Here is a 72089-nt window from a genome sequence, read left to right as displayed (position 1 = left end):
GGGGGGCTTTTCTTTTTTAATAATATATATATATATATTTTTTAATTTAATTTAAATAAATATTGATGTCCCCCCTCCCTTCTTACCTTTACCGGGAGGAGGGGGGACATTTCTTGATCCCTGGTGGTCAGAGGGTGATTCCCTGGTGGCCCAGTGGGGAGAGTGAACTCTAGCCCATAGCTCCCGGGCTAGAGTTCACTCTCGCGAGATTTGGAGCGTTGCCGTGGTTACCGCGGCAACGCTCCAAGCTCGCGAGATGAGGACCCGGAGGAGCTGCAGGCAGAGCTCCCGGGTCCTCTCTCCTCCCTCTCCCTCTCCCCTGCCGGCTGTCAGCATAGTGCCTGCGGACCGGGGAGGGAGATCTCTGATCTCCCTCCCCGGTCCGCAGGCACCTGCATGTGCTGGCAGGGGTGAGGGAGACCGTCAATTTTCTCGGGGGGGGCAATTGCCCCGTTGCCCCCCCCCTGGATCCGCCACTGTAACAGGGATTAAACTGATGAGAATAGTACTAATTAACACACCACTCCTATCTGGTGGCACATTAGATTGCACGCGCAGTGCCCCAAATTTGAAGTAGGAGGACCAACCAAGCATCTTTTTCCATCTCCCGGTTCCTAAAATCGATGCCATATACACGTCCCCTGATAGGGGACGTAACAGGTATTAAACTGATAGGAATAGTACTACTTAACACACCTTATAATAACGCAGAGAGAGGCAACGCAGAGAGAGGAGTCTGAAGAAGAGGAGTCAGAGGAGGAAGGTGGCTTTGAGGAGGTGGAAGACCAAACACAGCAGGCGTCCCAGGGGGCTTGTTGTCACCTTTCGGGGACCCTTGGTCTTGTACGTGGCTGGGTGGAGGAAGAGACCTTCAATGACATCAGTGAGGACAAGGAACGGGACATGGCTAGCTTGGTATCCAACCTTGTGCAAATGGGGAGTTTGCGGTTGTGCAAATGGACTGTTTGCGGTTCTTTGCGGTGCGTTAAACGGGGAGTTTGGTCTGTCACTGTGAAGCGGGCGTAACCCTTACACTACCTGATCGATACAACATCATACCTGATGTTTTAAAGCACGTTATTCCAAACAATTTAGGAATGTTAGGTGATTTCTGCCCTTTATGGATTAAAACCAGACTCTGCATCAACTATGTAATTTTCCATGGGAGTTTTGCCATGGATCCCCCTCCGGCATGCCACAGTCCAGGTGTTAGTCCCCTTGAAACAACTTTTCCATCACTATTGTGGCCAGAAAGAGTCCCTGTGGGTTTTAAAATTCGCCTGCCTATTGAAGTCTATGGCGGTTCGCCCGGTTCGCCCGTTCGCGAACATTTGCGGAAATTCGCGTTCGCGGACCGAAAATTTTATGTTCGCGACATCTCTATGAGGGGGTTTACAGTTTAAAAATACTTAATTAAACAGACAAGTACCCCTACCACAGATATCAGATTACACCAAGAAGAAGAAACCCAAATAATCAATACGAGAATCAATATTTTATAGCTACGCTCCACGTATCCATTGCCTAATAGTTGACCTAATTGCTTAGCTTGTTTGTTCGTGGTTATTTAAAAAAAAAAAAATTGCAACTCCTCTTTCTGCCATGCCAATGTAACACTGTGTATGCTATCAAAACGCTTGTCCATGCTGCAATGGCCTCACAAGCATGCCTGTAATTAATTGCACTGCTAAAATAAAGAATGTAAAAAAAAAAAAGAATCAATATTCTACAAATAAAAAAACATTTATCGAATTCAGTTTATAGCTCTTTTGACCAAACCAGTAGATTACCTAGCAAATAAGCTCCCTAAATAGTGTGTACTGCACCTGTGGCTAGTTTATCCCTTCTTTTCCACAACCCAATAATCTCATGATGCCCTGGGCTACGTCTTAATGATTAAGGCTGTGTACACCAAAAAAAAAAGTATGGGAAGAAATACAAGTTCCCAAACCATAATACAGTTCATCATCTACATAACGAGACATTAAACCATCCATTGTAATTTAAAGTGAGGATAGAAAATTGCATTGTGCAATGATACCAGATGCTGGTGATTAGTGTCCATGACCAGGAACTGGGATTTATCTCATCTACCATGAAATTTGAGAGAAATATTTTATTTAGCACGTTTGCTGCACCCTCAACTGAAATGTTGGCATTACCTATAACATATACCAGTCACCTCTATTCAGTACTGTTCAGCAAGATGGTGGGGAATATCACCTACCAACAGTAGACTCACTATGTGATTCAGAATGGGCAAGCTAGAACTGACATTTAATAGACATGTGCAATTAGTTTTGTTCCGAATATAAATTCAGACGAATTTCGTAAATTTGGACATTTGGATGCTTCCGAAGTGCCGAACTGAACCGAAGTGCAGAATTGCCGACGTCCCGAGTTGATAAATTTTTAAAGTGCCAAACCGAACTGAAATGCTGAATTGCCGAAAATGCAGAATTGCTGAATCCTGAATTTCAGAAGTGCCAAACCGATTTTTTTTGCCCATGCACAATCCCAACCAATTAAAATATCATATTAAAAATCAATATGTGTGTTGACATGCACATAAATGACATAAAAACATCACAATTTCGCAGCAAATCAGATATTGGTCAGGTGCATAATAGGAAATAGCCCTAAGTGGTTCCTACTGAGCACTTACTGCGACACTGGGAGAAGGAATAGGTCAGTATTACTTGCTGAAGTAAGGTAGTAAGGTAGATCCCCAGATGTTGTAGAACTGCAACTCCCATGATGCTTTGCATGCCTTTAGAATGACAAAGCATCATGGAAGCTGTAGTTTTAAAACATCCGGGCAGGGCATCTACATTTTGGGCATCCCTGCTAATGATGGGGTTGAGCACAGAGTCTCAGGAGTAACCAGAGACCATACATGTTCCATAAGGCTGATTATGGATCTATATGAAGAGCCATAAAACATATGACATATTTTTTTAGGAAAATATATGAACACCCTTGAAATAATGGAAACAAATTAAAATTAAATGTATTCATGTTTTTGCTTTAATTTAAATTATTTTTTTTTTTACTATTTTATAAATAGATGTTTTCTTTTTTCTCTCTTCTCCAAGTTATTGGTATATGTGAATGACAGATCATAAACAGTATGTTAACTATGTAATTAGCTATTTAAACTTTGTTTCTTGTTGGTGTGATTTTTTTTTTGGGGGGCTTCCCCCGTGGAGAACAGGAAATTAGATATTGTCCTTTGTGATCACAGGGTGGCCCTGTCAGAATGGAGGTGTGAGGAACACATTACCTATGTGGACAATGTATAATGGGAGCCCCCTGGGGTGTGTGAGTGATCTGAGTACTGGGAAAGGAGAACTTACAGGCTCATTTGGATTTTAGCATCAGCATGAGAGTGCACAATAAGATTACTCCTGTAGTGCAGTAGAAGTAAGCAACACTGAACAAAAATGTCTTTCAATTGGAGATTGAGCTAAGGGTATTGATGGGATCTAACACAGTGGTTCAGGATACCCCCTTAAACTTCAAAATTACAAGTGACAGAATAGTAGCACTTTGTCTTGTAATGTTCACATCCTCAAAGGTAATGAGGAAAAAAAAGCTTATGATTAAAGGGACTCTATAGTCACCCAGACCAATTCAGCTCAATGAAGTGGTCTGGGTGCCAGGTCCCTCAGGTTTTAACCCTTCACATGTAAACATAGCAGTTTCAGAGAAACTGCTATGTTTACATAGCAGGGTTAATCCAACCTCCAGTGGCTGTCTTCCTGACAGCCGCTAGAGGCGCTTCTGCGGCGCTGGATGCGAAATTCGCATCCAGCGTGCAGAACATCTATAGGAAAGCATTGAGAAATGCTTTCCTATGGACTGTTAGAATACGCGTGCGGCTCTTGCCGTGCATGCGCATTCCATTCCACTCGGGAGCTGATTTCGGCGGGGGAGGAGAGGTCACCAGAGCCGAGAGAGCCCGGTGCTGGATTAAGGTAAGCTGATGAAGGGGTTTTAGCCCCTTCAGCGCCATGGGAGGGGGACCCTGAGGGTGAGGGTCCCGCAAGGATGACATAGTGTCAGGAAAACAGGTTTGTTTTCCTGACACTATAGTGATTCTTTTAGGGCTTTCCAACCTAAAACATGCTTGTTCTTCCCTCCATTGTACCATCTCTTTACCAACAGTCATGGGACAGCTGGCAAGGGGTATACTAACCCCTAGGCTATTTTCATTCAGGAGTTGTGGGCTGCAGCTGTGTTAATTTAAATAGGAGGAGAAACATTGGTATACTGTTAATCCTGCACTATTACATAGTTACAGAGCTGAAAAGAGACTTGTGTCCAACAAGTTCAGCTTTGCTCACATTTTAAATGTTCTCCAGGTTTGGATGGACCCTACGATATTTCCTAGTTAGCCACAGTATTTGGGAAAGGCCACATGGCCATACGGTTAAAAATGTATGACGTCCCTGGAAGCAAGTGACCAGTGGGTGAGATTAGATCGTGCTCATTACACCGACATAGTTACAGAAGCAGGGAAGATCATAGAGATTAAATGTCTGTTTTGAAACACAGTCCAACCCAAGCTGCATGTACAGTTGCAAGAAAAAGTATGTGAACCCTTTGGAATGATATGGATTTCTGCACAAATTGGTCATAAAATGTGATCTGATCATCATCTAGGTCACAACAATAGACACTCACAGTCTGCTTAAACTAATAACACACAAAGAATGAAATGTTGCCATGTTTTTATTGAACACACCATGTAAACATTCAAAGTGCAGGTGGAAAAATTATGTGAACCCTTGAATTTAATAACTGGTTGAACCTCTTTTGGCAGCAATAACTTCAAGCAAACGTTTCCTGTAGTTGCAGATCAGATGTGCACAACGTTCAGGAGTAATTCTTGACCATTCCTCTTTACAAAACTGTTTCAATTCAGCAATTTTCTTGGGATGTCTGGTGTGAATTGCTTTCTTGAGGTCATGCCACAGAATCTCAATCGGGTTGAGGTCAGGACTCTGACTGGGCCACTTCAGAAGGCGTATTTTCTTCAGTTTAAGCCATTCTGTTGTATATTTACTTCTATGCTTTGGGTCATTGTCCTGTTGCAACACCTATCTTCTGTTGAGCTTCAGCTGGTAGACAGATCTTCTGCAAAATGTCTTGATAAACTTGGGAATTAATTTTTCCTTCGATGCAGGGCCGGACTGGCCCACCGGGATACCGGGAAATTTCCCGGTGGGCTGCGGCACCTGGGGCTGGGCCGACAGCCCTCTTCATCACTGGCCAGGCTCCTGTAATCCCGGCCGGCCAGAGAAGTGCGGCCGAACAGAGCCCCATGGGAGCAGCTCGCACATGGCCAGCCGGGATTGGGAAAAAAAAAAGAGAAAAAAATAGATATATTGCAGCGGGGGCAGAGCTTACCGGCAGGCGGGGGCGGAGCTGAACGGCAGGCGGGGGCCCTGGTAATTGCAGTATGGGAAGCAGGAAGGAGTCCCTGCTTCCCCAACAACCAGCCTCCAGGAGCTCCAAGCAGGAGGTAAGAATCAGGTCAGTGTGTATGTGACTGTCTGTGTATGTGTGACTGCCTGTGAGTGTGTGACTGTCTGTGTATGTGTGACTGTGTGTGTTTGACTTCCTGTGAGTGTGTGACTGTCTGTGTATGTGTGACTGTCTGTGTATGTGTGACTGCCTGTGAGTGTGTGACTGTCTGTGTATGTGTGACTGTGTGTGTTTGACTGCCTGTGAGTGTATGACTGTCTGTGTATGTGTGACTGCCTGTGAGTGTGTGACTGTCTGAGTATGTGTGACTGTCTGTGTATGTGTGACTGTGTATGTGTGACTGTCTGTGTGTGTGACTGCCTGTGAGTGTGTGACTGTCTGTGTATGTGTAACTGTCTGTGTATGTGTGACTGTCTGTGTATGTGTGACTGTCTGTGTGTGTTTGACTGCCTGTTAGTGTGTGACTGTCTGTGTGTGCTTGACTGCCTGTGACTGTCTGTGTATGTGTGACTGTCTGTGTATGTGTGACTGCCTGTGTGTGCTTGACTGCTTGTGACTGTCTGTGTATGTGTGACTGTGTGTGTTTGACTGCCTGTGAGTGTATGACTGTCTGTATATGTGGGACTGTCTGTGTATGTGTGACTGTGTGTGTTTGACTGCCTGTGAGTGTGTGACTATCTGTGTATGTGTGACTGTCTGTGTGTGCTTGACTGCCTGTGACTGTCTGTGTATGTGTGACTGTGTGTGTTTGACTGCCTGTGAGTGTGTGACTGTATATGTGTGACTGTCTGTGTATGTGTGACTGTCTGTGTGTGTTTGACTGCCTCTGAGTGTGTGACTGTCTGTGTATGTGACTGTCTGTGTGTGTGACTGTCTGCCTGTGTGTGTGACTGTCTGTCTGTGAGTGTATGACTGTCTGCCTATGTGTGTGTGTGGGGGGGGGAGGGGATTGGTGAAGGGGGGAAGGGGACTGGTAAAGGGGGGCAGGGGACTGGTAAAGGGGGGGCAGGGGATTGGCGAAGGGGGCAGATGATTGGTGAATGGGGCAGGGGACTGGTAAGGGGGGGAAGGGGATTGGTGAAGGAGGGCAGGGTCTGATGAAGGGGGGGCAGGGGACTGGTGAAGGGGGGCAGGGGACTGGTGAAGGAGGGCAGAGCATTGATGAGGGGTGCAGAGGGTTGGTGAATGGGGGCAGGGGACTGGTAAGGGGGTCCAGGGGATTGATGAAGGGTGTCAAGGTCTGACGAAGGGGTGCAGAGGATTGATGAAGGTGGTCAGGGAATTGATGAAGGGATAGCCAGGTGTTTTGGTGAAGAGGGCAGGGGTTAAGTGAATAGGGGCAGGGGTTTTCGTGAAGGGGGGGGCAGGGTTTGTAGAAGGGGGTGGAGGCGGCAGATTGTTTGCCTGAAATTGTCCAGAGGGGGCCAGAGATGTGGGGTGAAGTAATGAGGGAGAGGGTATACATGATTTAACACTTAAATAGTAGAGAATTGAGCAGTGACATAGCAGGGACATGCTCTATACACCTAAACTGCTTCATTAAGATAACGTTGTTTTGATGACTATAGTGTCCCCTTAATGTGCATTATTGTTAACAGCCTATCCAGTTATTTATTATTGTAATTGTTTGCACTTGCACTTAAACTATCTATAATTAAAACAAATTATTTCTTACAAAGGTTTTTTTCCTCCTTGTGTATGTCTAGGTGGCCGGGGGGGGGGGGGGGGGGGGGGGAACGCCACAAGATTGGCTCGCACAGGGTGCCTAAACACCTAAGGTCGGCCCTATGTGTGTGCAGTGAGCTTGTCTGTGGTAAGCATGTGTGTGATCGTGAGCTTGTCTGTAGTGACCATATGTGTGTCAGTGAGTTTGTTTGTAGTGAGCATGTGTGTGTCAGTGAGCTTGTCTGTAGTGAATCTGTGTGTTAGTGAGCTCTTTTGTGGGGAGCATGTGTGTGTCAATGAACTTGTCTGTAGAGAGAGTGTGTGTGCATCAGTGAGCTTGTCTGTAGTAAGCTTGTGTGTATATCAGAGTTTGTCTGTACTAAATTTGTGTGTGTACCAGTAACTTATCTGTGTGTCATTGAAATTGTCTGTCAGTGAGCCTATTTGTGTGCATCAGTAAGATTGTCTGCATGCGAGTATGCTTTACTGTATGATTTAATTACCCTGAAGGGACTAATATTTTGAATTAGAAAAAGAAATATACCAATAATATATATATATATATATTTTTTATGTTTATAAATATATATATATATATATATAGACAGAGAGAGAGAGAGAGAGAGAGATGTGTGTGTGTGTGTGTGTATATATATATATATATATATATATATATATATAACACACACTACATTACATAGCACAATGACTTATGGGGCTGGCATAGATTTTTTTCCAGGGCTGCTTCGTATCCCCAGTCCGGCCCTGCTTCGATGATAGCAATCTGTCCAGGCCCTGACGCAGCAAAGCAGCCCCAAACCATGATGCCCCCACCACCATACTTCACATTTGGGATGAGGTTTTGATGTTGGTGTGCTGTGCCTCTTTTTCGCCACACATAGTGTTGTGTGTTTCTTCCAAACAACTCAACTTTGGTTTCATCTGTCCACAGAATATTTTGCCAGTACTGCTGTGGAACATCCAGGTGCTCTTGTGCAAACTGCAAACGTGCAGCAATGTTTTGTTTGGACAGCAGTGGCTTCCTCTGTGGTATCCTCCCATGAAATCCATTCTTGTTTAGTGTTTTACGTATTGTAGATTCGCTAACAGGGATGTTAGCATTTGCCAGTGACTTTTGTAAGTCTTTAGCTCAGTGGCGTACACACACTCCATGGGGCCCTGGTGCGAAACTGATCTGTGGGCCCCCCCCGACACATACATGCAGACACAAACACATACACACACCCCCGACAGACACATACATACATACACACATGCAGACACATACATACAGAGACACATACGCAGACACAGACACACACAGACACATACAGAGACACACACAGACATATACAGAGACACAGACACACACACATACAGAGACACAAACACACACATACATGCACAGACATACATACAGATACACACATGCAGAGACAGACACACACATACACACATACAGAGACACAGACACACAATCATACAGAGACACAGATACAAACATACATACACAGACATACATAGAGATACACACACACACACATATAGAGACAAAGACACAGACATGCATACACACAGAGACACAGACAAACAGACATACATACGGATACACACAAACAGAGACACAGACATACATACGGATACACACACACACACACAGAGACAGACACACATACATACACACATACAGAGACATAGACACAAACATACATACACAGACATACATACAGATACACACACAGAGACACAGACACAAACATACATACACAGACATACATACAGATACACACACAGAGACACAGACACAAACATACATACACAGACATACATACAGATACACACACAGAGCCACAGACACACACATACATACACACATACAGAGACACAGACATACACACATACAGAGACACAGACACACATACATACACACATACAGAGACACAGACATACACACATACAGAAACACAGACACAGACATACATACACACAGACACAAAGACATACAGAGACACAAATACACAAAATGTTTCCTACCCTGTGTGACTTTCCCTGGGGTCCAGTGGTGGCTCAGTCTGATGGGAGTCAGAGTTCCCACTCTGACTCCCTCCTCCTTTCTGTTTCCTCCTGCGCGGGCTCTCAGTATGCTGGGAGGAGTGACATGCGGTCACTTCCTCCCAGCAGTGATGATTTCATCACAGGGGGCCCGGTCGCGCTCTTAAAGCGCCCAGCGCAGACCGGGCCCCCTTACAATCCATGTCCATCGGGTGGCCCTGACAGCATGGGCCACCCGATGGACCCCTTAGCATGCGGCCCCGGAGGTTTGCCGCACGGGCCGGGGCCGCAAAGCATGGCAGCTGCTACCCGGTCGCGGGGGGCCGCAGGGCGGCCGGGCCCCCTGGAGTGCCGGGCCCGGTCGCAGCTGCGACCCCTGCGACCGCGGTACGTACGCCACTGCTTTAGCTGACACTCTAGGATTCTTCTTCACCTCATTGAGCAGTCTGCGCTGTGCTCTTGCAGTCATCTTTACAGGACGGCCACTCCTAGGGGAGAGTAGCAACAGTGCTGAACTTTCTCCATTTATAGACAATTTGTCTTACCGTGGACTGATGAACAGCAAGGCTTTTGGAGATACTTTTATAACCCTTTCAAGCTTTATGCAAGTCAACAATTCTTAATCGTAGGTTTTCTGAGAGCTCTTTTGTGCGAGGCATCATTCACATCAGGCAATGCTTCTTGTGAAAAGCAAACCCAGAACTGGTGCGTGTTTTTTATAGGGCAGGGCAGCTGTAACCAACACCTCCAATCTCATCTCATTGATTGGGCTCCAGTTGGCTGACATCTCACTCCAATTAGCTCCTGGAGATGTCATCAGTCTAGGGGTTCACATACTTTTTCCACCTGCACCGTGAATGTTTACATGGTGTGTTCAATAAAAACATGGCAACATTTCATTCTTTGTGTGTTATTAGTTTAAGCAGACTGTGATTGTCTATTGTTGTGACTTAGATGATGATCAGATCACATTTTATGATCATTCCAAAGGGTTCACATACTTTTTCTTGCTACTTTATATGGCTGACGGGGCTTGCCGTATACTAAAGCAAGCATGTCAAACATGCGGCCCACAATGAATATTTTTGCGGCCCGCCTGCCCTGGGGCCGCTTTTAGCTGTGGCTGCAACCAGCAAGACAGGAAAAATATTTCCTTATTCTTGCTCTCCCGGCCACAAGAGGGCAGAGTGGCTGTGTGTCTGCTGAGCAGACCAGAGCAGCCACTCCCCCTTCCCTCCTGCTCGCAGTGCCAGAAGAGCGTCTGGTCTGCTTGAGCAGGGCTGGAGCTGGAGGACAGACAGCTAATCATAAAAGGTAGGAGAAGAGGGGCTTGGGGGAGGAGGGCAGTGTATTAATTTGAGGGAGGGGGCACTCTATTTATAGGAGGGAGGGGGCACTCTATTCATTTGAGGATGGAGGGGGCAGTATATTAATTTGGGGAGGTAGGGGGCCAGTGTAATTAATATGAGGGAAGGGACAGTGTATTAACTTGGTGGGGGGGGGGGGGGGGGGCAGTGTATTAAATTGGGGAGGGGTGGCAGTGTATTATTGGGAGGGAGGGGGCAGTATATTAATGGGAGGGAAGGGACAGTATATTAATGGGAGGGAAGGGGCAGTGTATTAATTTAAGAAAGAAAAGGGACAGCGTATTAACATGGGGGTGGGGGGGGGGCAGTGTATTAAATTGGGGAGGGGTGGCAGTGTTTTAATGGGAGGAAGGGGGGCAGTATATTAATGGGAGGGAAGGGGCAGTGTATTAATTTGGGGAAGTCAGGGGGCCAGTGTATTAAATTGGGAAGGGGGGGGGGGGGGGCAGTGTAATTGAAGGAAGGAGGGAGCAGAGTATTTATGTAAGGAAGTCAGGGGGCCAGTGTATTTATTTATTGGAGGGAGGGGGCCAGTGTATTAGAGTGGTGGGGGGCAGTGTGTTAAATGAGGGATAGGGAGGGAAGTGTATTAAAGTGGAGTGGGGGCAGTCTATTCAATTAGAGTGGAAGGAGGATGGGCAATGTATTAGATTGGGTGAAGGGGCAGTGTATAAGAGTGGAGGGAGGGGGGCAGTGTATTAGAATGGGGGGAGGTGGCAGTGTATTAGATTTGGTCTGCATGGATGAGCTGTACGCTTCCCATGGAGATGCTGATTGGCCGTACAACGTTTTGCCACACATGCACAATAGCCTCCCAATGCTTTTCTATTGTAAAGCATTGGATTGGCTGAAATCATCCAGTGAAGAACACACTCATAGACGTTAAAAATAAACAAGATAACATAATTTGTTTTTTACAGCTGTGCAACAGCATACATTCACCATTTCAGTCCCATTACCAAACATTTCTTAATATGTCAAGGTAGTTGGACTGAAAAATTGGTTATATGCAAATGCACGTCTCAAAATAAATTCGCTCTTTTGTTTACTTTGAAGCACTACAAGCGAGGATGTCCAGTGTCAGTAAGACTTTTTGAAATAAAGCTACGTTTTTATGAAAAATTAAGTTGTTTTTTTTTGCGGCCCACATAAACGTAAACCTTGTTTATTTGGCCCATTTTAGCCTTTGAGTTTGACATGCTTGTACTTAAAGGGAAACTCCAGTGCCAGGAAAACGATCCGCTTTCCTGGAACTGGAGGGTCCCTCTCCCACCCACCAATCCCCAGTTACTGAAGGGGTGAAAACCCCTTCAGTCACTTACCTGTGGCAGCGGCGATGTCCCTCGCCGCTGTCTCCTCCTCCGCGCCGCTCCTCCTTCTGGTTCCGTGGGCCGGCAGGCGAGACTGATCCTGCCCACCGGCCGAGGAGACCTAATGCGCATGCGCGGCAATTCCGCGCATGCGCATTAGGTCTCCCCATAGGAAAGCATTGAAAACTATTTTCAATGCTTTCCTATAGGGATTTGAGCGACGCTGGAGGTCCTTACACAGCGTGCTATGGACCAGGAAGAAACCTCTAGTGGCTGTCTAGTAGACAGCCACTAGAGGTGGAGTTAACCCTGCAAGGTAATTATTGCAGTTTTTAAAAAACTGCAATAATTACACTTACAGGGTTAGGAGTAGTGGGAGTTGGCACCCAGACCACTTCAATGAGCAGAAGTGGTCTGGGTGCCTGGAGTGTCCCTTTAAAGGACCACTATGGGCACCCAGACCATTTCAGCTCAATTAAGTGATCTGGGTGCCAGGTCCAGCTAGGATTAACCATTTTTTCTGTAAACATAGCAGTTTCAGAGAAACTGCTATGTTTATAAATGGGTTAATCCAGCCTCTAGTGGCTGTATCATTGACAGTCGCTAGAGGCGCTTCCGCGCTGCCAGCGTCCACAGGAAAGCATTGAGAATGCTTTCCTATGGACTGGCTGAATGCGCGAGCGGCTCTTGCCGCGCATGCGCATCCAGCCCATGACGGAAGAAGAGGGAGGAGAGGAGGAGGAGAGTTCCCCGCCCGGCGCTGGAGAAAGAGGTAAGTTTAACCCCTTCCACCTCTTAGAGTCCGGCGGGAGGGGGACCCTGAGTGTGCGAGTATGTTTTCCTGGCACTATAGTGGTCCTTTAAGGAAGGAATGTGTTTTATTTCTCATCTGTTTCACATTTACTTCTTTTAAAAAAAATCTTTTCAATACTTATAGAAAGTATCATTACATTGAGAAATAGTTTTGAATTGAAAGTTGTGGTCAATATGCTATTCATGTGGAACACACTCACTGCATTATTTGTTGACTAGTGCAAGGTTGATCTACGGCTAAAAGCAACAACAAAAAAGCACACTAGTGACATCTTGTGGCATGGGGGATCATTACTAGAGAAAATAAAAAAAATAAAATGAACAATCTATTAAATCAAAAATTATAGTGACAAGTAGAATGAAAGGGGTATATTTTTGATGTTGGGTATATATTTTTTCTTTGAATAGTCAATTTTATCATAAAATATTTTTAAAGCCACATTCAAGCACTAGGTATGTTATAGAGTAATTTGGTGTCAAGAGTAATTTGATCATCTTACAAAACATTAAATAAATAAAATATATATTATACACATATATATAAATATATACTCATACATATACCTACAGGGTGGCCTAAACTGATGAATTTGTGAAATTCATCACAACAGATTATATGGGCACAAGGCCCGGACTGGCCATCAGGCGAACCGTGCAAATGAGCAGCCCCAACCCCCAAGAGTCCCTTCACATGCACAGGAAGAGAATTGGGTTACAGGGGCAAAGTGCCTCCAGGCTGCACGCAGGGCAGCGATGTCGCAAGCTCCGATATGAAACCACGGCAACGCTCTGAAACTCCAGCTCTCGTGAGAGACATGGTCTGTACCCTGCAGATGGATAATCATCAGTGTGCTCCCTCTGCCTTCTGCAAGTTAATAAAGGAAAAGGTTAAATGTGTAGTTTAAAAAAAAACTAAAAAAAACATTATAATGAAATTAGTAAATTAATTATTTAGCCCTAGCCTCCCCTTATATTTATAAACTACTGATTTGCTTGCATTTACACACTACACCCCTTAAATACACACTATATACAAAGTACACCTACACACACTACACCCCCTGCATTTACACAAAAACACACTATACTCCGTATATAGACACTACAATCCTTGCACTTACACAAAAAACACACTGCACACACTCTATGCCTTCTTACATATTCACTACACTCCCTGCACATACTTATACACACTATATACCCCTATATACACATGACACCCCTTGCACACACACAAACACACTTTATATCATCTATAAAACACACACTATACCGTATATAAACACACACTACACCTCTTGCACTCACACACACTCTATACCCCCCCTATACATTGCACTCACACTCTAAACCCCTATAAACACCCCCCATTGCACTCATACTATACTCATATACACTATGCCCCTATACACCTCCTGTGCATCCCCTAAGCACACACTACTCGCCTATATACACACATTACCAGAGCAATACACACGTGCACTACAACACCTACACACATACATACACACACACACACAATGCAACCCCCTGCAGCCCTAGATACACAGAGTACAGTTCTTACATGCAAACGCAACACACCACCAGGCACACACACACTCTAAAGGCCCTATAAACACACACACACACACACACACACAATTTACAGCCCAGACTACAGCCCCTAGAAACACATAGTTCACCACAAACAGATCGCTTTACACACTACAGCACAAATGGTCTTGTCTACACACATGCAAAAACATCCAAACACATACAACACCACAGGGTGCAACCCCACACTTACAACACACACTTTAACAGCCCTGTTCCACTTTTGTTTCCTGGTATCCCACTATGAGGACACCAGAGACAAGTCACTAGTAAACGCGCATGCTTGCATTGTGCAGAAAAAAAAACAGGACATTTTCACCATCTGAGAGCACTGAATGCTCTGGAGGGGCATCAAAATAAATGGGGAGGGGGGGTCCTTTTCATTGGTGGTGACATAACACGCCCCCTTTCTAGCCCACCACTCCTAGTAGTCCGTCCCTGATCCTCTCTCACACACACACACACACACACACACACTGACACACAACAAAGTGCCAGTTCAATTTCAGTCATTTAAATATTAGTATGACAGTTAGAAAGAATAGTGGAGAACAGATAAAATTATTATTTTTCTTTACAGTTATTGTGAATGATGACAGCAGTGGTTAATGCACAGATATTTGGATGTCTATGATAGAGGAAAATTAGAGTCGCTTTGACATTTGTGAACAGCCTGAAAAAGTCCACACGACTTGTGTCTGAGCAGCTATCATACAGAGAACGTCCTTGCAACGCTAAATGCATGAATTGAAATTGAAGCTGTGCCATTCAACACTTACGTGGTCTTCTGGAGGACGACCCAGACCATCGGTTGCAATTGTGTGTGATGATGCGTAACCAAACCTCTAATGAACCAGACCTTCTTGATAAGATCATTCTTTCAAATTGTCAGTCCATGTGAACAGGCATAACAGTGTGTATTGGCAAGATGGAAATCCTCATTTGACTATCACATCTCAACTGAACCAGCCAGGGGTCACAGTGTGGGGTGCACTGTCCAGCGAAGGTGTTGTAGGACCAGATTTTCTTCGATAGAACTGTGGATAGTAACAAATACTTAAACTTGTTGCATGGTCAGGGCCGGCGCCACCGTTAAGCGAACTAGGCATCCGCCTAGGGCGCCGGCCTGCTGGGGACGCCCACTGGGATGTTTCCCAGTGGGTTCCCCTTGTCTGGGGCCGCAACGCTGGGAGAGCGGTTCTTGAGCCACCCCCAGTGCTGGGCCGATCCTCAAGGCGCCCAAAGGTGGGGGAAAGGTATGTCTGTCAGTGAGTGAGTGTATGTCTATCAGTAAGTGTGTGTGTCTGTCAGTGAGTGAGTGTGTCTGTGTGTCTGTCAGTGAGTGTTTGTGTCTGCCAGTGTGTGTCTGTCAGTGAGTGAGTGACATGAGCGGGTGGCAAAATGGATCTTTGCCTAGGGCGTCAGAAATCCTTGCACCGGCCCTGGATGTGGTAGTAGCACAACCATGGCTAACTTTGCCAAACTGATCTTCCTACAAGATGGGGCCTCTCCTCTTCATGCTCTTGCAGTAAGGGACTACCTTGACAACAATTTCCCACAACATTGGATCGAGCGACATGGCAGCCTTGCATGGCTGCCACGTTCACCCGACTTTTTGGAGGGATGAAGTAAAGAATAAGGTTTTTGAGAGAAAGCCTCAGACAATGGATGAATCAAAAGAGTTTCTCTCTGAAGCATTTATGGACATTGATGCCAGCCAGAATTTGTGTCATACTGTGTGTCACAATGTACTGGACAGGTTCAAGGAATGTTGCAATGTTGATGGAAGACATTCCGAGCACTTACGGCATTAACTGCATAAAATACACACACAGATACTAGTGTTCAAAAGTTTGGGGTCACTTTCCTTGTTTTTGAAATAAAAGTAGATTATTTTTCTTCATTAAACTAACATCAAATCGATTAGAAATACAGTGTAGACATTACGAATGTTGTCAATGACTATTGCAGCTGGAAAAGTCTAATTTTAATGGAATATCTACATAGGCATACCGAAGCCCATAATCAGCAACCATCTGTCATTTAACCTTTTAATTTTATTTTATATACAGAATAGATACTGTTATAGATATAAATCAATTCTTAATGGTGTATTCCCATATTGTGGGAGGGTAAAAGCCAAATAGGCAGGGTCAGTCATCAGCTCACTGAAAAGAAAGGGGGGGAAACCCCCCAGGGAAATGTGTACATAGAATAAAATGTGTGTCGATGTAGACTAATTTGACGGATTTTCTATGTCCAGTAGAATGCAGGAAAAGAGGGGAGGAGAGAGAATATAAGTAAATAGTTAAATGTCTATGTCAAATGGAATGAATATAGACATAGACTCGTCACTCAATATAATTAGATATCACTTAATCAATATATAAATTTGACCAGAGGTTGAGTGACAGATCAGATGAACTGTAGAGTGGGAAGGGAAATACTGATTAGAAAGTGGTAAAGTAATATTATATTATGTATGCAGAATACTGGTTGAGTTATCGGGGGACATATGATCGATAAGTGAAAGGAGGGCTGTCTCATTCAGATGAAATGAGAAAATGAGAAGCCCTCATTAAGGCCCTTAGGGTTGAGGGTCTTCAATTTATAAATCCACCTACATTCCTTTTGACGCAGGATTTTATCAAAGTCCCCCCGTCTCTGTTCTCGCTTGACTAGTTCTAACCCGCAGAACCGTATGTCTTTGGATAGGCCCCCATGCTTTTCTTTGAGATGTCTGGAGATGGGTGTCTCCATGCGTTTTTTTGTGCATCTCACATGTTCTTTTATGCGTTCCTTAAAGGGCCGGAAAGTCTTCCCAACATACATTAGTTTGCAACTACAGGTGAGAAGGTAGATCACACCCGTAGAGTTGCAATTAAAAAAATGCTTTATTTGGAAGGACTGTTTTCCCTCACTATCATGGACTCTCTTAGAGTCTCTCAAAATAAACTTACAAGCTACACACCTGCCACATTTGTAAGTGCCAACTGGGATCGTACCACTCAGCCATGTGGTCTGAGGATTTTGTTTGGCCACAAAGTGGCTGGGGACCAGAATGTCACGTAGGTTTTTTCCTCTCCGGGCTGTGATTGTAACCTGTGGCGTTAATACTGTTTTGAGGTGGGTATCTTTGAGTAAAATGGGCCAGAATCTTTTGAAAGACCCTTTTACTTCATTCCAACCGGTATCGAATGTTCCAATCATTCTGATAGTTTTATTCGAGGTGGTTTTAGAGTTAGACGATTCTGATAGATTCCTTTTATAGGCCCTTTTCAGGCATTTATTCGGATATCCCTTCTCTTTAAATTGTAATCTCAGGGATTTAGCTTTTATTTGAAAATCCTCTAAATCAGAACAATTCCGTCGCAGTCTAAGGTATTGTCCGGTCGGGATCCCTTGCTTGAGAGCTCTAGGATGGTGGCTCTACCATTTGAGGAGGGAGTTAGATGCTGATGGTTTCCTAAACAGAGTTGTTTTGAGGGAGCCATCCTTGCATATTGAAATTGTTAGGTCCAGGAAATTCAGAGAGCTGCCACCGAATTCGGCGGTAAATCTGAGATTATCCTCGTTGTTGTTGAGGAGAGAGACAAAATGGTCAAACTCATTACTATCCCCTTGCCAAACCAGTAGGACATCATCAATATACCTATACAGGGGAGGGCTGGCAGCCTTAGGCCTGGGGGGAAAACCAGTCAAGTGGCCCATTGCGCCACCAAATCAGTTCACCATCCATGCCCACCTTTTCCTGGTTTTATAACGGATATTGATGTTATGCTAATCCGTAGCTCTTTGCCATACCCGCTCCTTCACGGCTCTGACTTTCAATGTTGTCAGAGCGCAGGCTGAGAATCTCTGAGCCTGTGCTCCGACTCACTAACTGAGCACCGGAACCACGAGGGAGAGGATATGATCTGACTGCACCTACTGCTGGTGCGCACCAGTGGACCACCAGCGAATTGTTTAAATTAAATATGCTGGTGTACCCAACTTGTGAGCTGTGTTGGCCGCCGGGTGCCTCTGTTGTCATGGCACCCTGCATGACCGCACAGATTGCCTACCCCAACGGCTGGCCCTGCTGACACACACTGACGTTACTACTTAGACATCCCTCAATATTAATACAGACATCAGAGTAAACACCAATAAACTGTGGAAACAGAGCTGATCCCCCCAAATTTATAAAGGTTTGCTTAGAGGATTTATTGTAAGATTAAATCATGCCTCCTCCTCCTCTCTCCCCCATGCGCTGCTCTGTAGGCTGGGAGGAAGTGAAGAGTAATCACAGTCTCCCAGCACAACGCCACCTGTGGCTGCATGGGGAACAGCTGTTTAATGTAATGCTTGCAGGACGGCCAGCTGCCGCAGAACCTCTTTGTTTCCGTCTCTGCAAAGGGCTCCAGGCACTGCTTGTTGTGAGTGTGAGCCACTGTAAATTAGGGGCAGAGGGCAGAGGGCACTTGCACTGCGGTCAAGACGGGTCTGGGCAGGAGGATAGTTCAGTGCAATCAGTGAACTCCCCTCCTGTGGGTCACCAGTAGACTGGTGCACCTGCCCAGGATCAGAGCCGGTGCAAGGATTTTTGCCGCCCTAGAAAAAATATAAATTTGCCGCCCCCCCATGTGACATCACAATGCCCCACCCATATGATCTGCCATATGAACTAACGCCAGTGCTGCACACAGTGTGTGTTTACATTAAAAAGCCTGCAGGGACCAGCTATAGACACCACAACCACTTCATTAAGCTATAGTGTCCCTTTAATGTGAGGTAAATTATAGATTAGTGTCACTAATAATATACTAGATTGCCTACTTACAATTAGATGAGGATGATGATGAGCTGCAGTTTGGCTCCACTGGTCTGGTGTAGAACAGGATCTCTGGAGGCTGTTTGCAACTGTGGTCACAAAATTCAATGTTCTGGGAGAATTAGAAGCAGCTCCATTTTTTGGGGGCCTCTTACACAGCTCAAGGTCTGGGCCCCAGGGCCTGACGGTGGGTATGCCCATAAGGCCCACTCATAAGTCCACTTATATGTTCCTCCCACCCATGAGTTCGCTCACAGGGAGTGGAGTGTGTAGGGGATGTGTTATGAGTTATTGTAGAGGATCTAATATGTGTGCTTATGGTATGTAGTTTATAGGGATACCAGTTTGTGCAGGTGATGCAGTGTGTTTGTGTGTAGTGGAAGCAGTGTGTATTTGTGTATAAGGGATGTATTATGTGTTTCTGGTTGTGTGTAAGGGATGCATTGTGTTAATCTGTGTTTGTATGCATAAGGGATGCAAGGTGTGTGTCTGTATGTGTGTGCATTGAGTGTAAGAGATGCATTGTGTTTCTGTGTGTATGTAAGAAAAGCAGTGTGTGTGTGTTTGCATTGTCTGTTTCTGTGTATGTGTGCAAAGGATGCATTGTCTTTGTGTGGGGGTTGCATTGTGTGTGTGTCTGTGTGTAAGGGAAGCATGTTGTGTTTCTGTGTATGTATAGGGATGCATTGTGTGTTTCTGTGTATGTATAAGGATGCATTGTGTGTGTGTGTGTGTGCGCATAGTGTGAAAGAGCTCCCTGTCTTGCCCCCTGTCCTATAGAGCTGTCCCTTCTGTCCCTTAGAGCTTCTTAACCTTCCTACTTCTTCTTACTCCCCCTTCTTCTTCTTACCCCCTCTTCTTCTTCTTCTTACTCCCCCTTCTTCTTCTTACTACCCCTTCTTCTTCTTACTCCCCCTTCTTCTTCTTACTCCCCCTTCTTCTTCTTACTCCCCCTTCTTCTTACTCCCCCCTCTTCTTCTTACTTCCCCCTCTCCTTCTTACTCCCCACTCTTCTTACTCCCCACTCTTTTTCTTACTCCCCCTTCTTCTTAACCCCCTCTTTTTCTTATCTCCCCTCCTTCTTATCTCCCCTCCTTCTTACTCCCCCCTCTTCTTCTTACTCCCCCTTCTTCTTCTTCTTACTCCCCACTGTTCTTACTCCCCCCTATTTTTCTTACTCCCCCCTTCTTCTTCTTACCCCCTTCTTTTTCTTATCTCCCCTCCTTCTTATTCCCCCTCTCCCTCTTCTTACTCCCCTCCCCTTCCCCCCTCTTTTTCTTATCTCCCCTCCTTCTTACTCCCCCCTCTTCTTACTCCCCTTCCCCCTCTTCTTCTTACTCCCCCTCCCCCTCTTCTTCTTACTTCCCCTTCTTCTTCTTACCCCCCTCTTTTTCTTATCTCCCCTCCTTCTTACTCCCCCCTCTTCTTACTCACCCCCTTCTTTTTCTTATCTCCCCTCCTTCTTACTCCCCCTCCCCCTCTTCTTATCCCCCCTCTCCCTCTTCTTACTCCCCCTCTCCCTCTTCTTACTCCCCCTCTCCCTCTTCTTACTCCCCCTCCCTCTCTTCTTACTCCCCCTCCCTCTCTTCTTACTCCCCCTCCCTCTCTTCTTACTCCCCCTCCCTCTCTTCTTCTTACCCCCCTCCCCTCTTACTCCCCCCTCCCCTCCCCTCTTACTCCCCCTCCCCTCCCACTCCCCCTCCCCTCCCCTCTTCTTACTCCCCCCTCCCCTCTTCTTACTCCCCCCTCCCCTCTTCTTACTCCCCCCTCCCCTCTTCTTACTCCCCCCTCCCCTCTTCTTACTCCCCCCTCCCCTCTTCTTACTCCCCCCTCCCCTCTTACTCCCCCCTCCCCTCTTACTCCCCCCTCCCCTCTTCTTACTCCCCCCTCCCCTCTTCTTACTCCTCCCTCTTCTTATTCCCCCCCTCTTCTTATTCCCCCCTCTCCCCTTCTTATTCCCCCCCTCTCCCCTCTTCTTATGCCCCCCCTCTCCCCTCTTTTTATTCCCCCCCCCTTCCCACTCCCCCCCTCCCTTCTTCTTACCCCCTGTAGCGTGGCCGAGCTGCTCTCCGGTCCGCGGTGCCCGGCCGGAGTGATGGGTAGGTACACGCTCAGTGTGCACTTCCTTTCAGTCCGGCCGTTTACAGGAAACAGAAACTCCGCGCGGAACAGGAGTTTCTGTTTCCTGTAACCGGACGGACTGACAGGAAGAGCACACTCAGTGTGCACCTTCCTATCACTCCGGCCGGGCACCGCGGACCGGAAAGCAGCGGCCACGCTACAGGGGAGGGGAGGGAGGGAAAAGCTTCTGCAGCCGTCTGAGCACTCTTTACAGAGCGCTCAGGCGGCTGCAGCATTTAAATTGCCGGCCCCGCCGCGGCCGGTCCTAAAAGAATTTCGGGTGGCCTGGGGGGCAATTGCCTCCCTGCCCCCCGGCCCAGCCCGCCCCAGTATCTATACCAGGATGTAATCTTAGACATAAAGGGCACTAGTAGATTAGAGGCCTTTATTTGTTCTTCCCACCATCCCAGGTGGAGGTTGGCATATGATGGCGCACACTCCGTGCCAATTGCCGTCCCTCTCACCTGGTGGTAGAATTTTTTTATGGAATAGGAAGAAATTGTGTGACAAGATAAACCTCAGTAGTTTAACGGTAAAGTCAGTATGTGCCTGGTATTCTATGCCCCTTTTAGCAAGAAAGAACTGGATATGTTCAATTCCCCTTTGATGCGGGATAGAAGAGTACAGGGCCTCAACATCCAAACTGCATAGATTGGATGTGGGCAAAATGTGGAGGTTCGAGAGAAGATGCAGAGCCTGTTTGGTGTCTCTGATGTACGAGGGAAGGTGTTCCACAAATGGTTTAAGGATCTGATCAATGTAAAGGCTCCCATTCTGGGTCAAATTGTCTATCCCAGATACTATGGGACGGCCTGGTGGATCCTCCAGACTTTTGTGGACTTTCGGCAGGCAGTAGAAGGTTGCTATCCTCAGGCAAGGGTTGAGGATAAAGGAGTATTCCTCATTAGATAGCAACCCTCTACTGCGGCCCTCATCCAGGATCTCCTTGTACCCCCCAAGAAACGTATTGGTGGGATCCGACTGTAGTACCGTGTACATGTCTCTGTTGCCCAGGACATCCTGGACCAGCTTCTCATATTTGGATACATCCATTACCACCACATTCCCCCCCTTATCGGCTTGTTTAATGATAATGGTATCGTTCTCTTTTAAATCTTTCAGAGCTCTCTGTTCTTTATGAGACAGGTTCTCGTTGGGACATGAGCCAAGGTTTTTAGTTTCAATGCAATCGATCTCATTTTTGACAGCTTCCAGAAACAGATCAATGTTTCTGAAAGCTGAGAAATTTGGAGTGAAACGGTTCTTGGGTTTACGGTCTGTATGTTTAAAAGAAGATCTAATTTCGTTTTCATCGAGTAGAGACACCAGGTTATTAAGACAATCTATGTCACTGCTGGAAAGGCCTAGGGATCTTGCCCTCTTCTCCTTATTCAGTTCATGAAATTTGTGAAGTGCTAATTTCCTCACAAAGAGATGTAGGTCTTTTGTCCATGTGAATCTGTCAAAAGCAGGAGTAGGGACAAAGGATAACCCCTTTTCCAGAATTTTATAATGGGAGTCATTGAGCTGAAAGGAGGATAAATTGATAACCTGCAGTCTAGGAATGTCCGTGGGCTGAGAGGCTGATTTGTCGGTTAATATCGTCTTTTTCTCCCTCCCTCCCTCCCCCCTTCTCCCTGCTCTCTCTCCTCGGTTCCTTGATTGGTACCGTGTTTGGTAATTTGGGTAGTCCTCCTGGTGGCTCATTTCTAAAAAATCCACTCCCTTTTTGAGGATACCATGGTGATTGCTAGTACTGGGGGTTGTTGGAGTTTGAGAGTCTGGGGGTACAGTGCTGGAATCCGTATCCGATGAGTCATATTCTGAGGTAATGTAGTTCTCAGAATTTTGTCTCAACCGGCGGTTTGGAAATTTGTAAATATAGTCTGATAGTCTCGAGAATCTCTAATGAATTTTTGATGTTTCCTGAACTTGATAGATTCTTGGTACCTGTCTAGGTTAAGTTTCAATTTGTTTTCCAGATTGAGGAAATTAGGTTCACCTTTAAACTGATTTAATTTTTCAATTTCTTCTTCTAATTTTGCATTAGTGGCATCTAGTTTGATTTTCTCAAAGGTGCAAATGATTTCCATAAATCTCCTAGAGCAGGTACTAGCTGATAGTTCCCACTCTTTCATAAACTCAGGATTATCTGTGTAGGCTGTTGGGATATTCCGTACTCTTAAACCTCTGGGGATCATCTCTTTTTTAATATAATTTTCTAAGGAGGATATTTCCCAACATGTCCTAATTTGCTGTTTGTAAAGTTTTGTAGTTACATTAAATGATTGATTGATATCTGGAGAGGACTGTTTATTTTCTAATCTCTCATTTGAAAAGACGTTTTCAGCGTCTTTGCACCATGTGTTAAAGTCCTGTTTGTTAGATAGAAAACCCGTCATAGTTTAGTTTGTCAATTTTATAACATGGCAGGAGGCTTCGTATTTGCTTAAGTCTCTCTTTACTAGAACTCCACAGCAGCACAGAAAAACAACCAATCAGAAAAAAGTTAGGTACTATAAAACTCCCCTCCCCATGCATCATTTCCTCTTTCTTTGCTGCTCCACAGACAGTACAGGTCAGAGTACCACTGCCTCCTGCTTCGAGTGGGTGGCTTTGGGTTTTATTATGATTTATTTTGGTATCATAGCATATTTATTTATTTAGTTTGTTATACTGTACTTATTTATTTAGTATCATATGTATTTCTACTTACTAGATCTATATATATATATATATATATATATATATATATATGTTATATAGATTGTGTTTAGTTATATATTTATTATATATTTACTTCTTACTGCTATGTATGTTATGTGTCTTGTGTTTAGATATTCATTTATTACTGTTGTTTGGGATTCCTACCTTTTGACTCTTTGCTTCCCCTGTTTCCTTGGGGATACCTTTCCCTTTTAGGTGGTGGTTTTAGGGGAGTTCTTGGGGATTCTTTTTCTGTCATACCATTCCCCCCCCCCCCCTTGCTGCCCCACTCTCCTTGTCCCGCCATTGCTCCGCGGGCTACATGCGTTAGATCGGGGTTTCAGGAGACTAGCCTCTGGCTGCCTCCTAATTTCCCCGACCCCTTTGTGACTCTTCCGGCAACCGAGGTACTCGCGGTCGGACGCGAGTACCCGGCGGCCACTCCGCTCACCCACGTGGCCGCCCCGCTCACCACGTGGCCGCCCGCCGCGCTCAACTTCTTCTAAGAGCCGCGGGCGGCCGACCGAGTGGAGGAGAGTGCACCTACTCGCGGCCCCTCCTCCGTCCATGGTGGTCGGATCTAGGCTCATGTTGCCCTGCTGGGATTCCCCGGCGGAGTTCTACATGTTTTACATAGTTTTCTTCTGATGTGTCTATAAGTTTTTATTACAGTGTATCTCACAGATTACTGTGAGTCTTATGGCATTTTACATTTCCGATTTCTGAGTTTCTATGGTATATTATATCTAGGTTGCTGTGTGTTTTATTGGTAATATATCTAAGATTGCTGTGAGTTGGCTGACAGTGTGGATCACAGTTTGCTGTGTGTTTTACGGACAGTGTATATCACAGGTTGCTGTGTGTTTTACTGACAGTGTATACCACAGGTTGCTGTGTGTTTTACTGACAGTGTATATCACAGGTTGCTGTGCGCTTTACTGACAGTGTATATCACAGATTGCTGTGTGTTTTGCTGGCAGTGTATATCACAGATTGCTGTGAGTTTTTACCGGCAGTGTATATAACAGATTGCTGTGAGTTTTGCTGACAATGTATATCGCAGATTGCTGTATGTTTTACTGACCGTGTATATCACAAATTGCTGTGACAGGCCAGTGTAACTGAAGGAGAGAAGCTGAAACTCTCCCCTCCTACCATCATGCAGGAACTGTAGCAGCTCTGAGGAGAAGAGCTATACATTGATGGTCAATCTGGGTTCAGCACTATGAAGCGGACAGCTTAGTGGCTTCTGCTGCCACCGAGCTGTAAGTTTCATTAGTTACTATCATAAAGAAAAAAGGGAATTGGGAAACACCCGGAACATGCATTTTTAAGTTATTGTATGCATAATTGGCAAACAAAATGATTTACATTGCAGGACTAAGTGGGACTGGGATACTGCACCCAGACCACTATAATGAGATAAAGTGGTCTGGGAGGCCTATTGGGGTCCATTTAATCTGCGAGAGTTATTGGAGGACCTTTTAATTTCTCTCCCACATCTTTAATGTTTCAAGTTTTATTTCCTCTCACTTTCCTTGCTCTCTTTTCTAATCTTTTTCTCCAAGTTCTCATAATGTCATTGTTTCAATACATTACTCTACTAGACCATTACTACAAACAATTACACATTGACATAAAGCATAATATGGAGTTACAGGGAGATTTAAAAACAAACAAACAACAAAATCTATAAAATAAAGGTCTCAGGACAGATTTTATTGTATATTAAATAGACGCATACAATGCCTTTTAAGACTGTGAAAAATCGTAATAAAATAAAGATTATTTTTGTAAACAGATTATTTATACATAATGACAATAATACATTAATTTCAAGGAATAAGAGAAACAATACAAGAAACCGCATACAGACTGGAAGAAAGAGCAAATGTTACATAGAAATGACTGAAAACATAAAGGAAATAATTAAATGAGATATGTAGACACACAGGTCATTCACAAGGGTTAAGCACTGTCAGTTAAGAGATTTAGAAAAAGAACAGTATAGGTTATAATCTTTAACCTTGGCATTAATGAAGTATGCCACTGCACATAAATGAAATACTCTTAATGCACTTTTTGTGGCAGCTGTGATTGGTCTTGGCCTTATGTGGGCACCCATAATTTATGTGCTTCAAGTAGAAAGGGGAAGTGCTTCCCATACAAAATACCACCAAGTACACCATTTACTAAATGCATGAATCAAAACATTTCTATTTCATTGTTCCTTTAATGCCCACCGTGCTCTGTAAACTAAGAGCTGGAGTCCCAGGCTTGGCTGCCAACGCTTAACAATTCCCATCCAGAGACAATGACACTACAAAGCACATCTTTGGGGAAAAAGATGCAAAGGTGGTAAAGTAACCATGGAAACCAATGGAATGACCCATGTGACTGCTCCAATTTTTCTCCAGAATTGCTCTTTATACATACATGTCATATTTCTGTAATGTATAATCCAATGAACTGCATTTATTTTGGAAGATAGGAGGTCTCTATTTAAGAACAGCGGGCTGACAGATACATCATAAAATTTAGACTAAAAATTACATAAGTGGGGAAAAAATTAAAAAAATAATTTCAAGTCAAAGTCAACTTACCACATTTAATCTAAAAGACCATCTAGTCTTTTCTCCCCTATTTTAAGAACTTCTCAGTATGTAGGTACAAAGGAAACTCTCAGAGCAAATTAAAATAATATGTGAAGAATGGAGAATCAATATAACTGTGCAACAAAAACAAAAAACTAAAATCACTTATTAGAAGGCAATACCTCTGTATAATATATATAAGAAAGTATTCTTAAATCTCAAATTATCCAGAGTAACCTGGCATACATGAAAAATAAATAAACAGTGCTAGCTATAGAATGTATTCTCCAGTGTAGATATCACCTTCTAATTGTACAAGTGTATTGGTTAGAGCAGGGATAGGGAACCTTTGGCACTCCAGATGTTGTGGACTACATCCCTCTTAATGCTTACACCCATAATGCTGGCATAGCATCATGGGAGATATAGTTTAAAACATCTCAAGTGCAGAAGGTTGTCTATGCCTGGCTTAGAGCCGGTCAACTTGCTCTGGTTATTAAGCATTAAACATATGTTCATCCAACTCATAAAAAGCAGTTTGGCCATCCAGATTAAAAAGCCACGTATCAACACTTAAAGGGCATCTGTCATGCCCGCTCATTAGATTGAGCATGAGATTTTATCTATATAGTGTGCTAGCAGTTTTTCTAGCTATTGTACAGATTAGGAGAAAAACCTATTTATATAAAAAAAAAAAAAAAAAAAATTCCCAGCTGTAAGTCAATGCCTCGGCAATGGCTGACAAGAGACAGCAGAAAATACCTCCACAGGAGGTTGCTCTGCTCCCATAGCAACCGCAGCGTATATGCTGTGGTTGCTTTGGAATCTCCCTAGCCAGCGCTGGAACAGAGGAAAAGTGAGTAAAACTTTTTACATTGACTGTACCATACATCTTTGTGATATATGGTATATTTGATGTATATTCAAGTGATTTAAAGGACCACTCTAGGCACCCAGACCACTTCAGCTTAATGAAGTGGTCTGGGTGCCAGGCCCCTCTAGGATTAACCCTTTTTATTATAAACATAGCAGTTTCAGAGAAAATGCTATGTTTATAATAGGGTTAATCCAGCCTCCAAATCCTCTAGTGGCTTTCTCACTGACAGCTGCTAGAGGCGCTTGCGTGATTCTCACTGTGAAAATCACAGTGAGAGCATGCAAGCGTCCATAGGAAAGCATTGTAAATGCTTTCCTATGAGACCGGCTGAATGCGTGCGCAGCTCTTGCCGCGCATGCGCATTCAGCCGAAAGGGAGGATCGGAGGAGGAGAGCTCCCCGCCCGGCGCTGGAATAAAGGTAAGTTTTAACCCTTTACTCTCCCCAGAGCCCGGCGGGAGGGGGACCCTGAGAGTGGGAGCACCCTCAGGGCACTATAGTGGTCCTTTAAGGTAAGTACATTTTTCCATAAAAGGGTCACTTTAAGTGAGCAAATAGTGTAATGGCACACACATTTTTAAACATTAAGCTGCATATTTATTCTTTTCATTTTCCTTCTATTTATGAGCACTGATACATGGAGTTGGATGGATATGTGTTGAACACTTACATTTTTTTTTTTAAAGCAATTCACCTTGTTCTATTTGTAAGTGAGCAATTCGGAAACAATATCTACACTGGAAAATAAATGTGTTTATTACTTTGCCATATAAGCTAATTTAAAGGAACACTATAGTCACCTAAACAACTCTAGCTTAATGAAGCAGTTTTAGTGTATAGATCATGCCTCTCAAGTTTCACTGCCATTTAGGAGTTAAATCACTTTGTTTTTGTTTATGCAGCCCTTGCCACACCTCCCCTGGCTCTGATTGACACAACCTGCATTTAAAAAAAAAAAACAAAAAAAAAAAAAACGGCTTTCACTTTCAATCAGATGTAATTTACCTTAAACAATTCTCTCTCTTGCTCTGTAAATTGAACTTTAATTACATACAGGAGACTCTTACAGGGTCTAGCAAGCTATTATAGCAGGGGATAAGAAAATCTTATCCCCTGCAGGGAGGTGTGACTAGTGTTAATAAACAAAGTGATTGAACTCCTAAATGGCAGATAACAGAGTATTAAGACTGCAGGGGCATGATCTATACACCAAAACAGTTTCATTAAGCTAAAATTGTTTTGGTGACTATAGTGTCCCCTTAAGGTGGATCATAAAAGACAGCTGATGATGTATACTTAAAATTCAATAGACAAAGGTACTGCATGCTGCATGTGATTATGGTAGATCATTACCAAGGTAATACACAAAGAAAGAATGAAAAAAGGAAGACAGCTATAAGAAGGATGTAGTGTGGAACAGGGGAACTAAGAGGAGAAAATTAGAAAACAGACATACAAGCAATTATATTCTTAGATGAATGCACAGCAGCCACAAGGGGGCGACAGATGATGAGAAAAGTGAAAAAAAAAAAAAAGTTCAACTATAGCTTGTTACAGTGTGTATATAACTGGACGGATATTGGGTTATGGCATTCTCTCTGATAGTAGCGCAATGCAGATGAGGTACTAGGGATTTGTGCAAGAGTGAAGCATCACCAATAGTTTTTTTTTAGTTTGGAAACCATTGCCCATACATCTTATTATGTTATGTTGATATATATGAGAAAGAAAACCCTCATCTAAAAAAGCAAGGTGCGGATTACAGTAAGCTAAAATAAACAACCCTATAAGGTCTTTATAAGTAATTTTGAGATTCCATCTATACAAGGTTTACACAATTTTCAATAGCAAGATGATTTAATAGGATTGCCCCAAACTCAACAATCCAATCACCTAAGCAAAGAGATAGTTTAGGAGTGTATCCAAATAAAGTGTTTACATTTATTGTTTCACGGCTGTACCCATATGTAAGGGTGCACCTAAATGAATAAAAGCAGCTATAAAGGTTATTTTATTTATGGTACTGTTGTATTCAAGTATAAAGGTGTCAATCAATGTGTGTAGAGGTTGGATGTTATCAGGGTTATTCACTTAAGTGAGAATTGTCAGGTATTCAAAGTGAATATCAAACTCCCATAAACAATGAATGCACCTTATATCATAACGTAGTTGTATGTGTTCAATGTAGCATGTTTTATGGTTGCTACGAGAGCAGAGCAGCCTCCAGTGAAAGGTAATTCTTGCTCTCCCTTGCCAGTCAATGGCTCGGCACACTGAGGCTTTGACTGACAAGCTAGAAGAAAAACCTATGGTTAACGCCAAAAATAGCCAAAGCAGAGCTGAGTTTGAGAATTCTTCCATTTTGGCTGGCCTTGAATTTAAAATTCACTTTGAACTTCTGAAAATTGTTACTTTAGTTAATAACCCTGTATGTCGCTAAAATAATTAATTTACAGGAATTTCACAGGCAAATTTCACTGGAATCACAGAACTTACATTCTACATCCTACATGAAGCTCTGTTATCAGGAAATGTAAAGCACTTAAGTAAAGAAGTGTTTTGTTGTTGGTTTTTGTTTTACCCAGAAAGGTAGACTTTGTATAAGTACTAAGGCACCTCAGGATTTAGCTAGCTTAATAACGTTAACTATCAGCTGTGCACAAAATACTTGACTTTCCCACATATCTCCCAATTATTTACAAATAAAGAGCACTAGTGACAAATGTAAATGGCAATTCTGAGCATCAGGTGATGGGTCATCATCAAATCAGATTTTATCCATATTATCTTTGAGTGAAATGCAACACAAGATTGGCCCAAGTCCTAGATATCTGATTACCAATACATGCTCTTTCAGGTAACCTCACTTGGGAGTTCCTTATTGGAGTGGTTTGGACACCAAACACTGAAGTTGAGGTTACCTGTAAGTAACAATCCTAATTGTCGCTTTTTGCCCTTTCTTTTCAAAGTATCCACATATTGAGGTATGAGGGTCAGTGGTTAGTCATCAGCAACTATAGAAAGTCCACGCAACTCTGCCAGCCTGGCCTCATTCTCTCTCTCTCGTTCTTGATCTGTCAGTTCCACCTGGTCCACCTGCTGGGCCAAATCACCAAATACTCGGGACATCTCTGTGTAATAAACCACCTACAGTAGAAAGCAGAGGAAACTGCAGTGAGATAGTTTTTTTTTTTTTTTTTTTTTTAAAGTGAAACAATAAAAAGGTATATGAATAGATTACACAGCAAGTTATACACTAGTATTATTACAGAGAATTTTATATATTATATATATATATATATATATATATAATATTTAGGCGTTGCTATCAGAGCTGTTAGTATGTGGATACAGAATGTACTTAAGAACCACTATAGCACTTTAATACTATGCAGTGCGTATGAGGAGACATGGTAATCTCTGCCCCTGACACACTGTAGATCTCACTTGGAGCAGGCCTCTTACCTGAGAGCACAGTTGGCTTCTCTTTCACTCCATGGCAGCATTAGGGGGATGTGAGGTAGATTACTTTCTCCCCGTATCCTTGATGCTGCATGGGGATGCAAGAGAAGTCAGTAACCTACACCAGCGTGCTCTCATGTAGACACAAGGGAAGCCACCCTACTGAAATTAGAAACACAGGAGGGTGCCTGTTATATACTGTGTGTGTGTGTGTGTATGTGTGAACCTGAAAGACAGTATGTATTTTTGAATGGGAATATGTGCATCTCTGTGAGTATTTATCTGAGTTTGTGTACGAGTGTACACTTGTGCGGAAGTGAATGAAGAGGAGTAGGGCAACCAGCGTTTTTTTAAGTTTATTTTTTCATTTTAATGGGGCTCCACAATTGTGATGGTAGTCCTGGAATGAATTATCTGCACTGATTAGTAAGCTGACAGGGAGTGAATGAAAGGCACTTGGATTACAGAAGATTTATATGGACCAAAAGCATATGTTAGAGGGACAGACAATATAAATCAGGAAGGAGAAGTTTATAGATGGTTATCTGGAGTAACAGAGGTTACAGGAAGACATTTATGCAGAGTAATATAAAAGATTACAACATGCAAAATCACCATATATAGTGAAACTCATGTAATGAGAGACATTATATGGAGAAGGGAAACATAACTGGAGCAATGTGGTATTATAGTTATATAGATCAACAGGTAGAATTATAGGGAGAGGTTATATAGAGTAACAGGAGAGATTATATGGCGTAACGAGAGTTTATAGAGCGGTTAAATGGAGTAATAGGAGGGATTATGGAGAGGTTATATGGAGTAATAGGAGGGTTTATAGGGAGAGGTTATATGGAGTAATAGGAGGGGTTATGGAGAGGTTATATGGAGTAATAGGAGGGTTTATAGGGAGAGGTTATATGGAGTAATAGGAGGGTTTATAGGGAGAGGTTATATGGAGTAATAGGAGGAGTTATAGGGAGAGGTTATATGGAGTAATAGGAGGAATTATAGAGAGGTTATATGGAGTAATAGAAGGGGTTATAGAGAGGGGCGATATGGAGTTATAGGAGGGGTTATAGGGAGAGGTTATATGGAGTAATAGAAGGGGTTATAGGGAGGTTATATGGAGTAATAGGAGGGTTTAAAGGGAGAGGTTATATGGAGTAATAGGAGGGGTTATAGGGAGAGGTTATATGGAGTAATAGGAGGAGTTACAGGGAGGTTATATGGAGTAATAGGAGGGTTTAAAGGTAGAGGTTATATGGAGTAATAGGAGGGGTTATAGGGAGAGGTTATATGGAGTAATAGGAGGGGTTTTAGGGAGAGGTTATATGGAGTAATAGGAGGGGTTATAGAGAGGTTATATGGAGTAATAGCAGGGGTTATAGAGAGGTTATATGGAGTAATAGCAGGGGTTATAGGGAGAGGTTATATGGAGTAATAGGAGGAGTTATAGGGAGAGGTTATACGGTGTAATAGGAGGGGTTATAAGGAGAGGTTATATGGAGTAATAGGAGGGGTTACAGAGAGAGGTTATATGGAGTAATAGGAGGAGTAATAGGAGGAGTTATATGGGGAGGTTATATGGAGTAATAGGAGGGGTTATAGAGAGGTTATAGTGAGTAATAGGAGGAGTTATATGGAGTAATAGGAGGAGTTATAGGGAGAGGTTATATGGAGTAATAGGAGGAGTTATATGGGGAGGTTATATGGAGTAATAGGAAGAGATGGAGTAACAAGGAGGAGTTCTAGGGAGTAAAAGGTGGTGTTATAGGGAGAGGCCATATGACGTTATAGCAGGAATTATTGAGAGGTTATATGGAGTAATACTAGGAGATATAGGGAGAGATTTTTAGTAATAGTAGTTATTAGGAGAGGTTATATGGAGTAATGGGAGAAGTTACAGTGATAAGTTATATGAGTAAAAGGAGAGGTTATAGGGAGAGGTTATATGACAATGTTAGGGGGGTGATGTTATGAGGTTATGTGGAATAATAGGTGTTAAAGGGAAAGGTTAAATAAATCAACAGTAGAAGTAATTGGGAAAGGCTATATAGAGTAATAAATGGAATGTAAATTTTAATAGTGAAGAACTAGAAAGGAATATAAACCTGTGCTCGGATCAATGACTCAAAGCTTGGTTTGAAGTAATCAACACGGCTGTTGTAGAATTGTGGCATCTCCTCCAATAACTGGGTGTTTTTTGCAGTAAAATCATCCCGGACTGGACGCAATTCTTCCCTGGCCTAGGAAGCAAGACATTTGAGAAAAACACTTGTTCTTAAAATCATACCGAAATGAGTAGGTAGGAAGAATATTTACAGAAGAAAGTCATACAAAAAATATATGGGTTTGAGTTGGCATTAACAAAATGGGATAGAGCTAGGCATTGGGAAGCAGAGGGAAAAAGACATGCACCTAGACTGGGAATAAAATAACATCATTCACGTTGAGAAATGCAGGTTGACTGGGTGTGACAATCATTCAAAGTTGGGAGCACTGAAGTATTTTTATGTAGACTCAACAGAAGCAACCCTAACTATTGTGTCTGAATACATTTTATACATACACTAAGCCATCACACTGGAGAGATTTCTGCTGCCCAACCAGTGCTGGTCGTTAGTTTGTGTCAACAACAACACACTGCATTGAGGTGAACAGAGAAGCAATGTGGGATCCTGCAGCATGGTCAGCAAGTAGAAAGTTGTCAGCATAAAGCAGGGTATATATATTTTCTCATTCCATAATTGGTTCCAGATTCAATTGAAAGGTCAAGGTTTAACTGGGTGATCCTGGGACTTTTTCCAAGTATGATCACCAGAACATGAAACTATCCCTTCAAAGTAAGAGCATTAAAACTAAACAAACAGCCTCCAACAAACCTTATGCCATTTAGAGCAGTGGTCTTCAACCAGTGGTCCGCAAGAATTTATTGCCGGTCCTCGAAAGCTTTCACCATGCTGAGCCGGCCCTGCTGTCTGCCTTTCTTGGGCCGGTGGGGAGATCAAAGATCTCCCTCACAGGTCACCTGGCAGTTTAAGGGAGAGGGAGGTAGGACCCGGGAGACTGGAGGGGAGGAGGACCCAGGAGGCTGTGATCCTCCTGCGAACAGGCAGGTTGGAGCGTTGCTGCGCGTTACCATGGCAACACTCAGACACATCGCTGTGCTTGCAGGAAGAAAATAGTGAGGTCAGCCTGCCGCCGGAGGAGCTGCAGGCTGAAGTGCAGACGCCATCACTTACCTTCAAGGCCAGAGGTAAGAAGGGGGGGGAGGGGGGCATAACGCTATTTTATGTACAATCAGACATTGTACATATAGGCAGGAAGCTACATAACTAGACTTTGCAATTGTACATGCATAGCACACATTCCTAGCATGTCAAAAGGAATGACATAAGACAATAGGAGATTATTCGCATAAACCGGATGTAGTATTCTAGCTAAAACAAGGAGGAGACATGAGGCAATCCTTATATAAGCATACATTTCAAAACCACGCCTTCCAGCTCTACTGGCCTAATTCATCCCAGTCCTCTTAGACAAGTCCCACCAACTTTCTCCTGCATTTCCATATCTGACCTGATGCAATTTGGCAATCGCCGCTCCAGTCTTCTCCTTCTCTTCATATTTCTCCAGCTTTGACTGGAGTCTCTTGTATTCCTGAAGTGCTTGCTCCCTGCGTTTAACTGCCATATTCAGAGATGGGAAAACACTGCTAAACCTGTGTGATAACAATATTAAATATTATGTTTGTATTAAGGCATGTCATATTACTGGTTAGGATTCATACCGTTGCTCCAAAGAGCTAAAAAATATTTTGTACCAATGCAGGCACAGGTGGCAAAAATAAATAATGCCCCTATGTCATTAGAGAGGCATGAACATTCCATTTTGGCAGATTTCAATCTGTTACTACAGTATTTTCATGGTACATACCATTTCTTCATTGTGTTATTGACTCAAAAAAACAAAATGGTTGCTATCCTTAAGCACTAAAGCAGATCATTGTCGAACAGTTAAATAAGACTAATGCACATTGTTCTAATAGATATGCCAATTACTTCATAAGTAAACAGCATAATTAAAGGGACACTTAACTGCTTCATCGCATTAAAACTCTCTCCATTTGTAAAGTTATACAACACATGGTTAAAACTATAAAATATCATACATAACACAAAATCTCCCAGCATGCAGAGTTCAGAACACATTGGTCTACTGAAAATGCGAACCTTTCACTCACCGCTTAAGAGGGTCCATCACAGTCTTCTGAATCTGGTTCACCTGGGAAGCAAGGAAATACTTCATGAAATCAGGTATATGCTACCATGTAAGACTATTCGTTTACGAGGCCACACACAGAAAACATTAACAACACATTGGTTGTTTATATATACAATACGCATACATAAAGAATAGCACTCCATGATATAATACAGAGAGACAGTGATGCCCAAGCAGCCCTCCTGCACCTGGTAATGTAAAGTTTTAATGATTTATTCCTTAGAATAATACCCTACAAATGTTGATTTCTTCATGGGACAAAACATTAAAACTAGGAAGCAGCCTTAGCAAAGAGACATACAGCTATTGTAACCATAACAAATTACCTTGTTATTACTACAAGGCCACAAATAGTCCCATGTGAAATTTAATAGTAATGAATGCACTTCTTAGTCTGAACTGCAAGAGGCAGCAGAGGTGCATTTGATCCAAAAAAGAAGTACTTATTGACTAGGTTCCTTTTACGTCACACAGATCCCCCCACTTTATTTTAAACAAAAAAGAAAGCCAAAGCATGCATGCTCTTGTTTGTTGATGACCATGTGCATGTGCAACAAAAACATTTTTGGGTCCACTCTCAAAACCGTTTAACCCCTGAAGGAAGAGGACACCCAGACACTCCTGCTTCCATAATGACTTCATAGAGAATGAAGTTGTTTGAGTGTTCCTTTAAACTCTTACGCTTTCCCTCACATCTTTCAATATCAGTTTGTCCAAAGATGGTCAGAATTATGCAGCATGGACAGGTGTGCATGCGTTCAATGCGGACAACAACCTTTAAAGGGATTGCACATCATGTAACTCTAAAACATATGTAACTGCACATTTTAATTAAGGGTAAATATATATACCAGCTTCACTGGTCCATGCGATAATTGAAAGAAAATACTTTACCATTCCTACTTTACTAATGCTTTACTATTTAGTAAGAATAAATGCTTTAGGCCATTAGAATATTAGAGAACTGATTTCATTGCATTCAGAAGATATGCATAAGAATATAGAAGGACAATTTTATCTTATGTAGGGCCTAATTTAAAATGACATGCAACAGATCTCATAGATTCTTCCAAAGAACTCTCAGTTTTACTCTTGCACAAGAGTGAAAGTACAATAATCAGGACAGATTTTGACAAATGAAGATGCCAGGAGTTGAAGCCAGGAAGAGGAGATGATTGCAGTACCCAGGAGTAAGAGGGTTAATTACCACAGGCATTGCGTTTCCTAAAAATCTGAAACCGCTATACACCTGCAATGTCACATAAGATGTACCAGAGTCAAACGCGGCAAACTGGTTTACGTAAACATAAAATTCCTATAATACCTTTCCTGGTAGTAATCTTCCTTTCACTTTCAAAAAAGAGAAAGCAATGGGGAAGAATGGTAATCATTTAAACTATTCATGTTCATGTATTCCCAAATCACAAAATTAATGGTAAATAATACAATGACTATTTTTTTGGTCCATTAGCATGTTCACAGTACAACACCAAACATGCAACTTCTTAAGTTTGTTCTGTACATAAAACAGGACCACTAATGCATTGAAACAAGAGGCTTTAAAAAAAAAAAAAAAAAAAAAAAAAAAAAAAAAATACATTTCAAAATTGCATTAGTCCTCTTAAAGTTGATTGCCAGATTATTATGTTGTTTTTTTTACTAGTGCATTTGTTGGTTGGTTAATTGGTTCAGCCAATTTCCTCAATAAACCTGTGTCTAAACGAGGAAGATAGTTTGCACAAGTGAGGAATGTTTATTGTTCTATAGATCATTGGGAGAATACTTATTTCAGCATCATAACCCCTCTGTGGATGCATATTAGGAAAAAACTTTATGTACCTTTTCCTGATTAAAAGCATCCATACGCTTCATTGCTGTGTCTAATGCCGTGACCATTTCCAGAAAACCAGGGTCAGGTTCACATAAGGGATTCGCTAGCAGATCTGAAGAAATCTTCACTGCTGACTTTGACATGGCTGGCAGGAAGAAGAAAGTGTTAAATTATTATTGGCATTTAATATAGCGCCAACAGATTCTGTGGCACTTTACAATATTATTAAAGGACGGCTATAGTGCCAGGAAAACAAACTCACGCCTGGCTGAAGGGGGTTAAACACTCACCTTTCTCCAGCGCCGGGCTCCCTCGGCGATGGGGACTCTCCTCCCTCTTCTGACGTCACCGGCTGCTCAATGCTTTCCTATGGACGCTGGCGTCTTCTCACTGTGAAAATCACAGTGAGAATCGCGGAAGCGCCTCTAGCGGCTGTCAATGAGACAGCCACTAGAGGCTGGATTAACCCATATGTAAACATAGCAGTTTCTCCGAAACGGCTATGTTTACAGCAGGCAGGGTTAATCCAAGATGAAACTGGCACCCAGACCACTTCATTGAGCTGAAGTGGTCTGGGTGCCTATAGTGGTCCTTTAAGGGGACTTTAAAAACAAATTAGACAAACTATTACAAATTGTGGCAGGAGCAATAGGTTGACGAGTTAATCTACGGAATGTGAGGTATAAAAACACAATAGGAAGGGGAACATTAGAGATAGTAATCAAGTGATCGGATGGAAAAATAGTAGAATTGGAAAGTTAGAGTGAAGTGGAGAATGGACCCACTAAGCTGAGAGAGTAAGGCTTTTTCAAAGAGGTGAGATTTAAGGGATTTCTTAAAGGGTCTATAAACTGCCCAAGTACAATAAATTATAATTTTGTTATTATTTTATTATTTATATAGCGCAAATTCTGTAGCGTTGTATAATTAATAAATACATAATTGATTAGTAGAGCTAGCCCCAATGAAATCATGTATGCATTTAATTGGGTTTTTAGTCCCCTTGAGCTAAACAAACCATAAAGTAAAAGGATAAGTTGCCTGATTGGCAGCCAGGGGGTGTTAAAGGTTCATTTGTAAAAGTGCCAATTGCAGCTGAAAATTTTCACTTTTTTTTTCTTTTTTAATTTTACAAAAAGAGGACACACACTCTTCTCACATAAAACACTTTAGCAAGCTGAAGAATTGAAGAGTAGGGGACAGTCTGATGGGGGATCCAGACTGTTACATAAGAATGGAACCACGTAAGAAGTCCTGTAAGCGTGAGTTAGCAGTATGGGTGCGAGCAGCAGACTTACTTATCAGTGAGAGTTAATATGTTAAATTTAATCGTATAGGGTACAGGAAGCCAATGTATGATGTATTGATTGACAAAGGGGTGATGTGTGAGAGTAGCGACTGGAAAGAAAAATAAACCTTGCAGCAGCATTCATTATGTACTTTAAAGAGGCAGTCCAGTTTCTGGAGAGAACAATAAAAGTCAATGTGTGAAATTTCAAGCGCATGAACAGGCTCCTTAGTAGCATCTTCTGCAAGGAAGGAGGGATACAAGCAATGCTTTTAAATGTGGGATTGGCATAATTTGGGAACAGACTGAATAAGAGGCATGAAACTGAAGCCAGAATCAAAGATAACACCAAGGCAGTGAGATTGGTAGGACAGGCTGATGCGCAAGCCATCAACTTGCAGGGAGAGCAGGGTTTAATACTATGAGGAGGGAAGATAAGAAATTTGATTGAATTTTAGTAAGTGGTTGACATCCGTTTGAAGACAGAGAGAGGCAACTGGTGACACGTTCTAGGACAGTGAGCAAGAGATCAGGGAGGAATATCTGGGTGTCATCGCCATTCAAAATAATTAATACGTTTACCAAGAGAGGCCGTATAAAGAGAAAACAGAAGGGAGCCAAGGACTGAGATTTGGGGGACTACAACAGAGAAATGATGAAGCACAGATAAGGAGCACATATAGATAATGAAAATGTAAGAAGGGAGATATGACATGACGTGGCACAGATAAGGAGCACATATAGTTATAGATAATGAAAATGTAAGAAGGGAGATATGTGTAAAGAAATACAATAGGATGGAACATGGGGTAGATGTCTTTTCGTGTAACAAACAAACCTAAATCTGCTTCTATACTTTTCTTCATATCTTTCTGGAGTTTCTTTGTCTGTTCTTCGAGTCTGTCAGAGACAGAAAGTGTTATATTTGTTTTTCTGTACTGAATGCAATTTACTTTTTTTTTTTTTTTTAACTTATAATCACTCTGCAATGTAAGACAGTTCTAGTACATTTCACATATATTCCTGCTATGCAGGGGTTTATAAGGTACATAGAGTTCTCGTTTATGAAGCAAAAAGAAGACCAGTATTGTCGTAAAGGTCTACGCCATTACTGTAAAGATCTTTGGAGAATGAGAAAATCCTGTGGATGTGCTGAACATATGGGACATTCAAAGTTATTTTTATATTAAATTTACACATTTAGTTAAAAAAAAAAGTCTAAGCACCAAAAATCACTTCATCTTAATGCTACCCTTGTTTTCTTGCCATTATAAACAGTGCTGTTTTCGAGAAATGGCAAGGCTTTCCCAATTTTCATACATACCAATGGCTGTCATTTAAGCAGCTACTGGGGGCTATGGACTGAAACAGATTCAATTATTGATCTATTTGAGGTTCGGCATCATCATGTAAAGTAGGTGGACGCTAGACAAGGCATGCATCTAGTGCATTTCTTTGAGAAGTATTGTATTCGTCTCAGAGAAGCGTTGGATTGAAGGACCGTAGTGATTGCATGCTCCATGTGTCCTTAATGCTTCTCTATGAGACAAATTCAATAAGAATAATGGAGGTGGTTGGAAAACAAATAACCAATATTTAGCTAACCACTAAAATATGGTACATACTGTTGCAATTTCCCATATTCCCTTTCAAAGTCCCGCTCCACCTGTGGAAAGGAAAAATAAAAACAGATATATCGCATTATCTCAATCCAGCTATACATTTAATAAAACATCCCCAATTAGCATGCATGTCTCATGTTTTGAATAATCTGTGTAAACTCCATATTATTAAGAACTAACATAATTTCTTGCACTTAAAAGAGACAGCAAACATATGCATATAACTAAATATGTTGTTTCTCTCATTTGTTTAAAGGGACACTCCAGGCACCCAGACCACTTCTGCCCATTGGAGTGGTCTGGGTGCCAACTCCCACTACTCTTTTTTTTTTTTTTAATTCTTTATTTTTGTTGTGTATGAATAAGAATGACAAGCGCTTGTCTGCAATGCCACAACAGCGTTCTCCAACATTTTGAACATACAGATTTGTTAGCTGTTATATAGCATTTAGATGGAACGTACACATTTTTTATATTAATAAGGCAGGCTAGGTACACGTAGGTAATTCGCATTATTCATCATGAGTTACATCTTCGTTTGGTAACAGTAGTTTAGGGTTAACGTTTCTATTGCATGTCATCACTCATAAGTAGTTTGTATGTTAAACTATGCTTTACTAAGCTTTAGTTTGATGTGTCAGGGAAGATTACAAATGCAGGTGTATATACAGATTGACTTACTGACATATGATAGAATAGTAAGGTAACAAGCCTAACTGACTCAGGTGTTTAAGGTAATATGATTCTAAATGTGATTTCGCATATAAGCAACCAGTGCACAATTTAGCTTATAACAATAAAAGGAAAAGATGGTGAGTAGATAAGACACATTAATAAAGACATGGTCAGACCTATTCAGCTTACGGACTAAGATGTCAATATACATCCATGCACGCTGTTAAAATAAATGCCTAACTGAGAGAAACAAAAACATAAACTTAGCATATAGGGCGAATAGGGCATATAAGCCATTAGGTTTCCGCTGGTCCACATAGCTATAATAATGAAATGGAATGCAATCAACGCATCTCGCTGGTAAAATATATAAGTGAGTACAGTGTGCTAATTAATTAAGCAGGCTAATGCAGGTAAATTAAGTATGCTATACAGATGACATCGCTGTGCTATCTGGACGTAGAGTAACCTCGCTATGTATTTTAAACACAAAATTAGGTTTACTGTGAATTAAACCACTGGGAACAAGTTTCAAAATGAAAAATGATAGGAATTAATTAAAACCATGCTCAGCTGCAGTAAAGAGTCCTTGGCAAACAACAAATAGACATGACAGCAGTATAGTTAAAAGAAACAGGTGTCCCAGTGAAACGTAAATTAGTTGTTGGACACAGGTACCCAGTTTATATTAGGCACTCAACCAACTCCAGATCTCAAGGCCCACTGCCTGGTGGTAGGGATCCGCTCAGCGATGTGGTGTAGCCTGCCGCTCCATGAGATGCAGGATGGCGTTGCAACCGCGAGGTCAGAGCTCCGCTGCAGTGAGGTGATTCTGATAACGTGAGGTAATATGCTTAAGGAGCTAGGCCGTTGTCGCCTTGTGTGGGTCTCCTGGATCAGCAACCTCCCATTCGTGTGCTGTGGAGTGGCTTCCCGCCTGTGTCTCCCGCTGGTAGCAAGCCTCACTGCCTCCCGGTCTTCGTTGCCGACGATGCCACAAGCTTTCCTGGGTCTGAGGGCCAGCCCGGCTGTCTTACTCCTCTGTGGGTGAAGGCGGGTGTGTGCTTCCAATTTGTTTGTCCGCCCTGCCGGCAATCGATGTCTGCGCGGCCAAGTGGCCGCTTGGAAGGCCAGAGATGGGATCTCGTAGTGGCGTCGACGGGTGGTTGACCTAATCCATGAGGCCACTAGTTGTGCTGCCCGCCGGTAGGTCACCCCCCTGTCCAACAGCGTTGTGCAGAAGTTCAGGCACAGCCGGTCTAGGGCCTCCAGAGGGTGGCATGGGGCACGGGAGAACGCTGTCTTTTCCCTAGGTCTTTGTTGGGCGGCCATTTTGGTTAGGCCTCAGGTGCCTCGTGTGTGAATCAGCGGGAGGTGTGCTGCTGGTGCCGGGATATCCCTGTGGGTGGTCCTCCGCAAAGTTAGTATTGGCCCTCTAGGAGTCCCAGGCTGGGTGATCGGCCGTCTCACCCACGCCCTTACCTCCTCTTAGGCCTCTAGTCAGGCTTGTAGTCGCTGCGGTAGGCCCCGACGATGCATCCCGCTTTCTCGGCGGCTCAGCGTTACAGGAGTAGTCTCTATACGGTCTAATCTGCAGCCCCTATCAGGGTGGTGCTTTTTGAGTAAGATTATACTGTAAAATTCAGTCTTATGTCGCTTAAAGTGTGAGTTCAGGCTGGAGCTCATGCTGCACACGTCTGATCAGCTCCACAGCCAGGCTCCGCCCCCCAACTCCCACTACTCTTAACCCTGCAAGTGTAATTATTGCAGTTTTTTATAAACTGCAATAATTACCTTGCAGGGTTAACTCCACCTCTAGTGGCTGTCAACTAGACAGCCACTAGAGGTCACTTCCTGCTCTATAGCACAGGAAACCTGTGCTAGAGCGTCGCTGGACGTCCTCACGCTGTGTGAGGACCTCCAGCGTCGCTCAAATCCCCATAGGAAAGCATGATTTTTCAATGCTTTCCTATAGGGAGCGCTAATGCGCATTCGCGGCATTGCCGCGCATGCGCATTAGGTCTCCTCGGCCAGTGGGCGGGATCAGTCTTGCCCACCGGCCGACGCAATGGAGAGGAGGAGCGTCGCGGAGGAGGAGACAGCGGCGAGGGACATCGCCGCTGCCTCAGGTAAGTGACTGAAGGGGTTTTTACCCCTTCAGTACTTGGGGATTGGTGGGTGGGAGGGAGAGGGACCCTCCAGTGCCAGGAAAACGGATCGTTTTCCTGGCACTGGAGATTCCCTTTAAGGCTACTTATGGAAAAGTTAGAATCTCACTGACAAAACATGCAGGCTCCATATAGCTGGAGCTTTGCTAACCTGCTTCTGCTGTAAAAGGATATCTGGTTTTGGCATGCCTCTTAGATTGTCTAAATTTGGTCTGATTCTCCTTATTTACTAAATGTGTTCATAGGAAGAAACTGGTAAGATTTATAATGATGGTTCAGGAGGTCCTGAATTCCTGGATAGATGTGTGTATTTCTACATTCAATTTTAATTTTCAGACATCACAAATACATTATTGTCAAACATAGGGGATAAGTAAACAGAATATAAAAAATCTTCAGAAATTAAAGTTTCCCTTTAAGAAGCAGGTTTTCTAGGCAAGTGTAGATCTGTAGTACACTATAGAGTATAAAGTCATTGTGAAGGTCAACATAAAGTGCATTTGTCATGGATTAAAATTGTATTTTGAAACCCAACAGTCAGTAAAGTATACAGAGTGTAATCATATTGCTGGGTTGTGAATAGATAAAATGTAATTGACAAAGAGAAATTAACTACATATTGCTTAGCGAGATATATGCACATCCTACAATGCTTGTGTGGCAAACATGCCTATGCCACGAGCTCCTGGAGGAGCCTGCTAGCTAGCCTCCTGCCCAAGGATTATGGGCCGTATCCAAAGACCCTGTTTGGGAGTTAAACCTTCCCAGCCACCATTAGCAGCTTTCCCTGGGTGCCCCTGGTTCGGCATTTTCCCTTCATTCAAATGGAACTGAACGCTAGCTCCCTGGTGGCTGTTCGCATGAAGAAACACACGAATTGTCCTCAGTGGTACATTATTGTCATGGAACTAAATTCGGCATGTTGACTTTGTGGGTTCCCGGTCGCCTCAGCGGGACTTAGCCACGAATGTTATTGAACTGTTTTTGGCATGAGGTGACCGTGCGGCTCCTGCACTACTTGGTCCGGGATTTTGAACGAGAGCCTGGGCGCTCTGATCAGGGCTATTTGGGAATGTATTTTTTGTGGGGTTAAATATTTTTATGATGTTTTGGGGTATTTTTTTGTTTTATATTTTTTATGTTTGCCTCTCTGTTCCCAGGAGCGTACCGGTCTTAATGCAATTATCTCCAAGGCACAGATTTATGGAAGGGGCTTGTCTTGCATTGAATGGAGACCCTGTACTGGCGGCTGTGTATAAAAGAAGGCAACTTGGCCATATTAAACCAGTTCCTTTACAACCTTCACTCAGTCTCGCCTAGTGTTTAGGTGTACCAGCTATACTCTCTGCAGGAAAGCTTTAATCACTAGAAGCTGGATCCAGGATCCGGTTTCAGGATGGGAATTGACGGCGAGACCCTGGCCAATCTGCGGCGGCTAGGGGCTGAAGTGCTGATGGTGTCCCAGCAATAGCTAGGTAACGTGCTTTGCAGAGGTACCCAGTTAGGGTACCAGGCGGTCCGCCACAGCTTGGTCACAGAATCCAATCTTCCTATGCTCACCAAAAGGGATGTGGAAGCAAACTCTGAACATAACTAAAATCTATAATATTCCTGGTTGAATAATGGTATAATTCACTTCATATTGAATAATTATATAATCCACAGATTCGCTTTAACCACACTCTGGTCCATACTCTGAATAGCTATAGATAATGTTCAAAATGATATGTCAATGTTCAGTACTTACCGCTTTTGGGACAATCTGCTTTTTTGGCTCAGGTTTGAAAATGTTCCTGTAAAGTGGGGGAAAGAAAATTATCTTGATCAATTCACAGACCTTATATTCTGGCAGAAATTACACAACTTGCATTTTCAGTGACCCTGTCCTACAGAAATATGTCACTTGGAAAGGATTAACAATTTTGTTTGTCTTTACATTATGAGAAAAAAAAATGAATAAAACCTATATATACACACACGCATACACTTATATAATCACATCTGCCCAGACACCAGACTTGGCAAAGTACACATGAGCATAACCAAAACCACTTACAAAGTATGTGTGAGCAAGATGTATCTGTAAATATGCAATGATAAACAGCATAACCTAACATGTGCAGATTAAGTTTCATACTTTTTCAATTCTCTTAAAGGGTTACTCAAAGCTAGCGCCATGACCACTTCAGTGTTCTCATATGTCTGTTGTCAGCTTGCATCACATTACCAATGGTGGTACCTCCCCCTGTCCTGTGCCAACCAAGATCCCCCTTCAGTCTGTCCTCCCTCAGAAGACAGGATTGTAGGGAGAACTTGGCCTCTGTTCTGTACCAAAGGTAAGTTTATCCTTATTTCTTAGTATTTCCCCCTTCTTTACTTAGAAGTGCCAGCAAGGTGCAAGTAAAATGCATTTCATTATGGAACTAGCCTGAAGAGAAAGTCCTTTTCTTCTCAGCACTCGCCAAAAGCAAGTAACCATCCACATACTCTTATATAGCATGCCAGGGTATAAGCCATATTGGGATGCTGCGGCATAGGTCATTCTGACAGCAATGAATTTACACAGTCCCTTTTTTTACAGAGAAATTGAGAAGGTCCATTTAGCACCAATGAATTCAAAGCAGTATATAGGAATATATATATATATATATATATATATATATATATATATATATATATATATACATACACACACACACATATATACACACACCGTATATACTCGAGTATAAGCCGACCCGAATATAAGCCGAGGCCCCTAATTTTACCCCGAAAAACTGGGAAAACTTATTGACTCGAGTATAAGACTAGGGTGGGAAATGCAGCAGCTACTGGTAAATTTCTAAATAAAATTAGATACTAAAAAAAATTATATTAATTGAATATTTATTTACAGTGTGTGTATATAATGAATGCAGTGTGTGCGCGTATGAGTGCAGTGTGTGCGTATGAGTGCAGTGTGTGCGTATGAGTGCAGTGTGTGTTTGTGTGATGCAGTGTGTGTTTGTGTATGTGTTGGTGGGGGGTGGGCATTTTGATTATTGTTATTTTTTAATTATTATTTTAATCTTTTTTTTGTTGTTATATTATTATTTATTATTTTATTATTATTTATATATTTATTTTCGTCCCACCTCCCTGCTTGATACATGGCAGGGAGGGGGGCTCTCACTCCCTGGTGGTCCAGTGGCATTGTCAGTTCAGTGGAGGGGGGCTGGTAAGAAGCTGTTACTTACCTCTCCTGCAGCTCCTGTCAGCTCCCTCCTCTGTCAGCTCACAGTGTAAGTCTCGCAAGAGCCGCACTATGACCCCGCGGCTCTCGCGAGACTTACACTGGGACTTGCAGAGGGTGCTGACCGGACCGGCGCGGAGGAGAAGGGAGCTGACAGGAGCTGCAGGAGAGGTAAGTGCTTCCTGCCAGCCCCCAGTCTGTATTATGGCAATGTAAATTGCCATAATACAGACATTGACTCGAGTATAAGTCGAGTTGGGGTTTTTCAGCACAAAAAATGTGCTGAAAAACTCTGCTTATACTCGAGTATGTATATATATATATACATACATACATACATATACATACATACATACATACATACATACATACATACATACATATATATATATATATATACACACTCGTGTGTATTTCTACATTCAATTTTAATTTTCAGACATCACAAATACATTATTGTCAAATATAGGGGATAATACTATAGTAGAAATATAGTGCACACACACAAACACATATATACAGTATCTCACAAATGTGAGTACACCCCTCACATTTTTGTAAATATTTTATGTTTTCATGTGATAACACTGAAGAAATGACACCCTGCTACAATGTAAAGTAGTAAGTGTACAGCCTGTATAACAGTGTAGATTTGATGTCCCCTCAAAATAACACACAGCCATTAATGTCTAAACCGATGGCAACAAAAGTGAGTACACCCTTACGTGTTAAGGTCCAAATTGGGCCTAAAGTGTCAATATTTTGTGTGGCCACCATTATTTTCCAGCACTGCCTTAACTCTTGTGGGCATGGAGTTCACCAGAGCTTCTTGGGTTGCCACTGGAGTCCTCTTCCACTTCTACATGACTACATCATGGAGCTGGTGGATGTTAGAGACCTTGCGCTCCCCCACCTTTCGCTTGAGGATGCCCCACAGATGCTTAATAGGTTTTAGGTCTGGAGACATGATTGGCCCGTCCATCACCTTTACCTTTAGCAGCAAAGCAGTGGTCATCTTGGAGGTGTGTTTTGGGTCATTATCATGTTGGAATACTGCCCTGCGGCCCAGTCTCCAAAAGAAGGGGATCATGCTTTGCTTCAGTATGTCACAGTACATGTTCGCATTCAGGGTTCCCCTTAATTAACTATAGCTCCCCAGTGCCGGCAGCACTCAAGCAGGCCCAGACCATGACACTCCCACCATCATGCTTCACTGTAGGCAAAACACACTTGTCTTTGTACTCCTCACCTGGTTGCTGTCACACATGCTTGACACCATCTGAACCAAATAAGTTTATCTTGGTCTCATCGGACCATGGTTCCAGTAATTCATGTCTTTAGTTTGCTTGTCTTCAGCAAACCGTTTGCGGGCTTTCTTGTGCATCATCTTTAGAAGAGGCTTCCTTCTGGGACGACAGTCATACAGACCAATTTGATGCAGTGTGCGGCGTATGGTCTGAGCACTGAAAGGCTGATCCCCCACCACTTCAACCTCTGCAGCAATGCTGGCAGCACTCATGCGTCTATTTCCCAAAGACAACCTCTTGATATGTCACCGAGTACGTGCACTCAACTGCTTTGGCCGATCATGGTGAGGCCTGTTCTGAGTGGAACATGTCCTGTGAAACTGCTGTATGGTCTCGCCCACCATGCTGCAGCTCAGTTTCAGGATCTTGGCAGTATTCTTATTGCCTAGGCCTGGAGTAGGCAACCTTCTGCACTCCAGATGTTTTGGACTACATCTCCCATAATGCTTTTACAGCCAGAATGCTGTACAACAGTAGTTGTAGAATTCTACAACAGTAGTAAACAGTTCTTGCTGATGGTCTATTAAATGTTTATGGAGGATCCCATAAACATTTAGGGCCCTTATTTTGCCCCTACATTTCACAGTTCTAGCTGTGCTTTCGCTACATGTTTGTTAAAAGATATATAATTATGGTGCCATGGCTGTGGAAGATTGTTCTGATACTTACAAAGACAACTTATACGTTGGCATATACAGTAAATTGTCATATAGTAACAGCAGTTGGAGGAACCATAAATTGAGGAATCGGAGGATTTATGTACAGACTCCACAGCCCTGGATGATGTGACAGTGTGGTTTAAGAAGAAGAACGGCAACGTTCAGGTGATCACTGTGGTTTCTGTTTAGTAAATATTACACATATATAAATAGCTGGCAAAACAGCTCTCTTGGTTTTGCACAAACCATAGTACCCGTTTAAATTTAAAACATGTTTTATTTGGCAGTATTCTCAGAGTGTAATATCTATACCTGAGGACATAATTGGAAACTTCATGGTTAAAATACTTTGGTACCAATTATCAAGTAGTTATATTGTAAAAAAAAAGATGTTTAAGCCATCCTTCGTGCTCAGTGAGGACATACCATACTGTCCATGTATATACAGTGAGGGGGAGGCTTCCAATGGAGCTGGTAGATGCCAGGCCGGACACTTCCGATTACTTTATTTTTGGTATCTCTCCCCCTCCTTCCGCATTTCCCACAAAGTCCTGTAATTATGGGCAGGTAATGATTGGCTGTGGCCTGGACTCCTTCCTGTTTATTGTCACAGCTCAGTAGGACACAAACCACGTCACTTACGGGGATTTCAAACAACGGTGTCTCCATTCTCTACAAAGTCTCTGCCAAAAACCTTTAGTATACAACTTTAACCCCTTCCTTGCCAGTCATTCAGCATGGATCACAGAGTATAGACTGTGTATGATAGCTGGGGCTATTAAGCCATTTCATTACAACTCGCACTATCCTCTAAATACTTGTTGAAAAATAACTATCATTCAAAGTAGTAGTGCCGAACCATATAAATTAATGAAAAAATTTAAGATAGACGATATAAAACAGTAAAATAATAACAATAATAACATGCAAAGAGAATCACACAGTTTTATTAAGCATGGAAAACGACAAGCATAAAGAGACTATTTAAGAACCAAAACATCTTAAAAGGTGCATGTTAAACATTGTTTCCAGAAAGCGGCAGTGTTTATATTTGTCCAAGAGCACACTTGTTTTAGAGCCACTACAGACCCTTCCTTCTTCGACTTTCAAAGGTCTTCACATTAAGTGCGATCACACATAGTGTGACGACACCATGCATCCAATTGGATTTAACATTCTCTCCCTATGTATCCCATGCTTCCCAGAGATTAAACTGGGGGGGGGGGGGGGGGGGGATGAAGGGGGCCTTGACAAAGAGGGAAGCTATAGTGCCAGGAAAACAAGTTTGATTCAGCTCCTCAAAGTTTTGAACTGTAAGCTAATAGCAGTTAGTTGTCTGCAAGCGTCTGGGTGTCAGGCCTTCAGCGTGTACTCTGCCAACCTCTGCCAGTGTACTTTGCCACTCATATCTATCTCTATAGCGTGCCTTTAAAAAGAAAAAAAGTTTTTCACTGTAAGCTAATAGCAGTTAGTTGTCTGCAAGCTGCCAGTGTACTTTGCCACTCATATCTGGTGTCACTATAGCGTGCATTTAAAACCAAAAAACTTTTCCCACTGTTATAGATTGAATAGCAGTTAGTTGTCTTCAAGCGGGTGTCAGGCCTACAGCGTGTACTCTGCCAACCCCTGCCAGTGCACATTGCCACTCATATCTGGCCTCACAGTAGCTTGCACGCATAGTACCACTAATCCCCAAAAAAATGACAGGCAGAGGCAGGCCACCCCGCAGGGGCCATCGTGGTGCTGTGATTCCCTTTTGCCCTAGAATAATGCCCAGTTTTCAGAGGCCACGTACCCTGAACTTGAAAAGTTCTGAGGACATAGTTGACTGGCTAACACAGGACACCCAATCTTCTACAGCTTCCGCTCGGAACCTTGACGCATCATCCTCCTCCAGCTTAGCTTCGGGCACCTCTCAAGATACCACTCACCCGCCTGCCGCCGCCACCAACACTAGCACCACAGCCGCTTCACTTGGTATGTCAGAGGAGTTATTTACACATCCGTTTGAAGAAATGAGTGATGCGCAACCATTATTGCCAGAGGATGTAGATAACAGGGATGTGTCTCAGGCAGGCAGCATTACACACATGGACGTACGGTGTGATGATGATGATGATGTACCCGCTGCTGCTTCCTTTGCTGAGTTGTCAGATACAAGTGAAGCGGTTGATGATGACGATGCATCCATGGATGTCACATGGGTGCCCGCTTGGCAAGAAGAAGAACAGGGTGAAAGTTCAGATGGGGAGACAGAGAGGAGAAGGAGGAGACAAGTTGGAAGCAGGGGAAGGTCGTCGCAAGGAGCTAGTGGCACAGTCAGACAGCATGCATCGGCACCCGGGGTCAGCCCTACAGCACGCCAATCAACGCATGCTGTGTCCACCACCAGAATGCAGTCATTGCAGAGCTCAGCAGTGTGGCATTTTTTTTGTGTGTCTGCCTCTGACAACAGCGATGCCATTTGCAACCTGTGCCAAAAGAAACTGAGTCGTGGGAAGTCCAACACCCACCTAGGTACAACTGCTTTGCGTAGGCACATGATCGCACATCACAAACGCCTATGGGATCAACACATGAGTACAAGCAGCACACAAACTCCAAGCCGCCATCCTCCTCCTGGTCCAGCATCTTCAGCCACGTAAACCACTGCTGTCCTCCTTGCCCCCTCTCAACCATCCGCCACTCCGTCTCTCGCCTTGAGCAGTTCCCGCTCATCTGCCCACAGTCAGGTGTCTGTCAAGGACATGTTTGAGCGTAAGAAGCCAATGTCAGAAAGTCACCCCCTTGCCCAGCGTCTGACAGCTGGCTTGTCTGAACTATTAGCCCGCCAGCTTTTACCATACAAGCTGGTGGAGTCTGAGGCGTTCAAAAAATTTGTAGCTATTGGGACACCGCAGTGGAAGGTACCCGGACGAAATTTCTTTGCACCAAAAGGCAATCCCCAACCTGTACTCGATTGTGCAAAAGGAAGTAATGGCATGTCTGGCACACAGTGTTGGGGCAAGGGTCCATCTGACCACTAGTACCTGGTCTGCAAAGCATGGTCAGGGCAGGTATATCACCTACACTGCGCATTGGGTAAAATTGCTGATGGCTGCCAAGCATGGAATGCGTGGCTCTGCAGAGGAGTTGGTGACACCGCCACGACTTGCAGGCAGGCCTGCTGCCACCTCCTCTACTCCTCGTACTCCATCCTCTTCCATAACCTCCTCAGCGGAGTCCTCTTCTGATGCGGTGTCTTGCTCCCCATCAACGGCACCCCCCCAGCTCCCCATGTACTATTCCACATCCCGGATACGGCAGTGTCACGCCGTTTTGGGTTTGACTTGCTTGAAAGCAGAGAGTCCCACCGGACCAGCACTCCTGTCCGCCCTGAACGCACAGGTGGAAAAGTGTCTGACTCCGCACCAACTGGAGATCGGCAAAGTGGTTTGTGACAACAAAATAAATTTGTTGGCGGCATTAAATTTGGGCAAGTTGACACATGTGCCGTGCATGGCACATGTGTGTAATCTGATCGTACAATGCTTTGTGCATAAGTACCCAGGCTTACAGTACATCCTGAAGCAGGCCAGAATTGGCTTGGGGATGTCCGGAGGAGTACTTACAGATCACTGTTCAAGGTCTGTTTGTCTGGATAACCCGTCAGCATTGCCATTTTGCTTCCCAGGGCGATAGTGAATTGTAAAGTCAAAAGGCTGTAGCGCCAAACTCCAGCGCAACAGCCTGGCATTGTCTCCTGACACCCTGTTCAGCCACACCAACGGGTTGTCATCTGTGAGTAAGGTAAACGGTTGTCCATACAAGTAAGGTTGCAGCTTTTTGAGGGCCCACACCACCGCCAGGCACTCCTTTTCAATGGCAGTGTATCTACTTCCCTGGGCAAAAGTTTCCGGCTTAGATAAGCCCCGGGTTGCTCGCCGCCATCTGCTCCGACTTGGCTCAGTACTGCTCCCAATCCAAACATAGAAGCGTCTGTATGGACGAGAAAGCGTTTAGTTGGATCAGGAGCAGAAAGTACAGGTGATTTAATGAGCGCCGTCTTGAGCTGTTGGAAGGCCTGTTCACACTCTGGGGCCCATAATACCATCTTGGGGAGGTTTTTACGTGTTAGATCCGTAAGAGGTTTAGCTAGGGTGCTGTAATTAGCTACGAATTTCCTGTAGTACCATGCGGTACCCAGGAATGCGAGGACCTGGGTTTTAGTGCGGGGGGTTGGCCACTTGGCGACTGCCTCTATTTTAGCGGGTTCTGGTTTCTGTAGCAGGCTCCCGACTCTGTGCCCTAAGTATTGAACTTCTGCCATTCCTATATGGCACTTACTGGGCTTTAGGGTCAGTCCGGCCTCCCTAATCCGGTCTAGTACGGCTCCTATGTGGGTCAGGTGTTCGGGCCAGGAGCAGCTAAAAATGGCTATATCATCCAAGTAGGCGCAGGCATACTCCTGAAACCCATCCAGTAGCCGATCTACCATCCTCTGAAAGTTAGCTGGGGCATTCTTCATCCCGAATGGCATGACCTTAAACTGATACAGGCTAAACGGGGTGACAAATGCCGACTTGTGGATGGCGTCCTCGGCTAATGGCATTTGCCAGTACCCCTTGCACAGATCTATTGTGGTGAGGTACTGGCCTCTGGCCATTTTGTCTAGGAGCTTGTCTATCCGGGGCATAGGGTAGGCGTCTGAGGTTGTTTTATCGTTTAGCCTCCAGTAGTCTACACAGAAACGGGTCGTGCCGTCCCGTTTCGGTACTAGTACTACCGGGGAGGCCCAGGGGCTGTCAGAGTGTTCTATCACCCCTAACTGCATCATTTCCTCAATTTCTTTCCGCATATTTTCTTTAACTGCTTTGGGTATGCGATAGGCGGTTTGGCGAAGGGGGGTCTGGTCTAGGGTTTCAACTTTGTGAGTGGTTAACGGAGTGTACCCAGGTAGGTTGGAAAACGTGGCCCCCTTGTCCTGGATTAGTCTTTGGACCTGGGTTCGCTCCTGGGGGTCTAACCGTTCTAACTGTACTTCTCCCAGGTCTCCGCTCTGGCCCTCTTGGTCTAGGAGATCAGGAAGTGGCAAATTATCATAATCTTCAGTGGCAGGTGCACAGATCGCGGTTACCTCTTCCGTGCGCTCGTGGTATGGCTTGAGCATGTTCACATGGAGCATGCGCTTGCCTCCCGTGCCTGTGACCGCACCGATCACAAAGGTGGTATCACAAACCTGCTCTACCACCTTGTATGGGCCCTGCCAGGAAGCCTGCAGCTTGTCCTTGTGGACAGTGTCAACCCATATCTGCCAAGTGACCCTATGTAGGGGGAACAGTCCCTATTCTGCTCTGTGTCAGTGTGTATCAGGGTCCCTGAAGACAGGTGTCAATCCATATCTGCCAAGTGACCCTATGTAGGGGGAACAGTCCCTATTCTGCTCTGTGTCAGTGTGTATCAGGGTCTCTGAGGACAGGTGTCAATCCATATGTCGAGGTGTCAATCCATATCCATTGTGATTTAGGAATGTTAGATGATTTATGCCCTTTATGGATTAAAACCAGACTCTGCATCAACTGTGTAATTTTCCATGGGAGTTTTGCCATGGATCCCCCTCCGGCATGCCACAGTCCAGGTGTTAGTCCCCTTGAAACAACTTTTCCATCACTTTTGGGGCCAGAAAGAGTCCCAGTGGGTTTTAAAATTTGCCTGTCCATTGAAGTCAATGGCGGTTCGCCGGTTCCGAACGTTTGTGGAAGTTTGTGGTAGAGAGAGAATAGAAGAAGACCGGCACTCAAGGAATTTAACCAAAGTTTTTACTGCTCAATAAACTTTGGTTAAATTCCTTGAGTGCCTGTCTTCTTCTATTTTCTACATTTGAGCTACCAGAGCACCAGGTAAATTTTCTTCTTGTTTGGAGTGCAGGGGAGATATATATATATATATATATATATATATATATAGATCAGATGATCCTAATTCCAGTCCCAAGACTTGCCCAATTTACAAATTGCAGAGCTCCAAAATACCCATTCTCAAAACTTCCCCACACTACAGAGCTCTGAAACATTCAGCCAGTGATCGATCAGAAAATGCAGATTTTAGAACATATTGAAATGGAAATTCTGAACAGAAATGCTTTGTGTTCTAAAAGATTTGGCTTGTGTATAAATAAAGAGAAACACAAGCAAACAGATAAACCAGGCAGGAAGGCAGGAATTGGTAAGGGTGCCGGACACAGACTGAGGTCTGACCACTAATGAATAGTTACTTATCGCACATGTCTAAACCACAGACACTTTTCTCCATTCCTTACAAGGAACACAAGCTGCCGGACAGGAACCAGCTATAGAGAACATTACTGTTCAGTGAACAGTCTAACCAGGGATGTACTGCTGCTTGCCTTTCTTAGAACAATACAAACGTGGACTGTACTTTACAGTGTAGTGTAATGCAACGACTGCCAAACCTCTGATAGGCTAGGGATACTTCAACACCATAACCACTGCAGCATGGTTTACCATAGGCCCACCGACGCTTAGTTCAGAAGCTTACATTATCTCTCCTAAGTCCTGCAGGATGAGCTCATTGGCTGAGAGCATCATATGTTCACTCTCATCCAATGAGCGAAGCCCTGTACCAGGTCTAGCTTTGAGCTGAGAGATTCCGGGAACACCAAAGGTAAGAATTCAAACCATTCTAAAACAGTGTGACTTCTTATAATGGGGTTTGTGCCAGGGCACTCCTAGTACTGTAATCACTTTGTCACGCTCTAGTGGTTATAATGCTTGGGAGTGTTAATTTTACTGTTAAAGTTTATCGGTGTTTGAACAAAGCTTATTCTTAAATTTCTGTTACAAAATACTAGAATGGGAATATGTCCAGGTTATCACAATGATATGGCATTATAGGAATAACCAAACTGGGTAAAAATTTCTCATATAGTTCAGAAAGACTGCCATGCTAAAATCTTCTAATTTATATGCATAAAATAAGCTTCATTGATACAAAAAAAATGATTTAAAAAAACAGATCTAGCCTCTTTACCAGGCACTAAATCTAGCAAATTCTAGCCTCTTTACAAAGTACTGGGAAGAGTATATTTTGAGGTACCTACATTTCCCATAGCCCTGCGCGCAGCTTGAATCATACAGAAGTAAGCATTGACAGCTTATCATTCATTTCAAAATGACTTAAAATCTACTTGTGTGAGTGAATGAGAGTCGTCAGTACACGTCAAAAAGCAATCAGTGGCAAGCAATTGGGTAACATTCATTTTAGCAGCCTTGTAAGAAGTCCATTTAAACTACCTATAAATTTTAAAAGCAAGCAGTAACATTTTTAGGAGCTATGGTTTCCTCGCTCATCAAGTTTGTTAATCCGTAAATCAACCAATTAGAATATTTCCTCTCAACCTGAATAGCAGCCAAATTACAGCGAATTAGTCAAATTAGATGAATTTGTATTGATCTACTAAATTCTGCATCTTTATGATCAAACTGACAAATTCAACTTGTGTTAGTTAGAGGAAGAGGACTTTACTAGACTAGAAGCTTGTAGGTTTGTACAGCTCTGTGAAATGTGCTGGTATTTTGAAATCATAGTAATCATACGGAGAATCAATTTGAACAGCTACTCAATCAAGCAATTTATCCACAGATAGTTATCCTTCAATTACAAATTCTATTTATTTGTGCCAAGTTCAGTATGACAGTGAACTTGGTGGATGAACTGAACGCTATTTGATATTAATTTCCTGTTTAGTTTTTTGGCTTCTAATGAATGGATCCTTCAATGTCGATCTAACCCAGGCGATTAAAGCGGATTCACCATTTATACTAAATCCCATGTTGAAGTGCAACTTTATATATTTATTAGTAGTTTTCAATACAATACAATATAATTATATATATATATATATATATATATACATACACCAATGTAGCATGCAGCACTGCAGAATGATGATATAAATACAACAGAGAAAAAACCTGCTCAAATAAGCTTGCATATGATGTTCAACAACAACAGTGATGTCATAAACCAAATCTAATAACATCACTATGTTCACACATTAGGCCACTTCGATCTTAGACAGGGGCAACATAGTACAATAGGGACATAATTTAGAACAGTAGGCTCCTATAAAATCAATTCCAGTTGTCACCTAAATATAGGCTTTTCTCCTTAAATCTGCAACCCCTAAATTCACCTACATTAACACACCAAATGATCACATTTGCGTTGAAAATAGACTGAATTATATTTCTTTCACTTATAAAAAGGTGTGTCCTATAAAAGGTATGACCAGATCAGGAAAAACCCAATTTGGCAACAAACACACACACAAAAAAAGTGCAGAAGTAAAAGAAGGGTGCATTCACAGCAATTCTATACAGGGGTGGAGATATATCTGAATGTTGAGGATTGTACCGTGAGAAGAACAGAGAACTAAAGAGGAGAGAACGGCTCATTTAGGGCAGTGATTTTCATTTCTATCCAAGTAATTATGTTTCTCTCACAAAGCTAAAGCAAAAAAAAAAATGAAAAAAAAAACACACCATTAAGGAACAGAACAAGCATAATTCTAGGGGTCCAGCAACATGGTCCTAAATGTCGAGCCACATAATACTGACACAATATGTGCTAAATTAACCCCTAAGCACATATTTGTAAATGTTAAAAGGTAAAAACTACACTTCCTCCCTTCCAAGTCTGCTCACAACTACAGTCATTAACCTCCCTCACCAAACTTTATTTATCCCTCTAACGGGATGTGCCAGAGCCTTGGCACCAGCAGCGGAGGATAATTAAAAAGAAATAAATAATTATATATTAAAAAAAAAAAAACAAACTAGATGCACATGGCAACCATCTTCTCAGCAGCCAATAGGATGGCAGCAGTGGCTGGAATGGCTTTTGGAGGCTGGCTGTGCCTTTGGTATATTTAGAAGGCCTGACTCACAGCTTGTTTACAGTACAGATCTCCAGATGGACTCGTGGAAAGCACAATCTACCACAGCAAAAATATACAGATATATCACTGCTTTTAACAAATCTTTAAAGAAAGTGGTGTTTAACTCCCTCCCTGCTTGTGGGAGATGAAAAAAATAGGAAGTTAATAAAGAGTCGACACGTTGTAATTCAAATATAGGCCCACATCTACAGCACATCTCCAGAACAGTCACAGAGGCAGCAGTAGGTCCACACACATATATGATCTGCGTACTGTACTGGTTTAATCTGAAGAATTTATACAAACCATAACAATATAACAAACAAATGTCCCAAAAAAATAAATAAACTTACAATTCAAGGCTATATTCTGAATGGAAACTTATACAAATATGTCACAATGATGTAAGGTAACTGGTAGGATCTTCTTCCTCCCTGGAACTTCCTCTATGGTCAGGAGTTCACTAGAATGATAATGTATTATATATAGAAGTCTGGAAATTTCACCACCAGAAATGAGAAAATATCGCAGACAAGCAATATTTATTTCATAGCTCTTTTCCTGCTGACTATTTTCATTTACAATAGACAAATGTGGAAAATATAAAATGGAAAAAAATATCTTGACATCAGCATGTTATGACTTCATAATGCACATCCATGTTGCTCCTTGGATAGTTTCCCCCGACACTGACATAACAATCCGCTCATAAGTGGCTACAGGTTTATACATTTTTTGATTGCTAATGAAGCTGGGCTCATGGCATTTTATTTCCTCAATCTGTATTTTATTGAGATATAGGCCCTATACTTATTGTTAGATGGGATATACAACAGCTTAGTTTTTATAATAAGGAGAAGTAATTAAATACTGACTGTCTAAAAGGGAACCTACAGTGCCTTGCAAAAGTATTTACCCCCCCCCTTGACTTCTTACCTATTTTGTTACATTACAGCCTTAAGTTCAATGTTTTATTAATCTGAATTTTATGTGATGGATCAGAACACAATAGTCTAAGTTGGTGAAGTAAAATGAGAAAAATATATACATAAAACTTTTTTAGAAACAGAAAAACTGAAAATTGGCATGTGCGTTTGTATTGTATTGTTATGAAGCCCATAAAAAGCTCTGGTGCAACCAATTACCTTCAGAAGTCACAATTAGTGAAATGATGTCCACCTGTGTGCAATCTAAGTGTTACATGATCTGTCATTACATATACACACCTTTTTTGAAAGGACCCAGAGGCTGCAACACCTAAGCAAGAGGCACCACTAACCAAACACTGCCATGAAGACCAAGGAACTCTCCAAACAAGTAAGGGACAATGTTGTTGAGAAGTACAAGTCAGGGTTAGGTTATAAAACAATATCCAAATCTTTGATGATCCCCAGGAGCACCATCAAATTTATCATAACCAAATGGAAAGAAATGGCACAACAGCAAACCTGCCAAGAGACGGCCACCCACCAAAACTCACGGACCGGGCAAGGACGGCATTAATCAAAGAGGCAGCACAGAGACCAAAGGTAACCCTGGAGGAGCTGCAGAGTTCCAGGGGAGAGACTGGAGTATTTGTACATAAGACAACAATAAGCCATACGCTCCATAGAGTTGGGCTTTATGGCAGAGTGGCCAGAAGAAAGCCATTACTTTTCGCAAAAAACAAAATGGTACGTTTTGAGTTTGCAGAAAGGCATGTGGGAGACTCCCAAAATGTATGGAGGAAGCTGCTCTGGTCTGATGAGACTAAAATTTAACTTTTCGGCCATCAAAGAAAACGCTATGTCTGGCACAAACCCAACACATCACCCAAAGAACACCATCCCCACAGTTAAAAATGGTGGTGGCAGCATCATGCTGTGTGGATGTTTTTCAGCAGCTGGGACTGTGAAACTGGTCAGAGTTGAGGGAAAGATGGATGGTGCTAAATACAGGGATATTCTTGAGCAAAACCTGTACCACTCTGTGCGTGAGTTGAGACTAGGATGGAGGTTCACCTTCCAGCAGGACAATGACCCCAAACACACTGCTAAAGCAACACTTGAGTGGTTTAAGGGGAAACATGTAAATGTGTTGGAATGGTCTAGTCAAATCCCAAACTTAAAGATTGCTATTCACAAGCACAAACCATCCAACTTGAAGGAGCTGGAGCAGTTTTACAAGGAGGAATGGGCAAAAATCCCAGTGGTAAGATGTCGCAAGCTCATAGAGACTTTTCCAAAGCGACTTGGAGCTGTAATTGCCGCAAAAGGTGGCTCTGCAAAGTATTGACTTTAGGGGGGGGGGGGTGAATAGTTATGCACATTGACCTTTTCTGTTATTTTGTCCTATTTGTTGTTTGTTTCACAATAAAAAAAATAAACTTCAAAGACGTGGGCATGTTCTGTAAATTAAATGATGCAAATCTTCAAACATGAAAAATATTTTGGGGGGGACTTAATGCCTTTCTATTTTTGTGACCTCTGCGGGTATTTAAAAAAAAAAAAAAAAAAAAAAAAGCAGTGGGGATAAAATATGCATGCATGGTAAAATGCTCTCTATGAGCAACATATGATTAAAAAACGGAGTATAAGAATAAACCAAATTAAGCAACTGGGAGAAGAGGGGAAAAAAATAAATAGGAAAAACATAGAACCTATTAATGTATTATCAAACATGCTCATATACTGAGATAGCATACATACTCAATTCTGTTTAACCCCTTAACACCGCAGCCAAATGTACAAGTTGTGAACAGAACAAAACGTAAACAAAACCTGGCATTTACGCTATATGTCTGTCCAACCGTAATTCACCCCTTTCATATTAAATGCACCCCCCCTTATTATATATCATTTTATTCAGGGGAAACAGGGCTTTCATTTAACATCAAATATTTAGGTATTGAACATAATTTAATATAAAAAATTTATAAAAAAAATGGGAGAAAAAAAGAATTTTTTAATTTTTTTTGTTCTATGTGACATTTTAACTGTGGATGTCAAAATACTGTTTGCTTTTACTGCAATACAATACACATATTTGTATTCAGCGATGTCTCACGTGTAAAACAGTACCCCCTATGTACAGGTTTTATGGTGTTTTGGGAAGTTACAGGGTCAAATATAGCACGTTACATTTGAAATTGAAATTCGCCAGATTGGTTACGTTGCCTTTGAGACTGTATAGTAGCCCAGGAATTAAATTTACACCCATAATGGCATACCATTTGCAATAGTAGACAACCCATGGTATTGCAAATGGGGTATGTCCAGTCTTTTTTAGTAGCCATTTGGTCACAAACACTGGCCAAAGTTAGCGTTAGTATTTGTTTGTGTGTGAAAAATGCAAAAAACGCCAATTTTGGCCAGTGTTTGTGACTAAGTGGCTACTAAAAAAGTCTGGACAAACCCCATTTGCAATACCTTGGGTTGTCTACTATTGCAAATGGTATGCCATCATAGGGGTAATTTTCATTCTTGGGCTACCATAGGGTCACAAAGGCAACGTAAGCAATCTGGCGAATTTTAATGTGAAAAAAATGAAACACAAGCCTTATATTTGACGCTGTAACTTTTGAAAACACCATAAAACCTGTACATGTGGGGTACTGTTGTACTCGGGAGACTTCGCTCAACACAAATATTTGTATTTCAAAACAGTAAAAAGTATTGCAGCAATAATATCGTCCGTGTAAGTGCTGTTTGTGCGTGAAAAATGCAGAAAACGTCACTTTTACTGGCGATATCATCGTTGTAATACATTTTACTGTTTTGAAACACTAATATCTGTGTTCAGCAAAGTCTCCCGAGTAAAACAGTACCCCCCATGTACAGGTTTTATGGTGTCTTGGAAAGTTATAGGGTTAAATATAGTGCTAGCAAATTAAATTCCCTGTACTTTCGGCATGGGTTGTCAGGCAGGTCCCGCTAATTGTAATTAATTAGGATACCTAATTATGTCAAATTATTACATAAATATATGTGTAGAATTAATATATGTATATATATACATGTGTATATATACGTATATATATATATAATTTTTTTTTAATATTTTTATTTATATATAGGTATATATATAGTGATATATACGTATATATTTATGTATATAGATATATATTATGATATATATATTATTTTGTTCTACGTGTATTTTGATATAAATATATATATTAATATCACAATACAGTTAGAACGAAATAACACATCTATATATTTTTTAATTATTTTTAAATATTTTTTTAATTTTATTTTTTTACGTATTTACATATATATTTTTTATATTATATATAAATATATATATAACAATAATTATATATATATTTAATCAGTATCAGTCTACGTGTAATTTGATATTAATATATATATATATTTATTAATATTTAAATACACGTCGTGTATGTGTAAATGTGTGTGTGTGTGTGTGTATGTGTATATATATATATATATATACTTAGATCATATATATATAATACATATGATCTAAGTATATTTTATTTGTAACTGTAATTTTTTAAATTTATTTTTTGAACTAATATTTTATTTTTTTTACAGGACAGGGGTCAGAGACAGTGTCAGCCAGTGATTTCACATCACTGGCTGACACACAGGATCAGTGATCACAGTGACTGCCTGTCACTGTGATCACCTCCTGCAGATTGGGTAATTGACCACAGGGGGGAGTGCCTGGGTGGTACAAGCACTCCCCCCTTCCAATCTGCAGGGGGATCACTGTGCCAGTTACATGTGTCAGCCAATAGGCTGACACATGTAACACTGATCGCAGTGACAGGCTGTCACTGCGATCAGAGTGCTTTGAGATCGCAGTGACAGCCTGTCACTGCGATCAGACTTCGCAGATCGCGGTCACTGACCCCAGGGGGACTGCCTGGGGGGCCAGGTAAGTCCCCCGACCGCGATCTGCAGAAGGGGAAAGCCGCCGGCCGCATGTGTCAGCCGATTTGAAATCGGCTGACACATGCTTAATACTGGTCGCAGTGACAGCCTGTCACTGCGATCAGAGACTGCAGATCGCGGTCACCGGCCACAGGGGGGGTTGCCTGGGGGGCCAGGCATCCCCCCCGACCGCGATCTGCAGCGGGCGATTAGCGCCGGCCACGTGGGCGGCCATTCTGGCGAGGACGTAATATTACGCCCGCCGGCGTTTAGAGCCGGTTCCTGCAGGACGTAATATTACGTCCTCCGGACTTAAGGGGTTAAGGACTGCCAAATGTACACGTTGTGATCAAAACAAAACACGTCCGTTCAACCGTAAATCACCTCTTTCATATTAAGTGCACTCACACGTATTATATATCATTTTATTGTGGGGAAACAGGGCTTTCATTTAACATCAAATATTTAGCAATGGAACAATTTAATACGAAAAAAATATATATTTATTTTTTTTTAAAGAGAGAAAATATTTTTTTTTTTAGTTCTGCATGACATTTTAACTGTGAATGGCATAATACTGTTTGCTTTTACTGCAATAAAATACACATTTGTATTCAGTAATGTCTCCCGAGTAAAACAGTACCCCCTGTGTACAGGTTTTATGGTGTTTTGGGAAGTTACAGGGTCAAATATAGCATGTTACATTTTTCAGTTTTTTCCACATTGAAATTCGCCAGATTGGTTACGTTGCCTTTGAGACCGTATGGTAGCCTAGGAATGAGAATTACCCCCATGATGGCATAACATTTGCAAAAGTAGACAACCCTAGGTATTGGGGTATGTCCAGTCTTTTTTAGTGACTTTCTTGTGACTTCTTCTCTGTCTCCTTTTTTGATAGTATAGGTATCCACCTTGCTTGTGTATTGTTCCTTATATCTTGTTTGATTGTTTTTAATTTCATTTGTTTATTTAGATCTTCAAGTGTACCGTTTTGGATGGTTTTTGTGCCGAAATATGGAATTGGTGAAAAAATCCCTTTGATCAGATTATTTGAAGACTGATCATGAAATATGTATAGATCTACGGAGATTATATTGAATCCTATGGGATAATGTAATGGATAGTATTATATTGTTCTACCTATATATAGTATATGTTGTATATGTTGCAATGACTCAGTGTTATACTATATCGATTATCAAGATGAATTGTAACCGTTTATTACCTTGTATGAAGTAGTATCTAGTAGACTGTAGTCAGCTAATTTTTTGATATTGTGAAAATACACGATATGGCTTATTCATACGCTATATCTAGTTGAATTATATATGCGTTATTGGTAATATAGTGTGCCTTGGCGATTACTTCTATACTTTTTGTTAATGCTTCTACATAATTCAGGGGTTACAGCATATATGTATAAATGTTTATTTAACTTTATGTTATTAAATTATAAGATACACTGTCATATGCTTATTATATCATATTTCATACTTGTGTGAATTATATATGTAGTATTACATTGATAGAAACCATTGGTTTGATCCAATATTGCTTTAATGAATAACCAATCTATTGTTGGTTTTCACTTTAAAGATAATTAATTAACATTTGATGCACTTTTATATATAATTATTATCACTTTTTTTAAGTTGTGTTACTTTAAGATATTGGTGTTGGTGGATTATTACCAATAGTATTAATATTTGGGTATTATTAGCAACCCTATATGTTAAGCACCACTTTTCCTTTTCTTATTTTCTTTTTAGTTTATGATTATTTTTGTAGGTATTTTTTTTAGGTAATTTTCACTTTAGCATGCTTTATACTCATTTCTTTGTGGTGGGTCAGTTTGGTATGTATAACACATTTTTTACGCTAATGGTTATCTTTCCGTAGATATATTAATTAGTTCTTGTAACTATGCTTGCTGATGCGCACGCATGTGAAATTTAGCCAGCTTAGCGTATTTTTGCGCATGTGCGGCATGAGTAAAGAGGTTTTTGCTAGTAACCTCTATGGAGTTTTGCATACACGCGAGTCCCTCTATGCGTTTTGTGCACCATTGCGCATGCTCTGCTAGGGCTAAGAGGCTTTAGCCAGGAACCTCTATGGCGTTTTTTACTCTTTCAGGACCCATAGATGTTTGATCACTTTTTTTTTTTTTTGGTTCTTTATGTGTTATATGAAGTGGATGAGTCTGAGGACGGAAGTGATGATGTCACTTCCAGTTTCAACTCTCCTCCTCCATACTTATGGCCATCAGGTGATTTATTGCTTTATAAAGGAACTGTGGTGTATCTAGATATAATGTTCCCTTGATAAAGGCAACCAGGAGGTGCCGAAACATTGGGGGGTTATTTTTTGTGTCCTGTTTCTGCCCTGTTAGGCTTGTGAAAACTTTTGGTAATTCTCATTGATATTTTGTTGATTTATTTTTTGTGCCTAATTTTGTCACTTTAATTATAATTGTTTGTTTTTGCCTGTATCTGATATTGGCTCATTAAACCAGGTTAAGTGACTATTGTGGCTTTTTTTGGTGTGCATTCTCTTTCTTGTTAGATCAGTCTTTTTTAGTAGCCACTTGGTCACATACACTGGCCAAAGTTAATGTTAATATTTGTTTGTGTGTGAAAAATACAAAAAACTAATTTGAACGCCAATTTTGGCCAGTGTTGGTAACTAAGTGGCTACTAAAAAAGACTGGACATACCCCATTTTTCAATACCTTGGGTTGTCTACTGTTACAAATGGTATGCCTTCATGGGGGTAATTTTCATTCCTGGGCTACCATACGGTCTCAAAGGCAATGTAACCTCACGAATTTCAATGTGAAAAAACTGAAACGCAAGCCTTATATTTGACTCTAACTTTTGAAAACACCATAAAACCTGTTCAGGAGAGGTACTGTTATACTCGGGAGACTTCGCTGAAACACAAATATTAGTGTTTCAAAACAGTAAAATGTATCATTTTAGACATTTTTTTAACTTTTATTTTACTTTTTACAGGCAGCATGGGGACTACCTGTCACTCCCCCTGCTGGCACTCCAATGAGCAGAAGTGGTCTGGGTGCCTGGAGTGTCCCTTTAAGCTACACAGGACACTGAAACCACAAAGTCCTGACCTACAACGACCAGTGTAGAGGATCTTGCACTGTCCAGAATATCACAGAAAGATCAAAGCAATGAATAGGAGAGATTTAAAGGCATCCATGAAAATGCAACAGGCAAGTTTATACCTGATGTACCACCTTATTTCAGTTGAAATTAAACTGGCACTGTCACCACAACAAAAATGTCTTCGTAATTCATGCTAAATATAAGCTTTACAAAACACACATAATGTCTGTGCTGGGATTCCACTTAAGTTTAAACACAGTTAAAAGATATCATGCGACAAAGTGGAGAAAACGACAAAGGATTGAGCTTCAGTTTCCGCAGACAAGTTTTGATAACTCTCACAGTGGACAATCTCTAGCAATGGCTGTGGGAGTCAGGCTCTTACTTGTGCATCTCGCAGGTTGGTCTATGGAGGATTCTTCAATCTTGAAGGTTCCTTCACTGACCTCTGTTATATTCACCTGTGAAAGTACATCAGTAACATGTATCTTGATGGATGACGCGTCAGGAGCAGAAGGAAGAATTTAGCAGTGTCTGCAACAGTGTTTCAGGTAAATAAAACTCACCTCATCTGCACCCTATCTGTCACCGCACACATAAAGGGAATGTCACCTGCAAGGTGACAGTCGCTTTAAGTAGACTACCCTCAGTAATCCATCATCTTAAACTATGTAGTTCAATAGCTTTTCTCATGGTTTTGTCAGGTCTTGCTGACCTGTTCAATAAAAAAAAAAATCAAACAGCATTCAACATTTATAACCCAGTTGTTAGTATGGGAGGAATGTAACAGAGTAGGATTTGTGACCGAGAGCCATCACCTCGAGATCACAACTTACAAAAATAAAATAGTGATCAGTCCAGGGAGGTGACAACATCACTGGGAACGAAGATCTAGTCTGAAATCAGGTCTGTCCTGTTTTAGGCAGCCTTTTCACTAAACCAAATAACACAGCAACTTGACAAGGAAATTTAACATTTTAGGCAAAAATAGGTAAGTAGTAAATAAATAATAAATGCATTTTTGACCAAAATATCCAATTTCCGTTATCAAAGCTTGGTTTAGGGAATAACATAATTTGAATTTTACTAAGCAAATGAATTACATGAACTCTAGACCTCAGATGCTTCAGCTGCTTAGGAAGTGTTGGTGGTAGACACACAATTTCTCTAATTTTCCTTTAGTTTCCACCCTGCCCCCCCCCCCCTTTTGTTAATGGTCCCCTGTATATCCAGTTTGCAGACCTGTTATTTACTGTTAATTAATAGATTGTTTTGCATTTATGTGATCTGTTTTTACTTCCTTGTATGAACAAACAAAATCAATAAACAGCACTTTTCATGGAAACTCCTGGTGAAAATGTATGGGATAAAATATGACTTTGGGTATTTCTACAATTGTTTTATTTTATTTTTTTGCTTACTGTTTAATTTCTTACCTGGGGTCCATCGGATGCCACGGCCTGTCTCCACTATGGCAGACAGAGAGCCGGATGCTGTGCTAAACCCGAGAGTGCAGGACTTAGTTCAACAGAGCCAATAAACAATTCTAAGTAGGAGCTTTCGGCTCTCAGGCCTATGTAGTGTAGTGAAAAATAGATGGACAAAAAAAAAAAGGATTCACAAAAACAAACAAAAAATATGTAAAGTGACAGTGCTGCTTTAAAGTGATCAACAGATGATATCCACTCTATGCTAACAGAAAAATAATCAGGGGTGGACAGCCGTGCACACAGTCAAACAGAGAGGCCACACTGCAATATGTCAGTACTGAAAAATGGATTTGGAAATAAATTCACCTGCTAATCCGGTAGGGAAAACACTCACTCCCTTAATATAGGGATATTATAGCTACCATTTAGGTGGTTCTCTAATTGTTAACAGTTTTCATCCTCACTTCTATCTCAGAAATATATTACCTCCCTATCTACACACATTGCTAATTTTGCCTCTGGTCTATATATTTTATTAAAGGACCACTCTAGTGCCAGGAAAACACTCGTTTTCCTGGCACTAGAGTGCCCTGAGGGTGCCCCCACCCTCAGGGACCCACTCCCGCTGGGCTCTGGAAAGGGGAAAGTGTTTAAAACTTACCTTTTTCCAGCGGTGGGCGGAGAGCTCTCCTCCTCTGATCCTCCTCTTCTCCTCCTCCCCGTCGGCTGAATGCGCACGCGCGGCACGAGCTGCGCGCGCATTCAGCCGGTCACATAGGAAAGCATTCATAATGCTTTCCTATGGACGCTTGCGTGCTCTCACTGTGAAAATCACGCAAGCGCCTCTAGCGGCTGTCAATGAGACAGCCACTAGAGGAAATAGGGGAAGGCTTAACCCATTCACAAACATAGCAGTTTCTCTGAAACTGCTATGTTTATGAAAAAATGGGTTAATCCTAGAAGGACCTGGCACCCAGACCACTTCATTAAGCTGAAGTGGTCTGGGTGCCTAGAGTGGTCCTTTAACCCCTTAAGGACACATGACGTGTCTGACACGTCATGATTCCCTTTTATTCCAGAAGTTTGGTCCTTAAGGGGTTAAAGCTCTAACACTGCACATCTTATGATATGTAACAACATTTTAATAACATCTGTAGCCATCTAAATTGCAACAATACTCTGGTATGTGCACTTCATTTTAATAAATGAGATACAAGGTTTTGCAACATTGTCATTTAGCACAGGTTTCTGAGTATAAGCCTAGAATAGATATTTGTCTCCTCCTTAATCTATAATCATTCTTTGTATTTAACCAATTCTAATGATTTTTCATTTCACGTGTTTTTTTTGTGGGACATATGAGTGAGTGTGTTTTCACTACGTGGGATCTAATAAAGCAGTACCATTTTAACTAATAATCATCTTCTTAACATGTATCCCTATATTGTTCAATTGGTAATATTCAAATTCTGTGAGTAATTGTATCGGTTCTGGGCCTTTCATTTTGGAAGGCTCGTTCCGATTTTCTGTCTTCTGATATTAATCTGGGGTTACCCCCCTTTAATTACTCTGCAACCAATACAAGCTCAGTGAGGGTTTTCACTCACTGTGGTCGGGTTTTTGTCACCTGCTAATCAAGTAGTGCAACCATGTAATAAAAAAATAAAAAAAGGACAGGTGCACTTTTAAAAAAGAAGAAAAAAAACAAATAAAAGATAAGTCTGCATTAGAGAACAATAAGTTCTCTATATCCCTGCACTGTCATATTTGTAGGTAGATAATCTTCTTTATTAAGTGGAATGCCAGTCCAATATCACTGTAGATATATAGCCTGTATCATATTCTTCAGAACAGGGTGAATAAGGAAACGGCTGTTATAGATATATAATTTTCAGCTAAATTTTGTTTGCTTAGCTTTTTTGGCTGCATTTGATATTTTTCTCTTTGAGTTGGAGAACAGCCAGATATATCCAAGAATTAGCTGGGTGGAGAGAGGGATGCTGTATCTGAGCTAGGCTATGTAACCCTTGCAGTGCCAAGAAATACTAAGTGATGCATGGGTATCTAAAAGCTTAGGATATCAATCCCATCACGCAGCTAGGAAAAGAAACAATTGCTACCCACAATATACGTCCTACCAAAAAAAAAAAAATTATTCATGTCTGAAACTCACTAAACTGACCTATAACAGGAATTCATTCACATTTATAGAAATTTTCACTTTTGAATTATCCAAATCCAATTTTTTCTTCCTTGTCAAACAGGGCCAGCGCAGGCCAAATTAGACCATTGGTAAGAAACCTTCACAGAAGCCAACATGCACGACACGTTTGCCGCAATCATATTATCAGGTAACACTTAATACATATAAATGATAAAATCAGTGTTGTTGATGCACAGTAAAGGAAAATTATGGCACGACAGCCATTCCATCGGCATGCCCAGAACTCTGCACCCTGCCAAATGACTGGGTTGTTTGATGCACAAATCATCCTCAAACCCACTGAAGTTTCCTTCTACTTCATAAGCAGTCATTGTTTCAACCTACTACAGGAATAATAAAATAGATAGACCCATATGAAACTACAGCTAAATATATTGACTCTAGGAAAGTATGTCCCAAGAAGTACAAAGATACATAGTGCCCATTGTACTGAAACTAGTGCAGACCTTTGGAAATGCATTGGAGACAACAGTTTTCCTTCATCTTTTAAATATTTGATTAGTGAATAGGAGAATGTTGTACAAAAAAAAAAAAAAAAAGCCCTCTTTGTTACACACACACACACACACACACTTTTTTGCAGTTACAACTTTTATATTTTAGTAATCAACAGCAGATTTATTTTTACTTAAAAAAATACCAATACTTTAATAAAATATTCTTTCACTAGACAAACTAATAAAAGACTAGGGTGTTCTCCAGGAAATTTAGAATTAGTCTTTTAACAAGTGGTCTAAAGAAAAAGTGCCTGAAATCACCAGTTCTGCTGTTATGGCATCTGTACAACTGAAGTAGCTCATATACTACTACTCAAAAAAATGTTTATGCTTTTAAGCGATTAAAGAAAAAGTCCAAGCACCATATAGTGGTTATGGTAACAGGAATGCCCCATTGCAACCTTAAAGAAACACTCAATGCAATATAACCACTACAGTGTACTGTAGTGTTTATGGCGCCAGGAGCGCCCTCCCATAAATAGTCACACTGAGTTCACTAAGCCCTGCTTCTTATTCAGCCAAAAGTTCTCTGCCTCTACTAACCCGGGCGTGAAGGGCTTAACTTGTGTTTGACTACTTACATTTGGGAGCCAGGGCACTCCTAGTACCATATCAACTATAGCACACAATAATGGTTAACGTGCTTGGAGCATTTCATTAAAATTAAACCCTATATCCATTTGCTTAGATGTGTGGGAGTGTAACTGTCAAAGGTCAGATCATTTTAGAAATTATTAGTGTCATACATAGATATACAGTCAAGTACCTGTACATATAATATTTAAATGTACATTAAGGGTACATCAAAAATATTAGTGATATTCTGTCAAAGATAAATCAGTCAAAACAAAAACATTAAATTTTGGTTGGGCAAGTTTCTCTCATACAGCTTGAGACAAGATCAAATTTACTCAAATCAAAAATGTATGCTCGAGTGCCACAATAGCATCTTATAGAATTAATTGTTTACAAGATTTTCTAATTAAATCAGCACCATGGTCACTGTATGCATATTGTATTTCATATATTCATTTTGATGCTGCTAAAGGGACTCTCCAAGCACCATAATTACTACTACCTTATGTAGTGGTTATCATGCAATGTTTCTATGGTTGCTGTCCCTCATCTTTTGACAAACTTTTAAGCAGTTTGACAATAATCTGATAGTTCTCTACTCGGACAAGCCAAATCCCTCAGCTTGGAATATCCCATGACTTGTTTTATGTTGATTTGCCATTGAACCCTTTTGGCATTACTCAGTAAACATCTGTATTGGTTAACTCCACTAAATCTTTTGCATAGGACTAGATTCTCACACAAGACAGGTTACAACAACTCAAATTTTGGTTTGGTGCCATTAAATTGCTCTTATCCTTAGAAATCATCTTCATATGTCATCCCAAGGAGAGTTTCGGGGAACTAGGCACTTTACACCATATCCACCACATTAAGCTTTAGTGGTTCCATTAGGGTCTATTAAAGTTTATTTAATTGGCCAGTACAAGAAAATAAAAACATACTTTTAGGTGATTCACTAGTCTAAGAACAGAGATAAAATGAGTGTGTGTGTGTGTATATATATATATATATATATATATAAAAATTCCAAAATATCCTTGCACACAAGCTCAATTGTTCAAATTGCCGTGTGCCAAACATCCAGGATTATATTGTATACTATATACACACCCATATATATATATATATACACACACACACACGTAAAAAAAAAAAAAAAAAACCACAACAACACACAAGCCAAACCAAAATGCATAATGAGCCAGTGACAATACATGTCTAACAGTAATAATAATATAAGTGCTGGGATCTCTGGTTGCAGTAGAATGTGATTAGTAAATATTAATTATACCAGCACTATCCACGTAGGACAACCACCATTAAAAGCAGACAGTCAGCAGTATACAGTCAGCCAGATACATCCTGCACAGTTTGTATGATATTCTCATAAATCCCCCCTCCGCATACCCATCCCCATTCCCGCCTGACATCTCCCTGTTAGCGTATTATCTCACCAATTCATCATCCCCGAGCTCCCCTGCCTGTGCACTCCGGTTCCTTCCTCTCCCCTAACTTCCGGGTTTCTCACCGTATCCAGGAAGTCCGAGCCCTGAGTAATGGTCTCTCCGGAAGTTACGTAAACCGTATGCGCCCGAGGGTACGTCTCCATGGTGATCGCGTGTGGCTCGCGCCGGAGAGCTAGGGGTATATTAGAAGTTGTCACGTGCTGTCCGTCTCCTGTCGCAGAGCTCTGTATTAGTGAATGGTTATTATGGCAGCGCTGTTACTGACAGAGTATGCATTTACCCATTCTGTTTAATTCTGTTTAGGATAGGAGCACGTGACTGCTCTGTGGGTATAGCATTATAGCTGAATTCGAGCAGCCAGAATGAGAGCTACTTGGGAGCTATTGCTGTACCTTTCCCTCAGGTGACTTATGCTCAACATTTGGCTGAAATACACTCATATCTGTATGTAAGGCTAACAGGGGGATGGTGACCTCATTACAGTAAATTATCAGTGGTCTGCCAGTATATAGGGCAAGGAGTGCTAAGATTAACATATTCATGGAGGACTGTTACCAAATCTGCATCTACTAAAAAAACAAACAACCTCTTCTTTTTGCATAACAGCTCATAACGTCAGTAAAGGAAAACACATATAAATGGAGGCGATTCTCCAACTTCTGAACCAAAATAAAACCTAGACTTAGTTTTATGCCTTTCTTATAAAGGGAACACTTAAACAACGCAATGTAACTCCAGGTCAATCACACTTCTGTGAAATCAAACTGTCCACTTAGGAAGCAACACTGAGTGACAATCAATTTCACATGCTGTTGTGCAAATGTTATAGACAAAGGGTGGAAATTATAGGCAATTAGCAAGACACTCCCAATAAAGGAGTGCTTCTGCAGGTGGTGACCACAGACCACTTCTCAGTTCCTATGCTTCCTGGCTGATGTTTTGGTCACTTTTGAATGCTGCCGGTGCTTTCAGTCTAGTGGTAGCATTAGACGGAGTCTACAACCCACACAAGTGGCTCAGGT

The 72089-nt window shown here is 42.0% G+C and overlaps 1 protein-coding gene across 2 annotated transcripts; it reads right to left on the bottom strand.

The window, feature by feature from the left end:
• Window positions 1-29992: 29992 nt before the first annotated feature.
• BIN3 (bridging integrator 3) lies at window positions 29993-71139 on the bottom strand. Of its 2 annotated transcripts, none has more exons than XM_063445508.1 (9): window positions 71056-71139; window positions 44481-44526; window positions 39894-39934; window positions 39107-39168; window positions 36989-37125; window positions 35109-35149; window positions 34445-34586; window positions 32977-33111; window positions 29993-30547 (listed from the first exon to the last, which is right to left on the bottom strand). In XM_063445508.1, the coding sequence occupies exons 1-9, from the start codon at window positions 71064-71066 to the stop codon at window positions 30401-30403; spliced, it is 762 nt and encodes a 253-aa protein (XP_063301578.1). In that variant the 5' UTR covers window positions 71067-71139; the 3' UTR covers window positions 29993-30400. The 2 variants fall into 2 exon arrangements, with proteins under 2 accessions (XP_063301578.1, XP_063301579.1); XM_063445509.1 differs by lacking the exon at window positions 71056-71139 and adding an exon at window positions 66308-66333.
• Window positions 71140-72089: the final 950 nt, after the last annotated feature.

The sequence above is a fragment of the Pelobates fuscus genome, chromosome 3, assembly GCF_036172605.1.
Source record: "Pelobates fuscus isolate aPelFus1 chromosome 3, aPelFus1.pri, whole genome shotgun sequence".
NCBI lineage: Eukaryota > Metazoa > Chordata > Amphibia > Anura > Pelobatidae > Pelobates > Pelobates fuscus.
This window is presented reverse-complemented; position numbering and strand designations above follow the sequence as displayed.

Coding starts and splice junctions, on each gene's coding strand:
- BIN3 (XM_063445508.1), bottom strand. Junction 34,587..35,108: donor GTGATGGACCCTCTTAAGCG/GTGAGTGAAAGG, acceptor GTTATCACACAG/GTTTAGCAGTGTTTTCCCAT. Junction 30,548..32,976: donor AGTCATTGATCCGAGCACAG/GTTTATATTCCT, acceptor TTTCTACTGTAG/GTGGTTTATTACACAGAGAT.